We start from the raw sequence: 58,635 nt of genomic DNA, 5'->3' as shown, positions 1-58,635 counted from the left end.
CATCAGATGGCTTTGTTACATTGTTTGTGTAATTTACCTGCTATGTTTTATAAGTGAGTTCACAGTCAATTTGGAGAAAGAAAACAGGAAGTTTATAGAGGTGTGCAAAGTATTTGTGGGCTTCTTAAACAGAAGGTGGCTGCCCATGCCCCCGGAAAGCACAGCAGCCTGTGGACAGCTCCAGCGGTCAAGAGGAGATGAATGATGTTCAGTCACACATCGAAGACAGCCCCAGACGAGGACTAAGATTCATGACTCCGAGTTCTTATCCTCTCTATAACCACAAAGTTATCTAGTCTCTTTTTTTGAGTAATTGCCTTCATCTAATAATTTTTTAAAAAGCCAAGGGGAATGCTCTTACAGGACAAAGGAGGACCTACCCCCTTAAATATTAATCTTTGAGCCGCCCTGGTGACATGGGAATTTGTTAAAATGCTCTGGCGAGGGAGTGCCAAAAAGTTAATTAAAATTGCTGTCATACCTTTAGGCTACTGCAGAGTTCAGGGTCTCCTGAAGGCCAGTCTCATAAGGAGAGGTTCTGTGCTGATAAAAATAGGTCTGGCATTCTTTACAGAATCACAAAGGGCGGTGTGTTCTCTGGTTTAGAAATACAGCAGCTTGATTAAAAACTGCAGAGCAGTAACTTCCAAAGGGAAGAATGAAAAACAAAGAGGAATGTGAACTTATCCAGATGTATAAAATTCTGAGAAATAAGCTCAGATATTGTTTTAAAATGCACCATTGGCATTTCTACTGTGTCGGGTAAGTGATCCATGTCTTTAACCCGAGAAAGCGGAGAGAGTGGAAAGAGTATCAACTTGGGAGTAAACAGACCAGAATCAAAACCTTGGCTCTGCCGCTCAGTTCCTTAGAGAAGGTGACTTAACCTCTGTGAGCCTCAGTTCTCCATCCGTAAAGCAGGGGTACTTTCTGTGCAAGCCACGCACAGAAGAGCAGGGCTTGCAACAGACACAGAGGAAAGACCAAGTCAGTCCCTTTGGTTTTCCATCCATGGAGAGGACTTAAGAATCAGAACTTTCTTTTCCACTTATTTATATCTAACCTTTACACAAATGAAGGAGACCTGGGAATTGGCAGGGAAGGAACTCTAACATCACCCTCTTAGAATCAAGTGCTTTAAAAGAGAGAGAGGTGGTGCGTGTGTGTGTGTGTGTGTGTGTGTGCGTGTGCTGAGCACCCAACAGAGTCTAGAACTAACAAATGGAAAACCAAGGCTTAGGGAGTGACGAAAAGCTTATCAGTTATTGCAGGTCTCTGGATTTCTTTTGCATTCTTATGCTTAACAGCCTCAACAGGTGTGAGAAGATGTGATGTGAATTACCTGTGAGGAATGGAGCCACAGCTGAGTGAAGTTTAGTTGGGGCCAAGTATTTGTGTGCTCATCACAGTCAACCTGACAGGCAAAGCCTTGGGGATAAAAATAAAAGATGTTTTATGATTCAAGAACTAAAGTTCAGGAGCTTAACATCTGGCTGTGATTGTGAGGGCCCTATTGTGTTCTGAGAGCACAATGAGTCCCAGCCCCTTCTTGTCAGGATTAGCAAAGCCCCCATGATCCCTTGCTACAGCAAGGCTTCCATGGACTTGCCAGAATTCCCAGAGGATGTCACCCCACATCTGTGCAGAGAGTGAGGGGATTTACCTCTCGCGTCCTGAGTAGATTTAGAACATTCCCTAACAAGCCTGATGGTACAGTTCCTGCACCCTCACAAGCCACGCTCACCGTGGTGGCATCGGCAGAGCCGTGGCCATCCAAGGTCAGCAGATCATAAAGGGAGTGGTCTGTGCATTTTGTGGATGTTGGCGATGCCAGCCCTAAAGCATGGCCGGGGCTTAAGGACAGCAGGCCAGTAGTCTATCCGGTGGGATTTAAGCTGGGGTGGCCAGTGTGTGACATCTGCCCTTCCCATTCACTCACAATCACTGTGTTCTTTCCCTGTGCCTGGACTGAAATCTTCCCAGTCTCCAGTAACTGACCAAGTTCACATTTCAACTGAATCCTACTTGCCAACCCCGGTAGAGGCAGCTTCTGGAGAACAACTAGAAACCAAAGGGGGTGAGTCAACAGTTGGAAAGTCAGAGAGAAGGAGCACTGGGGTCGTTGGCCAAATTCTTTTTGACAGCTTTTCGATCTTGGGCTCCACTCAGTAAAGCATAACTGCCATCCTATGTGACACTGGATTTACCATGAAACTTAGTATTTTTTTTTCATTTTTTCAGGTTCTCTTACCTCTTCTTTTCTACAAGAACCATAATTGCCTTAGTAAATAACCTAACTCTAAAAATTGCTCAGTTGTCATCCTTAATAATACCCCTCCCCTTCCCCCCACCCCTCCATCTAATTTACCAGCAGGTCTTGTCAATTCCATCTCAAAAATACATCCGCCCACTTCTCTCCAGCTTCCTTTCCCCCTTCTTGGTCCAGGCTGCAGTTGTGTTGCCTGGATTCCTGTAACACCCCCTTTCTAACTGGTTTCCTCACCTCCACTCCTGGCTTCTTCCAATCCATTCTCTATCCAGTCCAACCCTGACATTCTTAAAGTGGAAATCAGGTCACATGACTGTTCTCTGAACACTCACTGCTCTCCATTGCCAGAACAAAACCCCGCTTTCTCACAGCCGTCAGCAAGCTCACTGTCTTGTCCATCTCACCTGCTCCACTGCCCCTGCCCCTGCCCTCTCCAGCCCCAGTCTCCTCTCAGTTCCCATTGGCAGAGAGACCCCAGGAGAGGGCCTGAGGGAGACCCATAAGCAGCCCAAGTCCTTACACACAGCAGGAAGTATTTTGCAATACTTACATGCTGATGGGGAAAAAAACAGGCAATAAAGACAGAAAATTATTTTATTCGATAGCCAACCAATGTTTTCCTTTATGGAAGCTTCAATAAGGCATATTCTACCAGGTTTTAGAATGGGTGCCTATGGAGAGGAAATATATAGGCTAGCCATGGTCCCAGTATGCAACGGGGCGCCCTGAGCATCTCCAAGCCTTGGGGATTGCCCTGCAGCAAGAACTTCCTCTCTTTCTGGTCAAGGGCAGGGCCCAGAGGAATTCAAATAATTCAATTTTAATAAGTTCTTGGTCAGTAGAGCTATTTGCACTTAAAGGAAGTCATTTTTGAAGCAGTCCTTTCAGAATTTCAGTTAGAGATTTAAAACATACTCGAACATAAGTGGGAAAGCTTTCAATTGGGGTGTAACACCACACTGGGGTTACTAACTTAATGCTGTTCGAGCCGTCAAATAAATACTCCATGGTACTCAGTTCATAGCACATTTCAAGTGATATCTGGGTTAGTCTGGGTTAATAGCCCCTTTAATTATTCTAATGAGGCTTACTTGCTTACCAAGCCATATTCACATTCTATTTAGCCTATTTTACTACTGCATATTTTTTTATGAGATCCCTAAAATTGCTCACGGAGTGAGTTCTGTCCAGGGAAGATGAATTTATCTTTGTGACTCTGAATTTGTCCCACAAAGTTATGAGCATCCACTGTTTTCCAGGGCTAAGCACTGGGGACGAAACATGAAAACAACAGAGTTTCCACCTTACAAGTCTCTTTGATCCAGTGAAGGGGGAACAGGTGACTAGGATGCAGCACAACTGGTCAGGACAGGGGTTAAAGCTGTGTGGTGTGTTCAAGGCAGGCTTCCAGGAGGGTTGTGTTGTAGCTGAGTCACAAGGGAAAGTCAGCCTGAGCCAGGCAGAGGAGGAGTGGCTGACCCCCGCAGAGGAGACAGGCTGAGCAACGCCCTGGGGGCAGTGACTGGGAAGTGGCTGGGCAACGTCAGCATCCCACAGGCACCTGCTCCGTTGGGTCGTTGATCTTTGACCTTGTGGCTTCCTTAGTCTTCAGGATCTCAGGTTCTTCTTCACCTTTACCTCGGGTAGCTGAGGCTTTACCTGTGCAGTATACCTTTGTCATTCTTGGATTTAAGTTTCAAATGAGAAGTCTTTCAAAGGCAGCGACAACTAAAAGTTGATGTACATTTTATGTTGCTGAGGATAAATTCAAATCAGAATGATATGAAGTAAAATGTGCAGCCAATGTAATTCAAATGAAACATTTTAATAACCATATCAAATTACTTTAATCCTGGATTTATGAAAACATTAAGGGCTTGAAAGAGTGTCTATTTTTTTACTTGTACTTTAGTGCATTTTATTAGAATAAGCTTCGTGAGGGCAAGAACTCTGCTCTGTTTTGCCTCTTTGATGTTGATTCCCAAGTGTCCAGAATAGTGCCGGGCACATCGTAGGCATTCAGTAGATATTGGCTGAAAGATGGAGAAATGGCATTCTACGTAAGTTTCCCACATCTTGGACTCTTGACTACCAGGGGTCCATGATGCTCCAAAGAAGGAGGGGTAGGGCCCCTAGGAGTGGGAGGCAATAGTTCTAACACAGCAAACAAAACAAAACACACATTGTTAAAATGATGGGCCTGTGGAGCCTATTGTAAAGTTCTCTTTTTCTGTAAATGCTGTCTATATATGGCAGATGGACCTGATTTTTAGTTTACAACCCCAGCTGTTCTATAAATTCACTTTCTGTTCAAAGCTCTGGCTTGTAGGACTGGGGGTATCTGCCCGCGATTATTATTCAGAACACACAGACACAGTTGTGCCAGTGTCCCTGGGCCTCCCAAGGGGCAGACTGGCTGTTACTGAGAAACTCTGTACTCCAAGCCCTGGTCCCTCCCAGCCCACTGGTCTGCTATTCCAGATTGGGACATGAGGGCCATTGTACCAAGAGCCCCAGGGTCCCTGGATGCCCCATACAGCCATCCTCTGAGGTCCTGATGTCACTGGAATGGGACTGGGCCTGAAGTGGGTCTGCCTTGGGCCGGCTGTAGTGTATGGGTTCTTGAGTTTGTGTAGGAAGGATTTCACAACATGAGTCCAGGTGATTTTTGAGGGTACATTTATTAAAACTGGGGACAGTGAAACAAAGGAAGGGCCTAGGATAGAAAAAGCAACAGGAGAGATCCTAGGTGGGGCTGCTTTGGCTGTCTAAAAACATCAGACGAATGGGGGCCTTGGACACATGTTCAGGGCTAAGCCCTGAGACAAGCTGCCAGCTGCTGCGTGCTGCTCCCCAGGTTGCAAGCCTCGGGTAGACCCTTAGAGTTTAGGAGAAAGTTCATGTGGAGAAAGAAAAGGTGTGGGCTCCGGAGAGAGCCTGCGCGGTCCTGAAAGCTTCTTGTCTCTTTTGCATCAGGCACCCTAGGGGAGGTCCCGGGGGAGAGTCTCAGCAGCGTATTCACCCGTTTTCCAGGCGTGTTGTTAATAACATGTGGATGTACCAAATGAGTGCATACAGGGCCCAGCCGCATCTTCCGGTCAGCTTTGCCTGTCTCAGATTTGCTTGGGTATGATTGTTTTTATCATGGTTGTTGTTGTTTACTCCGCTGACTTTCTCAGTTCTTGGGTTTGCCCGGCATGAATGGCACTAATTGGGTCTCTGTTTTCTGCCTCCCTGACCAAGGTAATTTAAGCTATTTCCTCGCTGGTTAGAGAGGAAAGGTACAAACCATTTGCTCTCCACCTGCCCTCGGTTTAGGGAAGATAAGATGTTGCAATTTACTAGCTGGCTGTAAATTTTCTCTCTTCATTTTCTCTCTCTAGTCTCTGGCTACAGGCATGTGGCTGGAGGTGGGACAGAGAGAAAGGAAGAGAAAAAGCAAATTGTCTCAATAAATTATTCTGCCTCACATAGGAGTGGCGCAGCCATTCTAGTCACTTCATTCACAAGCCACTTAAGGAAATAACTTTAAGAGAAGCCCAAGGAAATTTTTTATAAATATTTTAAAAAGGAGAGAAACCCAAGGACTGGGGTGTAAGCACTCGGACTTGGCAACATTGCATTGCCCCTCCCCGGCGGTAAACAGAAAGCGGGGAACCTCGGGCACCTGGCCCCCGCTCTGAGCTTCCTTTGGAAGGCGGCGAGGCTTTGTTCTTGCCAGAACACGTTTGAATCCTAACTGAACTTTTCCCCCTTCTGGGCAAATTTTTCTGGTGCGTGAACCCTTCAACCTTCTGTCAGTCTGAGGCTTTTTTCCATTCTCACTCCAAACCCCTGGGAAGCTTTTCAGAAACTTCAAAAGTCAGGCACTCAGACACTGCTTTGGTGGTTGGAATATAAATGTTCGAGTCTCGACATCTTCTACGGGGATCTTTAAAGAAGACTTCAGAGAAACGGCTCTCCTGCTTTGAGACTTTCCCACATAAGTAATAAATAAAAATAATTGCCCCTTTCTATATATCTATGATCTCATCCAGAGGGACGGGTTTATAAAACAGTCCTGAGAGATTGCCAGGGAGTGTACGCACAGGTATAATCCCACAGGCCTGGGCAGGAGCTCGAGTGGCCCCTGGGATCATCTAACCTCTTCCGAAAGGCGTGTGTCACATTATATGAACATTGTCACTTGGAAGTCAGGCTTCACCGGGCAGGGGAGGAGGGTAGGTTATCATTATCCTTTTATGAGTACCAAATGAGTTGGCATCGTCCTCTATTTTAAAGAGCATTTTTATCCCACATTGTGTATAGAATAGAGGATCCTGTTGGAGTTAAAAGGAAAAACTTAAAAGTGAGCTAGTTCCCACCCTTCCATTTAAGATAAGGAAACACAACGGAGGATTTAAACTGCTGTGCTATATCCACACGCAGGAAAAGGAAGCAAGCATTCTGAGTCTGAAATCATACCTGGAAAAAACGTAGTCCGGTTACTGCGCCGTAGTAAAAGCTAAACAAATGTTAGCTGCTAAGGCGCTGACTGCAGCTTCGGCCCAGAACGGTGGCCCTCGATCCCGGCTGCACGGCAGGATCGTCTAGGGGGATGCTTTTTCAAACCACTCCAGCTCAGGCCCAGCTGCAGACACTCTGGGTCAGCTGGTCTGGGGTGGGGTCCAGTTTCGGCATGGTGGAAGCAAGCATGTGTAGATGATTCTGATGGGCAGCCAAGGTCGAAACCTACTGGCCTAGTTGTCCAGGGAGAAAGTTGGAGACCTTGAATCCTTATTACTGGCTAAGTATCAGGCAGTTGGTAAAGAAAAAGACAGAGAGGGCAGTGGGGAATTTAAAATACTATGGTGAGGTTTTTTTTAAAAAAAAATGGAAAATGACACCTTCTTTGCATAGCAAGTGTGTGGTTGCTACATACAAAAGACAAATAATAACCAACCTAATCGAGATGGAGCAATTAGTAAGGCTTCATTATAGTCTTATTAAAACAAGGTTCTCATCTGTCTGTGTGGCTGGGAAACCTACGGCCACAGCTGGAAGACAGGAAAGCACACCCGGATTAACAAGGGCCAGTCGTTTAATGGGGAAATCCAGTTAACATAAGGAGACAGAGGGTGGACACCAGACAGGACTTCAAACAATACTGCATAGTGGCACGGATTAGCTCTTACACGGTTGGTCTGTTTTCCTTATGGTTTTGATTCCGGTACAAAGACGGAGAAGAGACTTCAATTAAAAAAATAAATAAGGCAACAGAAGAAGAATCTTCCTGTGACACGGAACAGCCACAAAAACAAACATTTGGTGCTGACAGGAGACACCATTAGGACAAGTTCTGAAGATGCTGTTTTGAAATTTAACAAGCATGGTACAATGACAAGAAAATTATACTTGCTTTGTTATGAATCCTTTTGCAAATAGAAATGACTCTCAGGTAAGTGTTATATACAAACTTGCTGAGATAAATGGCAACCATACAAAGTTTTCCATTGCAATTTCCTCTTTTTTTTCTAAACCTAGAAATGTTCCATGGCACTGCTCCCTATTTCTCACAGTCAAAGCATAAATAGTCATTAAAGCACTTGAATCCACAGTAGTCTTGTCCTAAGAAAGGGATGGAGGTTTTGCATGATTTTCTCTCAGTCAGCCAGAAAGGGCTGGCAGGCAACAGGTTGGAATGTAAAAGACCGCTTTGTGCTTGGGATCCTGATGCGAACTCCGCTCTGTTCCCCTCAGGAGCTGCCGGCACTGTGGACGGGCCACCGAGCAGTGAACTTGAGTGTGGACAGTCATACCGTGGAGTCCCTGCCAGACTTTAGATGTGCAATCTTGGTCCGGCTAATAAATGGATAGGCGATGCAGAGACCTCCAGCTGCCACAATGAAGCCTAAACTGCACCAGGCGCAAAAGATAGACCAGCTGTAGCCGTGTTCCACATCGTTAGGCAGGCTATAAATTAGCTTCGGGAGGCGGTTCAAATCATAGGAGATGCTGGCAGCGTAAGTGCAGAGGGAAATGGTGCAAAATATCCCTACAAATAATACAAAGAGAGCAGAATGATCAGTTACAGTTCTGCCTGTTACAAGGCAAATGCCACAGAGGCCTTTGTGAAAATCAGATCGACCAATGAGGTGATTGCTTCAAATTAATAAAGGATCTACAACTTTTCGACTTGAATTACTTCATTCAACAAAGATTGACAAGACCAGACTGTAGGCTAGGCATTGGAGATACCCAGGAGCGAAGAACCCAGGGGAAAATTCTAATAACTTGAATTATTCAGGATCATCTCGCTGGAATGGTACATATATTTAAATTTGTATTTGTTTTTTATTACTAAAAACAACTTAATATTGATTCTAATTACTTTGAAGGACAACACTCTTCTATAAGCATTCAAACCTAATATAAAAGTCTTCACTTCCCTTTGTTCTATACCTGATTTGACACATTTTTATATAGTTGCAATCATCATACAAAATCTGCTTTCTTTCTCAATTACCATGAGCATTAGTCGCCATGTTGCCTGTAAATAATATTTTAAATGAATGTTTACAAATTCTAAATCATTTTTTTAAGCCACAGAGCCTGGCACATACTGAAGCATCAACAAATCATGTGGATTTTTTTTAAGATTTTATTTATTTTAGAGAGAGGGGAGGGGAGGGAGAAAGAGTGAGAGAAATGTCAATGTGAGAGAGAAACATTGATTGGTTGCCTCTCATGTACACTCCGACCGGGGACTGAACCCGCAACCAAGGCATCTACCCTGACTGGGAACTGAACCGACAACATTTTGTTCTGCAGGACGATGCCTGACCAACTGAGACACACTGGTCAGGGCTGCTGGGTTGGGTTTGTTTTTTTTTCTTAATGAATGAATAAAAGGTTTCAAATAATATAAACTAAATCCAGGAACTTGGAGATAATGTGAAAATAGCTGAATAAGGAGATCCTATACTTCAACCATTCAGAATATAGGCATTTTGGTTGATATAAATAGACACACCCAAAATTTTACTTGTTTCTATCAACATATGTATGTATAATTGTCCTTCCACTAAAATTGGACACTAATACAAGTCCCCCAAACACAGGCTTTTTAGTACTTAAGTGATGCTCCAAGGATGGAGATGCTCCTAGTCGATTACAATGGACCCCCAAGGATGCTCCTTTAGGATGGATAGGGGATCAGAATGAGGCCCTTGCTGAGCCAAAGATGAGTAATGAAAACAGAAACTGGCCCCCAGTGACTTATGGGAATGCCCAGTTCTAGTTCAAGTCCTACACATCCCTTCCTCCTTCTTTGATTTATCCCCTGTGTACAGCAGAGGTTGCACCTATCTGCCAGAAAATCCTTTTTTTTAACCTCAGGGATCTATGCGGCCTTGCTACAGGAAATAGAGATACACATTTGGTAACTGAAAAGAGCTGAAACTAAGATAGTGCCCCTTTTTAAATAGAGCTTTTGGGGATCAGAAACACAATCAGAGAAACAAACTCCGAGCAGGCAGCAACTGGGAAGAAATAAAGATCTGAATGCAATTTTTTAGGCGCTGGAATTCTGCCTCCACTCAAATCACATAAAAGACATAGCCTGAATCCTTTCCCAAATGTTCATTTAGAAAAGAAATGTTTTCAATTAAAAGAATGCTTTGATCTGAGATAATTTGATATTTCCTACTCTGCCTAATTGTTTTTAAACTCTAAAGTGATTGCTTTTCTACAAAGGATAAAAGCTTGTCTTCCAATTCCTTGCTCCAGAATATAATGGCAAACATAGCACTTTGAGTTCTCCAAAGAAAGACTGTGAGAGGAAGAATTCTTCCATAGAGGAATGAACCAGGCAAAAAAGAGTACTCTGCTCTTTTCAAATCTTGTCAAGAGCAAATGTTCTCACATCTGCATGAATGTTTTCACTGGCACCCAAACCAAGACAGTGTTTATATATAACAAGGTCCTTCTAACAGATTCTGGAAAGAGAACAATAAGGCAGTTAGAAAATAATTGATCTTTGGAGCATCAACAGGTACAATGTAATAATAGAAAAGAAGCTCCACTCTGCCTTCAACTGTCTGCACCCAGCTGAATGCCTGAAAGCAAGGCTTTTTACAAGTACCGTGGTTTTAATGACCTCTGAAAGCTCTAGTTCAAACTCAGACTTTTAAGCATCCTTTGATGTCCAAATGCATTAGGCTGAGGTGCAGGAAATGCGATTCTGGTCCCCAGATCTACTACTAATCGCTGTGTGACCTTGAAATTACCTAGCTTTGCTGAGCCTTTGTTTCTTCATCTAGGAAAAAAGAAGCACAGGACTTGGTTACTAAAGTCCCTTACAGTGTCAATTTTCTGTGATTCAGTTACTGCAAAATATGGCATAAAGCAAGAACATGTCCCAAAACATCCTAGTGAATCCAGTACCTGGTAAATATGCAACTAAATCGAAAATAGATTGTCATGGATTTTTCTTTCTCTATATACACCCTTTGCTTTTTATTCTAAATGTTGATCTTATTAGCACCGCTCCCCTGCCAACTCCGTAAAATTGCTTTTGGTGGAATGAAGTTCGGTATAACACTTCCAGTTCAGTTCACCCTTAACAGATAAGGATTACAAGAAACAATCTAACCCGAGGACTTAACCAGGAAGCTGATTCTCTCTGCCCTCAGTGTTGTGAGTGGTTGTGCTTTCCTCGGGCACTTGGTCAGTGCTTGCTTCAGGGACACTGAATGATGTCACTAATGAAATGTCTTTCTTGGACCGAGTGGCCCGAACGCTGAAACTCCCTAAAACTAAATCCAAGGCCCACCAGCAGCAAAAGTCAGGGACTCCGTGGCATGCTTTTTTGCTCCTAAGCTCACCCTTGGATCCACCTCGCCTTGCAAACCTGATTGCTTATCTTATTTTTATGACTTACTTGCATTTAGTTTATCATGAAATAATATACGCACTTCTGCACCACTTAAGCTCTTTCTAGTAAAGGGCATTCACCAAACCTTTGATGAAAACCTGCTTTATTTTCTGAGGCCTTTACTCCCTCAGCTGGAAGTGGCAGAAAGGGTTACTAGGAGCCCACAAATGGGCCCCCATTTACCCTTCCCCCGTCCCACAAATTCCCCCACTGACTACTAGTGGCATTTTTTCTCTTTCCAAGATGTCCTTGAAGTTGTTTGGAGAGGAAAAGCCAAAATTAACAGACAAGCATATCTGAGAGTCCCTCCTTTTCAGAGGCTCACATTTCTAAGAAGGTCGCAAATATACAGCTGCCACCACTATTATTTGTGGGATGGGCAGGACGGTTTCTGATTATTACGAGGAAGTGCACTGAAGGTAGAAAAAGCATTGTTTCCAAAGCTTTTGCAAAAGAGACCTGACCTATGAACGATATTTCAAAAAGGTAAAAATAAAACCAGCTAGCTTCAAAGACACCAAGAAAAAGTGTTGTTTAAATGATGAGAACAATTGTGCTGTGCCTGGAGTTTTGGTCGTAGGCCAGTTTTCATACCTCGGAATCCATTTTGGTTCTATTGCCCATCTTACAGTGCTGACGTGTTAGTTCGCTAGGGCTGTCGCAACAAAGTAGCACAGGCGGGGGAGGGGAAGCTAAAACAACAGAAATTTATTCTCTAATAACCTGGAGGGGAGGAGTCTGAGATCGAGGTGTGGGCAGGGCTGGTTCCTTCCAGGCCTCTCTCCGGGGCTCAGGTTTGGCCATCTTCTCCCTGTGCTGCCCACAGTCCTTCCTCTGTAACTCGGTCCAAACTGCCTGTCACAAGGACTCCAGCCATGTTGGACTAGGGCCCACCCTAGGATCTCACTTTAACTTAATTACCTTTTTAAAGATCCTATCTCCAAATATAGTCACATTCTAAAGTACTAGGGCTTAGAACTTCAACATATGAATTTTGAGGACACAAAATTCAGCCCATAACATCGTGTGTACATGTACATGTATGTGCGTGTGTGTGTGGTCACGTATGATGTGTACAGGGTCCAGCAGAAGTAATGCCTGCTTGAGTGTGGTTGGTGAGTTAATGATATGGGTGTAATAATTTATAGTTTTAAATTGAACATTTCACCTACAATGTCATATGGTGAGCTTGAGTATGATATTATGTTATAGAATTATATGCTTATGATTTTGTAATAAAAGATTTTATAATAAAAAGGGGGTGTTATTTGTGTGGGACCCTGTACTTCTATCCCTTTTATAGGCCTAAGCAAAATTTTGCTATTTAAAATGTTATTTAATCAGAGTAATTCAAGAATTATTTATCAATCATCTACTGTGTCTGAGATCCAGTTCTGATTATCTTAGAGGTAGCTTAGTTGAATGAGTTCCTGTGGTCACAGCCATAACTGGTACCAGGACGCTGTGATCAGGAACCCCAAGGGTTCTTTCCACTCCACTTTCCAGCACGCATCTCGGAGAAAAGAGCAGAGACTTCCCAGACGCCCTATAAGTTCCCCACGGAGCCTAACAGAGCTGAGCACATGGAGCCAACAAAACCAGCTGAACAAAACTGACTTCTGCAAGACACTGAGTTCTTCCAGCCTGAGCACCAGTTCATCCCCAATTGCCACGTGTAGTCTTACCTATATAGCAAATGATTTTACATAATGCTGCATTTTTGTCAGTAGCAATCTAGTTAATGCCGGATATGGGATGAGGGTATGAAAAGATACTGTATTGCTGCTTCATTCAAGAGCTCCGAATCCAATGGTCCTTCCAGAAAATCCATGGGGAGAGAGGTCACCTCTCCACTCTCCTCGTAGGCTTCTCCTTCCCTTTGCTCGCCCCCTGACCAGCTGGGAGTTACCCGTGGCTGCCACTGATACCCGTCAGCCCAGCTGATGGTGCCCAGGGAGACAGTTCCTGAGTTCCGAGCACAGTCCTGGCCATTGCTGGCATCATCTTCAAAAACGTGAATAATTACTGGTTCTGAAAAGCCCTGTATGCAGCTACTTTTCTAGTGAAATATTAAAAGGTTTTCTGCTAATATTCTTAATTAGAAAATACCATGATATCACAAAATTATAGGGCTGGAAGGGATATTTTGGGGCCAAGACAGATGAAAAATTATACTGCCGTCCCAGATCATCAACCTAATTTTCCTCCCTAACATCTTCATGGTGCCTGTGGCCAGCTGGGAAGATGGGAGTAGGGTAACTGGGCCCACTCTGTGGACCATCCTCCTCTGATGCGCTTACACGGCGGAAAGAAGCAGAAGTCTCTGCACCCTGGTTAGCCTGCCTGATAAGTAACAGAAGTGCAGCACCCACAGGCCTAGACAGTGACCTTTTTCTTCCCCTTCAAAGGCTGATCTGCCCATCATTCTGGTCTCTCTGCAATTCCATAGAAAAGTGCCTCATCCTACCTCATACAGACTGCTCAAAAGGCCACTCCTAAGTTATCTTAACGGAATGACTGAGCAGGAGTGATGGAGACAGACAAAATTTTACACACACAAAAAAGTGAACAAAAGACCCACAATCTGCAATTATTAAATCCCCCGAACATCCACTCCTTTCCTGCAAGATTGCAGGAATCTCATGTAAAGGCAAAGCCTGACCTGATGGGACGTAAAGCTATTGACAGGCCTTACTGATCCAGCTGAGCGTAGGTTTGCCGCAGATGTGTTAAATACACGCCCCCTGTTACCTTTCTAAAAGAAAGCTTTACAGTCCTGAGTTCCAAACCATACCTGGCCCCAAGGGCTTCAGATAGGGCGTTAAGGACCGGTAGTTTCATATCATAATCAGTGGATAAACTAGGCAGCCTGGGCTTGGTCTCTGCTTCATCTGCTGTCACAACCCAAGCTGGGTAGCCCTGCCTGGTCAGCGGGGGCAGCCTGGGGCACAGCCGGGGAGGGTGAGTGGATCCAGTGGGCAGGGAGACTATCACGGGAGGACCAAGCTTTATCCCCCTGTTGAAGCTCCCAGTATGTTAAAAGGTAGTAAAGACCCTACAACAGGACCCAAAACTTGCATTTAAAAATGTTTGCACTGAAACTGAAATGGACTCAGATACAAAGAACAGACTGTTGGTTGCCAAGGGGAAGGAGGGTTGGGGCCTGGGTGAAAAAGGTGAAGAGATCAAGGAGTACAGATTGGAAGTTAGACAATAGTCACAGGGACGTAAAGCACGGCGGAGGGAATACAGTCAGTAATATGGTAATGACCACATATGGTGCCAGGTCGGTCCTGGAACTATCGGGGGGATCACTTTGTAAAGTATGATTTTCTAACCACTACACTGTACCCCTGAAACTAATACAAAATAATACTGAAAGAAACTAATTTTAAAAAAATTTAAATGTTTGCATTGAGTAAATTCAGCCTTTAAAATACTGATGACGAATTATTATCGTAATTACATGACTATGGCTATCGAATGGATCGCGTCATTTAATTGGATGGAAATAATTCATTCACAGTGCCCTGAAAGCCGTGTGTCCTCCTAACGGGCAGCAGTTTACAGCAGAAGATAGGTGTCTTATGCCCTCTGTCCTCTGATGCCTCTGTGACCGCCGGTGTAACCTCAGAGGACAAGGAGTCAAAGGGCTACATTTGAAACCCTTGGGGGATGTGGGGCCTGGCCCTGGACCTTCTGGAGGACCCCCGAGAGGCCCCAGGAAGGAAAGAGAAGGGGGCAGGAGAACCTGGCTCCCTGATGAGAACTGACAGCCGGCAGCACGGCCGCTCCCCGAGCGTGTAATCAAGAACTGTCCGCATGCAATAAGGCAGAAGGAGAAAGCTCTCGAACTGTCACTGCACTGGTGTTCTCCATCGAAGGTCTGGCTAATAAGTTCAGGTGGAGAATGAAGACGCCAGCACATTAGAACGGGCTAAGTTTAGCATCAAAAATCTGTGGGAGTGATGCTGACAAGGGCTGCTGAAGAGACGTCTGCTTAATTGAAATGAATTCTTTTAACCCTAATGGCCCTCCTTCCCTGTTACTGCACGTGAGTATCCTACAGCTAATTTATCTCATGCAGTGTATTAACATAGTTATCCCAATGTTTACAAAGGAAATAAAGAGGCATCCGGAGTGGAAAAGTAAAACAAGCCTCCTTACATCCCACAGTAAGGGAACAGATGAGTACAATGCAGCCTGTTCACTCCGTGCAAGAGCACGCAGCTGTTAAAAACCGAGCACCGAACTACGTAGCGATGTCGGGAAAGGCGAAGGTATGACGTTAAGTGGGAACCCACAGACTAAACACGCTCCAGGGGATGATGACTGCAATCATTTTTCTTTTTTTCCTTTCTTTCCCTTCTCTCTCTTTCTCTCTCTCTCTCCCTCTCACTCTCTTTTTAACATTCAAACACACGGGCAAGAAAAATAATTAAATAATCTAATTTTCCAGGTGGCAGGACCTATAAGTGAATTTCCCCTTTATGTCAAAAATGTTGTTTGGGCAACCAAAAGCACAAGAAGAAAAACGGTGCTGTGTGTGTCTCGTAGTCCTTTGGACGGGTCATCAAACTTCAAGTTTGTAAGCATTGGCTGGGTTTTTTTGGGGGGCTGTCATTATGGATTTTTATTATTATGGCTATTGTTTTATTTGTGTTATTTTTGTTTAAGAATTGCACAGGGGATTTCGATGATAAAGCTGGAGGATCCCTGAGCTAGTCTGCTCCAGTCCACATGTGGATCAGAAATAAGGGCTAAGCAGGGGGGCGGTGGAGCTGGCTGAGGAAACTTGGCTTCAAGCTGTCTTCTGAGTCAGCCCATGAACTCCCACGTTTCTTTCATTTAGTATGAAAAGAGCCCCTCAGCCTCCCAAGGAAAACTCACTGGGCCTGGCTTTTATGGCCCTGTGATTTATGTTATTGCGAACAGTTGTTTTATATGCTAAGCGCATCCTAAATTATTTGCGTATTACCCATATTAAAAGTGTCCTTTGAAAGCTGCAGGCATGTCTCAGAGATACTGCTGGGCAGTTCCAGTCCACCACAATAAAGTGAGTGTCACAATAAAACAAGAGGTAATCTTTTTGCTGGTGAACGGTCTTGCCTTCCGATTGCAAGGAAAGCAACATCTGTGAAGCGCAGCAAGTGAAGGGCAATAAGACAAGGTACGTCCCATTGAGGCTTCTGTGGTCCTCAGCTTCTCGTGTTCCTGACCAGCCGCTGTGATGCGGGTCCCTCCCAGGGCTGGGGGTGAGGGAGTGGATTCGCATTTCTTTCAGGATATGGGGGCAAGAGTCAGGACCAGGGCTCAGTTAACAAAGGGAGGGAAGACAATGGGAAGATTTTTAACGACCATTGAGCCCAGCAGAGGCATAAAGGTAGAGTCTGGGCTCCGATTCTTTGCTGTCCTAGCCCACTTATTCTATGCTTTGGATTTTAAATGAATCCCTTAGGCACGCACCCGATGGTCTTGAGGCTTCATGCCTCCTCCCAAACCACAGGAACTAGAATTTTAGAATTTCCCTAGGCCATGGTCCTGGCAGCCACGGTGTATTTGCCAGAACCTGGAAAACCGAAGCTGGTTTTGTACTCACAGCTATTCGGGGGCCGTGGGATTTCTGAAGGCTCTGTCGGGATGTTGACAATGATGACCCACAGTACTCACCAGGTGGGAAGGGGGCAGATGGGAGTTTCTTAGGCTGATTGGAAGACCACGCCAGAAAGCAAAGCGCCACCTACCTGTCAGCCCTGAAAGACAGCTAGAAAATGGGGTCCGCCACGGAGGGGTGCTGTTACCTCCACTTAACAAGGCTTGAGTGGGTGACGGTTACAGTGCGAAGTGCCAGAAAACCCACTGTGGTCGCTTGAGTAACAGAACTCCAGGTGGGTAGAAATAACCTTATTCGAAATGGCTACATTTCCAGAGTAACATTAGTTCTGGAACCGAACATACTTCGGAAAACTGTTCATTTGGCGTTCACTAATCGCGGATACCCTAATGTTTTGTGAAGGAACGGGAGGAAAGATTTCTTTCCCGCAGTCAGCGTTAGCCGTCAACTCAGACCCTGACTCCTTTGGGGACCAAAAAATGTCCCTCACCTGCTAATCGCAAGAACCATAGTCGTGTCTCCATGCCCATCCTCCACTCCATCCCCTGCCTCCAGGGCCTCCCCTGCCCCCCACCCCTTTTCAATCTCCTGCCGTAAGATCAAGTCACTCCTCTGCTTAAAATCTTCTGGTGGCTTCCATCACCCATAAGTTAAAATCCAAGCCGCTGCCTGCTTCCCATGTGATCCTCTCCTTTCCTTCCCAGCGCCCAGCCACTACCCCCGCACAGACCTTCGGGCTTGGGACTTCCAGGCTTCCTCAGGTTGCACACACTCCCAGCCACTGGCTGGCTGCTTCTCACTGTTTCGCTGGGGCCCCATTCCATACTGTTCATTTTCCTCATAGCTTTTATCACTCTCATAAGTTGTTTACATCTCCCCACAACAAAAATGGGGAAGGATTTTGTCTGCCCAGTTCACTGTATGTCTCTAGTACCTAGCTCAGCATCTGGTACATAGCAAGTCCTCAGAAACTCTATGTGGAGTGAAGTGAATGAATAGTTTATGTGTGAAAATGACTCCAATGACACCATCACTGCGAGATGTAGTTGGAGTTGACTTTCAGCTTGGGGCGATGGGCTGGGCTGATCTATCACCCTCTCCCTCCTCAGGGCTCCTTGTTTGCCAAAATCTGGGCCAGGGCTCGGAGTGCAATAAGAGAGAATAGGACAGAAAACTAAGAGCCAGCTCGTGGAAATAAAACCCAAGACAGTTCCATCTAACCTAACAGGCCACAAGGAAGAAATAGGGAAAGTATTTTTTAATACTGTTGTTTCTTTAAATTCTGTGTTACCCACCAAAGCCAAATGACCTTTGGTCAACTTCTCACAAGTGAAAACAAAGTCAGTGGTGAGGACACAAAGCGCAGCCAGCTGCTTGCAGAGCAGCCTTGGCCTTTGCCGGGACAGACACCCGAGGGGCGCACGTACCTGTCATGAGGAACAGGAGGCCGGCCACATGCTGGGTCAGGCTTTCCTCCCAGAAGAAACTGACCGTGGCCACAATGCAGCCACAGAGCAGCACAGCCACCGCCATGCCCAGGAAGCCAGCGGTGATTCTTCTCAAATCTAATCTCGAAACACAAAGAGACATCCAAAGTAATAAGCAGAAGAAGGAAAGTCCCGGAACATCAGAGCACGAAGAGCTTTGCCTGTGTTATGAAAGCTGATACGCGACATGGACAGGCTTAGGGCCTACAAGGCCGAGGTGATGGTTCTGCTATCTCTACTTCTTTGTTTTTTCCTTTTTTTTTTTTTTTTTGGAACCAAGCCAATTATTAAAATTATTTGCTAAATTTTTATGACCTTTCTTAAAACAACAGATCCCAAAGACAGGTCTGCAGCCCCTGGGGCCAGTCAACAGGCCTGGGTGCACCTGTGCACCTGGGTGCCCAGACAGGGGCACGCCCACTGTTGGATGGGGGGCTGCTCTGCCGAGGGGGAAGTGTCCAGGCAGCTGCCACCTCGTTCTGTGTTCGTGTGGCTGCCGTCCCTCTTGGATGTGCTCCAGAGAGGGTGGTTCCTGGTCTTCCTCCTAGTCACCCATGGATAAACCATCCCTTTCCTGTAAGGAAATTGTTCATTTCCAACTTAGAGCGTCGAAATTAAAGCAGGACACCGCTACCCAAAGGAGGCGTAGCCACCACACAGCGAGGGGCTGGAGCAGTCATCAGTTAGAGGGGCTGCCTTTAATGGTAAGGGTGAGAGTAGTTTTAAGCCATCCACATTCTGAGCAGGGGGAATGTAATAATAGTTCAGCCACTATTTTCTGACAGCCTCCTAAATTCCCTGCAGTTCAAGTTTTATTTTCTGTGACCATTCAAAGGCGTAAGGTTCAGATATTATCCACATGGGATTCGCATTAGCGCCGGACCTGTTAAGCTTCTCTGGTAAACGGCGCAAATCACCAAGTGTGATTTTCTTAGGAGGAGCCATGCATGAGACTAAAGGCATCTGTCCATGCGAACTTCAAAGAGGATTAAGAGAGAACGCTCAGACACCGTGGTGCTGGCCAGTACCAGAGCACCACCTGTTAGGGTGGAGATGAGATTCTTTGTCAGGATCCTGGGATGATTTTTTCTGACCTAAAACCGATGACTACATGGCTTTCCAGACAGATGTGAAGAACTCCAAACATGCTCATAAAGAATTAAGACATAAAAAGGCTTCAGATTAGACTCTAACTCAGATCAGCTGAGAAATGAACGTTACTATCGGCCAGCCAGAAAGCACTTTCAGGAAGTCACACTATTCAGAAGTAAACCACATTTTAGCCGATGACGCTCCCAGTCCTCCATTTGCCAGTCATAATATTTGCAGATTAGACCATAGAGCTTCCGTGTAGGCATTCGAGAGTCAGGACACAGCCTTCTGATCTGCCAGAGAGATTTATTTAGAAAATGAGACACTGCCTGGTTTTCTGCGGTGGTTTTGGTCACCAAACAAGATCATCAAAGTCGTTGCTGCTTATTTCATTGCAAAATGACAATGTCCACCTTTGACTTGGGTAAACACTGAAAAGAATTCAATCTAGTTTTTGCTTTCCTGAGTTATCTATCACCAGGCAGCATAAATCAACAGTTTTGGAGGAAACATCAGCCTTCTTAAGCCCCACGCTGCGTGATCCCTCTAGAGTTTCACATTTCCCCCACAGTGAAAAAGGGCTGCACCAGCCCTTGAAATGTAGAGGTAACAGACACCCTCTGAGAAAATGATGACTTACACTCATAAGAATATTTTTGCAGAAATACCAAGGTCTGAGATAGATAGACATGGTAGCAAAAATGAATATTGTATAAACAAAAAAAAAATAGGAGTGCCTAAGGTATAATCTCCTTAGTTTGCTAAGAGGCAGAGCCCAGCCTTAGACCTGCAGGTCCTTATACATGGTGGCTTGGTAAAGACAAGACTCAGGAAGCCACTTGTGTACAGAACACCAGAGCAGACGCACGCACCGCACTGTCTCACAAAGCTCGTGCCTGCGGCCGCAGCACAGTGAAATGACTTGGAGTCTCCCTCCACGTCGAATCAGGCTCTGAGCCCATGTACGGTCAACACAGCATCTTCCAGGCCAAGCCTGAGAAGGCAGGTGGGAATACTTTTTGTTCAGAAAGACAACGTTTCCTCTCTGTCTTGTTCCTAGAAATACTCACGGAGCAGGTGCCATTCATCTTGCTGTATTGTCTTGGTTAAATTGAAGGGAATGTTTCGTAAGCGGATTGGCTGAGAGAAGTGGTACTTGATAGCTGTGCATCGTTGTGCAATACCTGGAAGGAAATAAGAAATACAATTTACTAGTCTGCATTTGTAATAGAATCCTGGAGACCTGAGGCCGAATAATGTATTGTAAACTGGGTGGACCGGGGGAAGGGATAGGAATTTCTTCATTATTCTATTAATAGAGGCCAGCCAGAGCAGCAAAAACCTACAACATGAAATAACTTTTTAAAATCACGTTTCATTTTGAATGTATTAAATTTGATAAGGATCTAAACTCCCCCAATTGTGTTACAACACTGAGTTTGTATTAACTAAACGCAAAACTCCTCGAGGAGAAATGGCCTCGAAGTATACAGATGGTTGTGAGAAATCAGCCTGAAATATTGTTAACACAGATAAATTACACGTGTCTGAATCTGATCCAATCTCTAACTCTCAAATGGGTTGCATCAAAAAGTTCATTAGGAAGTGTGTTTTCCGGAAACCAGAAGACATTTTTCCAGAAAGACACACTTCTACTTGGTGGTTTAGGTGGCGATTAAGGCTCCAGACAACCCACAAGCGCCTATTTGACCCCAAGCTATCTGATGATATTCCTCAATACAAGCTTCACTGACCTGAGTTCTGGGTCCCGAGAGACAGGGTGTTGTTGAAAAATTCCCTCCCTTTCCTGGACGCAAATTTTGAAATGGCCATGTGTACCCATTGCTTTTTTTAATACCTCCTCCTACCTTCCCTCACATTTATTATATAAATTAATACCAGCCTATTTCCCCTCTAAAGTCTTCTGAATCCCATAAAAGTATCTACCCTCCCTTCAGATTAAAACACAACAGTACATACTTCTTTCATTGTAAATCATCTCAGTCAGTTTTTTGGATAAATGCAATTTGATTAGATTAATTTTGAAGAGATATGAGTGGATGTTAATCCTTTAATCCTGGCAGCTGTTAAAAAAAATCCTTATACCCCAGCTGGTGTGGCTCAGAGAACTGAGTGCCAGCCTGCAAACCAAAGGGTCACCAGTTTGATTCCCAGTCAGAGCACATGCCTGGGTTGTGGGCCAGGTCCCCATTGGGGGGCGCGTGAGAGGCAACACACGTTGATGTTTCTCTCCCTCTCTTTCTCCCTCTTGTCCTCTCTCTCTAAAAATAAATAAATAACATTTAAAAAAATCCTTATAGATACAAATACTCTCTAATCAGTGACATTTCAGTAAGTATGATATTTAATGTTGGAGATGGGGTAGGGACCAGGGAGAAATTGTTCTCCCAGACTCACAGGGCTGGCCCTAGAACAACTCCGGTGCTAGGGAAATGTGTGGGCCCCTTTTACATCACTGCACATTTTCTCAGGGCCCATTTCCTCCTCTGCCCCTTGCTGGGAGCAGGCACAGTCCCAGTGGGCAGGAAGGATAGCAGAAAGGAGGTGAGCAGCCTCCCCCGTGCTCTCCCCCTTCCCCAGGGGAGCCTGGCTGGTGCCAGCAATGAGGCAAGCAGTACATATATCACCACATTGCCTTTCCTTCCCCACCAGGCTCCCAGGCTAAATTTAAACTTCCAGGATCCCTGAAATGAGAAGAGAGGAGGTGGGGAGAGTGATAAGGTCTTCCCTGCACAGTAGTAACAAGCTGTCCTCAAAGATCCCTAAGATGGGGAGACTGGTGGTGAGCGCAGAGCTCCTCAGCTGAGTCTGCAAGAAAATATGCTCCGAAGCTGGTGCTCCACTCCCTTGGAGATGATTAGAGACCTCGGGCAGAATTAGAAGAGAAAGTGGGAGTGAAGGACAGATCAGCAGCAGCGTCAGAGGCCTGCCATCCGCCGTTTGATTTCCTTGTCCTTAAACACTCGTTCCCCCGTCACAGCAGAAGGTCTAACAGATTCGAAGAGGAAAGTATATTATTAGGGTTGGGCTCCCTACATCGGACGACTGACACAATGCGACTTGACACAAATCACACAGGAAAAGACCAGCAGCTTCTTGATGGTTTACCAAAGCCAGATTAGGTCCTCTGGATGAAGAGATGAGTATATGCACGCACATGCACGGAGGCAAAGACAGAAGGTCCATGCCCCGTTACAGTGAAGAGTGATACTGTGAAAATCCACAAGGAGGCATTAGATTCAAATTTTTTCAAAGCCATGCTTGCAAACTTTGAAATCAACTGGCTTTCAGGGTTTAGGGAGCAATGAATCTGGCTGGCTCTCTGAAAAGGAACACAAAAAGCATGATCTCATAGCACCAGATGGCATCACACAATGGGGGGAAGAAACATGCAGAGGGTTGAAAGGAACAAGTTGTGGTCTATATATAGTGATTAATGAGCTTCTTAAAGGGCCAAGTAGAACCACTTAAATGATGATATAAACCGTAGAATAAGGTCTATTAATGTGCTGCATGGGGTTAGGAACAGGGTTTATGGGCCAGTGAATTTCTGCTGTTGTTGGTGCTTACAGAGATGAATCAAATTCCAAGCTTAGTCATAGAAACCTTATTCTAGGTTAAATGAGGGGCAAATGAGAGAAACAGCAGAACATGCTGTAAAATGTCATCAGTACTAATCAACAATGAGGCAGTATACCAGGAGGCCTGTCCAGAAAGTATCCAGCCGTGTCCTATGAAAACTAGAGGCATTTATTGAACACGACGCAAGATACAAGACACTCAGTACACAGGACAATAACGCCTCCATCCCCTTCAAAGTGTGGCATCACCTTGGGACCTCACACAGTTCTCCCAGCATCTCTTCCACTGTCCAAAACACTCTGCAAAATCCTTTGTTGGAATCTCTATCAGCTGCCCTGTTGTATTTTCCTGAATCTCGTAGACGGTCGAAATCTCTTCCCTTTCAAAGGAGATTTTAGTTTTGGGAAAAGCCAGAAGTCTCGGGGCACCAAATCTGGGCTGTAGGGGGGCTGAGCCACCTGGGTGATTTGATGTTTCCCTAAAAAACTCTGCATGAGACACAAGGCATGAGTGGGCATGTTGTCATCATGAAGTTGCCAGTCACCAGTTGCCCAGAGCTGCGGCCCTCTGAATTGTGCAAACGGTTTCCACAGAGGAATGTTCGAGCTTAATGCAAAATCTGATGCACTCACTGCTCACTCAGTCATTTTGAATGTGACAGCCACACGGCACACATGCTCACTCAACTGCCCCCACTGACTAACCCAGGGAAGTCGCATTGTTCACACACGCACATTCCAGTCCGCTCTCCTTGCTGCCAGGTCCCGTCGATGTTGCACAAACCGTTCTCGTTATATTAACGATGGCTGGACTTCTTCCATACAGACCTCATATGTGGTAGCTAAAGTCCTTGCAGTCAGACAGCTTTGGGTTTAAATCCCAGCTGTGTGACTTTTGGCAAATTACTTAGCCTCTCAGAGCCTGGTCCCCTCATCTGTGAAAGAAGGGGAATAATGGCAGATACTGTATGGGGTTACTGTGCAGAATGAAGGACTTGGTATACAGGACGTGGTCCACTCTCAGCACTCAGTGAATGTCAGCATTCAGTCATGAGTCCCGTCTCGGTGCCTGCGCTTGCTCACCATACAGAACCACTGCCACACTAGGAGCCCGTACCCGAAACAGGCTTCACAGATGAACCCAGGCAGACACACGAAACAGCTGCCCAACCAACGGCCCAACCGAGGGCTCTCGTGTTTCCTCTCCATTCTCACTCCTACAAGTTAGCTCACTGGCCTCCTCGCCACTGTTCCCTCCCCTCCAGCCCACCCTGCGTGCCTCTGCTTCACAAAACCACGGTCTGAAGACTCGGGGCCTCTGGAGCCTCAGTCACCCACCTGTGATGCGCGACGTGAAAACCTTGAGGATTTTACTATATCCACCTGCCTTTTATGGTATCATTTACTTAGTATGTTTCTTTAAATTGATTACTATAAGCGGGAAATAGTTTTCTTCCCATTATGTAATTATGTATTTATTTAAAAATTAAGTGCCACCGAGTAAGTGCTACATGATGGTTCATTAAATAGTTTAACACTGTGCCAATGTGCCACTTCCACACTTAGGCAAACAGAAGATGAGGACGTCCCCGTAGTCCCTGAGAGCAGTAAGCCTGGGCTTTCATCGTCAAGCTCGGCCTTGCCCCTGCCCGAGAACACACCAATGGCTTCCCCCTGAATCAAACCCGCTCTAGGTAGCTAGCATCTCTCCTTACCCTCCCCCTCACTTCCACTTTCCCGGGACTGACCCCAGAGGCTATCCCACACTGTGCTCGGGCCTTGGGGTGCCCATTTCTTCCTCTACCTTCACCCCCCTGAGAACAATCCCAAACCCACGAACCGCCCAGGCCCACTGCCTTCACCCAAGAGGCCTTCCCGAAGCACAGCAGCCCGAGCCGCTCACTCCCTCCTCTGGCTTTCTTTTGATGCTACAGGCGGAGCCCCACAATCTGGCTCTTGATTACTCAATCTCTGTCATTTCCTAATAGATCAAAAAGTGTGCCTCCCTGTGCAGCCCCCAAGGTCCTTAAGAGCTGAGACGGTGACCTTCTCCTAGGTTTGTGACAGCGAAGAGATGAGTCAACAACAGTTGCACGGCACTGTAACTGAGGCTTCAGGCTCTCTAGCAGATGAAAGGGTCAGTGAACAGCCCGCACTGTTTCCTAAAACATTTCAGAGGCCCTTGGAATTCCATAACTGACCCGTGGGTGGAAAAGCCAAGGGCTCTTCCCCCCAGCTCTGTCCACACACAGCCCAGTTTAAAAGGAAAGATCAACCGTGGGGTCACAGGGCAGAGTCGCTGCCGTGTTCCTGTCAGAGAGATTTAATTCCAGGAGAATCAGGTGCTAAGCAGACAGAAGACAATGTTTTCCTCACCACCTGCTTTCATGAGTACGGACAGCTCTCACTTCAATAAATAAAGTACATCAGTCTAGCAGCTCAGTGCTGCCTTTTAAGCCTCAGATGACCAAAATGAGCCCTGAAAGTGATGCCCCCTGAGGGCAAACCCATCATCAAGTCTCCAGAATAGAAAGGGGGGCGGTACAAAATGAGCAAGTCTAGACTGGCCCTGCCCAGTAGAAACGTGAGGCAAGTTGCAAGTCCCCTATACAATGCTAAATATTCTAAATGTCACACTAAACAAGTGAGATTAAGTCTCACACAGTTTCATTTAACATGGCAACCAATATTTCTGAAAATTATTGAGGTATTTTATGTTCTTTTTTTTTTCTCATTCTAAGTCATCGAAATCCAGTGTGTGTTTTCCTCTTATAGAACATCTCCTTCCAGACATGTCTAATTTTAAGTGCTCAACATTCTCGTGTGGCTGGTGGCTGTTGCTCTAAAGAGAAGAGATTTCCAGGTGAAGGTGACTAACACCCCAATTATAGTAAAAGCAATGGAAAGCAAGAATGTTTGATATAGGAAGTGCCTGAAAGGTGTGAAAGTTATTCTTTATTTATAGTCTCTCTCCACAATATACTATGCTGTTCTGCTGAAATTGTCTCTTATTACCAGGGCAGAATCAGCTTCGTACAACGTGGAACATTTGTATCTGCATTCACTCTGCATTCTCTTTGGAGCAAGATAGCCCGGGTTTGCATTCTGGCTTCACCACTCACTAGCAGTGTGCCCCTGGCAAGTTACTTAACCCCTCCGAGCATCAGTTTCTGCAGCTGTAACATACGGGCAATGGTGGTTCACCTGCCTCACGGGAGGATTAAGTGAGACACTCATATAATACTATTACTATAGTATTATTAGTATAGCTCCTATTATTATTACTGCTACTACTATTAGTTTACTTAACATGAACAAACTCAGATAACTGGACTATTTTTTTAAAGATTTTATTTATTTATTTTTAGAGAGAGGGGGAGGGAAGGAGAAAGAGAGGGAGAGAGACATCAATTGTAGTTGCCTCTCATGCACCTCCTACTGGGGAACTGGCCTACAACTCAGGCATGTGCCCTGACTGGGAATCGAACTGGCAACCCTTTGGTTCACAGGCCTGTGTTCAATCCACTGAGCTACACCAGCCAGGGCTGGACTATTTCTTAAAGGCAAGACTCCGGTGAGCTCTTTGAACTATAAACCCGTGATCTCTAGAGTTCAATGAGAAGTCTGACTGATTCAACCTATTGCAGACATAGTAAGCATTACGACAGGAAATTTCTTTTTTTAAGTGGCAGTGGAGAACACCAGGAATGGTGGTGCTCAAACAGGCGCAGTCTTGTACAAAGTGGAAATTGTCAATCGTTTAGGGTAATGAATGACCCCTGGTTTCCCTGAATTAAGTTTTGTTCTATTGTTTTTAATCTTCAACTGAGGACATGCTTATTCATTTAGAGAGAGGGGAACGGAGGGAGAGAGCGGAGGAGAGAAACGTCAGTGTGAGGGAGAAACATCCATCCGTTGCCTCTTGCACGCACCCTGGCTGGAGATGGAGCCCACAAACTAGGCATGTGCCCTGACCTGGAATCCAACCTGCTACCTTTCAGTTCACAGGAGGATGCCCCAGTCAAATGAGCCACACCAGCCAGGGCATCCTGAATTAAGTTTTAAATTTTCTTTAATGTAGTTACTTTTTTTTTATCTACAGTAACACATAGTAAAATATTTAAACCTTTAAAACCAGAGGTTCTCAGCTTCTCAGAACCATCATGGCATATACAGTTGGTGACTTAGCTGACGGGATGGGAATTCATGATTGGAGAGGATATGATTTTAGGCCGATTGTGGGGGATTTCAGCCCAGCTGAGTGCTCTCTGCTTCTTTCGCCCTCCCCATTCTTTCTGCCTCCTTCTCTTTACCTTTTTTCTCTAGCAGGACACTGGAGAATCACAGTGCGGAAACAGTTCCTATTATTTTTTTTCCATCTCAGAGTCACCAGGGTGGGAAAGGGGGTATAATCATGCCATTGGATTATGCCAGTCCTTCTGTGGAAGGCAGACAGAGGCAGGAACAGACACCCCGCCCATACCTTGCTCCCTGAGCCCCGACCCACGTGAAAGTGAATACAGCCATTGACTCGGTGGATGCTCGACCACAGCCCACTGTGCGATTTCCTTCGCACAGGGGATACCCAGTGACAGGGACAGACTGACAGTTGCTGGGGTTAATCCTTGCTCCGGTCACAACAGGCTGACCTCGGAGAGATCAACACAGTCTGAACAAAAACTGTCTCAATGGTACAAGGGTCTAAGGCTGTTGTTAACACACACCTGAAGTTAAAATCTCCTGTGTTCAGAGAGGCATCCAGTCAGTATGGGAAGCAATTCTAAGCTTTCTTCTCTCTCCAGCACGACTTTTTCAATTAGTGTGAACATCAGTGATTGACTCTACAGTGGGCCCTTCGCATCCCCGATTCATCCTAGGACCCAGTGGAAAACAGTACTTTCCTCTGCAGCTGGGAAGCCCGTTTGGGAACGCATCCACATTCCCATACTGTTTCCGATCCATGGTTGGTTAAAGTCACAGAGGGGAACCTAGTGGATTGCAGGACCGAGTGTATTTATTGGGGAATAATCTGCGTATGAGTGGACCTGAGCCATTCAAACCTGTGTTGTCCAAGGATCGACTGTACTTGTCATTTCATCCTCGTCTCCATCCAGCATTTGGGAGGAAGGAAGAGGCCAAGTCTCAATCACTACTTTTTGCCATCGAAAGTCAATCATTTGTTCTTTCTTTCACTCATTCATTTATTCATTTTTTTAAATGAACTTTTATTTAGCAAGTGCCTTTTAGACAGAGGACCTACTTTCCAAATCTAGAATATGATACCCCAAAACAAAAACGAACAAAGCAAAACTAACCCGAAACTCTACAATGGAGAGCGGGGAGGGACACAGGTTGCAGGGGCCTCCCACCTGCCACATGACGACCTATAACCGGGGACGGCAATTTCCCAAATACTCAAAAAAAGCAACTTATTGGAGAAAGGTTGCCCATTTCAGAATGGGTTGGCAGTGGTCCAGGCAAATTATCCTTCAAAATAATGCCCTGTTGGTCCCTTCCAGGTGCCTTGATAGAATCCTTCTAATTGAGCTACACTTTCAGAAGTTTGTTTTCTTTCTAAAAATGAACCCTGGATGAAGCTGAATTGACTAATTGCTACTGTATACAGAGACGAGGAAAGCAACGTTTGGTAGAGCTAACATATGGAAATGTAGGCAAGGGCAATAGCTCCGCGCAGACTGTGAAAAAAATTTAGACATATTTGCCACTGTGAACAATGTTCTCCTGTCCCCTCACCAGATGGGCTGCTGGATTTATAAGGGGCTGTGTCACAGATACATATGAAGATAAATGGAAGCTAGGAGCCCCTTTAAAGCAGCCGGCAGGGTGTAAAAAGAGAGCCTTTTCAGTGGCTGATGGAGTTTGTACCTCTGGGCTTTGATGGGTTAGGGAAATCTGTTTTGAAAAACAATATAAACTGATTGAAACAGTATTTCCTACTTTTTCTAAGTCATGATAAAGGCTAAGCAATCATCAAGGAAAACTGACAAGTTGGAGTCTCATTTCCTTTAACTTCTTTAGCCCACCTTCTCATGGTAGGCAGCCTGGTAGGTACCAGAGACAAGAAGTAAAATCTCTAAACTGAATGGATGCTTGAGACTTTGCTCCAACAAGAGCAGAGGATGGCACTCACCACCTTCCAGTGGCCAAAACCTTATGGCAGGAGGAAGCCAAATCCCAAAACCATTTTGCAGCAGCCACGAAAAATTCCAGGGCAGGGCCCTTGGTCTTTGGCAGCCTTTATCACCACTTCCCATGCGTTTTGGTTCCTCCGACAGCTCCACAGGCATCGCTAAATCAGGACAGAAATCTGCAGCAGATAAGCGCACTTTTGAGACCACCAGAATTGCGTTAGTGCAGTTATAGGAAAAGGATAATCACACTCTTATTTATGACATAGCCTCTTAGTTGTATTCCAAGTGCCTTCTCACACATCTCTGCAAGTTACACAAGGCAGACATTCTCCCCTTTTTACAAATAAGGAGAACGAGGCAGGCACAGACCACGTAAGTCATCTAAATAGTAATGATAATTTGCCGAGGGTGCCCACAAACGGGGCTCTACGCTGAGAGCTTTACTCACGCTTCCCCCACGAGGCAGGTCCTGTTGTTACCTCTGTTTTACACAGGAGGAAACAGGCTCAGAGAGGTTAAATTATCTGCCTGAAGCACCACAGCAAACAAGTGACAGAGCTGGCACTGAGTTTGCCTCTGCCTCCTAAAACCAATTTGTAGATATCTTAACAGACTTTGTCAGATGAGAATCGCTACCACTGTATCTGATCATGACTAATCAGTTCCCTGAAATGCACAAGGACAAAGCAGGCGGGCAGGGATTGACCCGTGGCACTGCTGCTATCATAATATTAATCTCTGTATGTCCAGTGCTCTCACACTGCCCTCCACCCAGCAGGAGGCAGAGACAAAGGCTCCAGAATGCAAACGCCCAAAGCTCCAAATGCAGAATGAAGATTTCCTTCCCTGCTTGCTGAGCAGGATTTCAGGGGCCTAACTCCCTGGAGGAGGCCAAGGAAAACCAGAAGGGGAGCAGGATGGCTCTGGAAAGAGAAGAAGGTCCTGGAAGAATGGGAGGGGGGAAAGGGCCACAGGGGAAGAGATTCTACCTGTTTGCAGCCCCAGAGCCCTGGGGCACACCTGAGCCCCAGATGGAAGGTTGGGGGCAAGGGTACAGGAGTGGTTAAACACCTCAAGTGAGGACAGGAAGGGAAAACCTCGCCCTTGACCCAGTGGAGCCCCCATCTCCTGATGGGCACCTCCCTGTGTGTGGGGAAAGAGTCACCACACCCACGCCAACTGCCTACTGAAGTCCCCGTCCTTCCTCCTATCAGAACTCACCCACCGAACCACAGAGTTCAATCAAAATCACCATCAGGTGCCAGAGCCTGAAATTTAAATGGACTTCTGGTCCAGTTCCAATGACAGCACGAAAGGGAGCTGTAGTTGGCTTTCTGTTTCCCACCTGTGCTTGCCGCATCTATTCCTACCAAGTCCTTGCAGGAGGACAAAGAGGGGAAGAGGTAAACGCATACAGTTCACAGCTATCCTGCATCTCAGAACACACACACACACACACATAGACACACACACACAGACACGCACACCACCACCACCACCACCACCCCATTTCCACCCACATCTCACCAGAACATGCCCACAAACTGTTCCCAGCCCTAATTTTACAACAAGCAGCATGAATGACATAAGACAAATGGGCAGAAAAAAAGAGAAAGTGCCAATAAGCAGTTTTACTAAGCATCATTTAAATCAACTATTTGGGGATACAGTAAGCAAAGAACCGGAGGGCAGGCAGAGTTAGCAGAATCACAAAAATTAAAGGTTCACCCAGCCCCCACTCACCCCAAGGGTCAGCAGCCCTGCCCCAGCTGCCACTCTGTGCCTCCCATCTGCTCCCCACCCTGCCCCCAGGCCCTCTGCCACCAGCTCAGCCTAGCACAGCACATTAGCATTCTTATCACTCCCCTCAACCCGGAGAGGAAAAACTTCCAGCTGCCTTGTACTTAAGCATCACCCTTGGCTCCGCAAGCCCGTAAGCTAGAGCCTGTGCATAATTGACAAGAAATATGTTGATAAGAAATGGGACTGTTCCAAGTTTCTGAAGGATAACTAGGTAATTAAAAGAAAAATCTAATTTAAGAAACTTCTGAAGAAATCCTTTTAAACTCTCCGGCAACATCCTTTATGGATTATTCTCTTTTACTAGTGACTTCTGCTTTGTTTGGTTTTCAAAGCCTGGGATTAGATATCTGACGTTCTAGGTCATCCCACAGTCCCTCGGCCAACGCTGGGTTATTGAAAAGCCCTAGACTAGAGGCAGAAAGGCACCTCCTTCTCCTTGCGCGGCTCAAGCACCCGAGATTTCTGAAGCCTGAACAGCTGCTGATGTCCTGCTCTGGACTTACACAGAGCCCTCTGAGGGCCCGGGCACTCTGGGCAGCAGCTGACCCCACTTGTGCAGAGCAATGCACGTCTCAGAGAGCACTGCTAATTACCAGGAGCTCAAGTGGGGAGCGATGAAATCAGCCTACGTGGTGCTCTCTGCTCCTGGCTGTCACATGGCTGCCTGGCTGGTTTAAGGCCACGCAATGAGCCAACCAGCTGCCAAAACATCGAGAGACACACACACACAAACATGTGGGGCGCTATGAACCACACACCCGGTGGTCCATCACTTCCTAACAAACAGCCTGGACCAGCATGTTCTTCATTCCTCATCACCTCCCTCTCCTGAAGGGTGGGTTAACATTAATTTAGGGCCTACCCCTGCTGCCTTTATGAAATTCTCTGAGCCCTATATAATCTGTAAAATGGGGCTGGTAATGTTAATTTCATACCTTACTCCAAGGACCCTAACACACTAGGCACGCGTTATGCACGATCACCTTTAATCCGTGCTTTCTGCATCGTCCCACTTGCACTAACGGGTCTTGTCCAGCCACTTTGTTGAAGAGCTTGTCTAACCTCAGTTATTGGGCCTTGTGATTTCCCCCCAATCCAATCCCACCTACAAACGGAATGAAAACAAACACAGGCCCTGCCCTCAGACAGTTTAGAGTCTAGTGAGGAACAGTGACATTACTGAAATAATAGCACTAATACTGAGATGTAAAATTACAGCTCTGCGGGGAAGGACCCCGCAGAGCAGCAGGTGGCCCAGGAAGGCTGAGGTCCCTCAGGGACACAGGATTACCCTTGTGGGGCAGAGGGAGGGCAGTGCAGGGCTTTGAAGGGGAAGGCCTGCGGAGCTGGGGTTCAGAGTGTGGGGGGGTGTCAGGGAAAATGATGCTACAGAGGAAAGTGAGGGCTGGACCGCAGAGGGCCTGAAGGCAGGTTGATAAGTGATCTCTATTGTAAGCCTCAACAGAAGTCACCACAGATTGTAAACTAGGAAGAAGACATGATCAAAATCAATTTTTAAAAACAAACAGCCATAAAACACTTCACTCTTGCCCCAGCGTGGAGAACAGATCTGAGAGGGCCAGAAGTCATTGTTGATGGAGATCCAGGCAGAGAGAGACAGGTTCCCGGAGAGCGCAGGTCAGAGAAGACCTCCAGGAATAGATCTGAGAACTGAGTCCACCAGCCAAATGGAGGGGCAGGAGGTGGGTGGCATTAGGGGAGAAGTGGGTGTTCTAGACAGAAGAACAGTGAAAGCGAAGGTATAGAAGTCAGGAGTGTTTACAGGGACTGGAGGTTGGTGTGGAGGGGTGTGAGGGGGGAGAGGGAAAGTGATGAGGAATAAAGCTCTAAGGGGAGGCTGGCAGAGAGCTGGCAGGAGGAGCTCCTTCCCCCCCCCCCCCCCACTGTGCGGCCTCATCCCGTTATCAGGAGCCACAGAAGGGTTTAAGCAGAGGAGTGATAGGATCAAGTTTCATGTTAGATAGATGATTCTGTCAGTTGGGCAAAAGAGGCCTAGGAGGAGACAGGGGGCTGGAAAGATGGGTTCACTAGAAAGCTGTGCACCCACAGTTAATATTATGCAGGCATTAAAAGTGATTAAAATTGGAAAATTCTTGTGGCTTAATCCTAGATGCAAAGCAGCATATATTGTATTCTCCCAAATAGGTGCTTGTGTAAATATTTGCATAGAGACTGGATGAAAATAAATCAAATTTTTAACAGGGTTATATAACTAAGTTGCAGGGTTATCGATGAGTTTTCTGCTTTGCAGTTTTCTGCACTTTTTACAATGAGCATGTGTTTATGAAAGTTCGTAATTAGAAAAAAATATAAATTTGAACTACATAAAATCAGCATGGACGGTCCTATCCCAATGACAGCAACAATTCACATTTTGCTGGTGCCTGGTATTTAGTGACCCTAAATCTTAAGCCACAAGATAAATATCATTCTCTCTGTGTTCACAGAGAGGAAAATGAAAAACAGGGAGGCAAAATGATTCATTTAACATGACACAAAGGGCTAGAGGCAGGAGCAGATAAGGACTAGGTAGATACATGCACTCCTCAGCTGGTTCAGTCCTTTCTGCTGAGAAATTATTTGAACAGAACAGATCATGCGCAATCCAATAATTAAGATAGCCAAAATAATTAGAGAGACGGCCCAGCAGACTGCATGATTATCAGCCTAGATCAATAACACAGAAGTCAATCCACAGCCTTGAATAAATAAGGCCGCAGGCTACACTGCTACAGGGACTGTAATTCCAGAATCCTGAGCTCAGTTATGACAATGTCTTTCTAGAAGTGCAGAGGGGCCAGCATGAGAAGGCAAGGAAGCCGAAGTGGCTTCTACCCTGGGCCTGCCCATCCTCACCCATGCTGACTGTGTGAAAAGAGAGGATAAAGCTAACCAGCCGTACACAATCGTGCCACACTTCACTCCCACACAGAAAGCGGTAGTTCATGCAGTCCTGCTTCTTTAATTACTGATCATTCCCCCACTCTTCCCATCATTCTGAAGAGCTGCATAAACACAGTCCTGGATGAAGCCACAGCTACAGATATCAGACCCTCGTGGCTCCCTCCTGCCCAGGATGAGTTCCCATCCCAGTTCTGGGCAGGGGAGCTGTGGTCCCTGGAGAGCACCAGGCCTGACTGCTTCCTTCTCTGTGTACCCAGAAAACACAGCAAAGACTGCCCCACAGAAGACTGGCCTCTGTGACACTTATTCTTATTTCTTTATATTAAAACTTTTATTTCTTTATAGAAAAGCTTAGAGAAACCCAGGGGTATTTTTCTAGCCTGAAATATGATTCTTGCTTTGTTGGAAGGGCAAGGTGAGACTATGCGGAGGGAGAAAGGAGGAGGTGGGAGGCTTCCCAAAATTGCCAAGCTTGCGGATTAAACAAGTGCAAATTAGTCAGTGTCCAAATTTATGCTGAAATGGACAATACTGTATTTTGCAAGCCAATAGAGTGGCATTTACATGTAAATACATAGAAAATGAATAACCAATTTAGATTTTCTTAATCTACTGCAAGTGGCCCTGAGGATCAATAGGATGACAATTAACTAGAAGTTCAGCATCCATGGGTTCTAATTCAACCTTGCTGGAGCCAATCCCCCTGTATTTGCTTTTTCTGAAGGACGTAGTAACAGCCCTCAGAGGACAGACTAGCTGGCAAGCCAGTGAACAAGATGACTGAGTGGACTGCCTGCAGATGAGACCTGATGGTGCCTGTCAATCATCTGGACACTCTCACAGGCCAACCCATCTGCCCCCCTGGTGACCCCTCTCTATTTCTGAGCCCTCAGAGTAGTCCCTCAGGCTCACCCTGCTCTCACTCTCATTTTCTCCTCTAGTAAGGATGGTCACAAACTTTACATTGTTCCCTAAATAGGAAGTGCCATATACCTTGATACTGTGCTTATCTCAGACCACTTACTGCAACACAGAAGAACACCCAAAGGCCTCAGGCAATAACAACGAAGTCCCAAAGTCTCACTTGTAGGAGTACCTCCTGAAACTTCATCTCAAGACTATTTGCCCTAATTTCAGACTTAATGCCAACTTGCTTCATCTATGGACCCCGTTCCTAGACCATTAGAACCAGCAAAGCGGAGTAGGGAAAGGAACAGCTAGAGGAAGACAAAAGAAGCAGAAGGAAGTGATATTTAGAAAGGAAGCAAGCCTTAAAAAATCAGAACAAGCACAATCATTTTGTTTAAAGGACAGTAGACTTCCAATAGTTTTGAAGCAAATAGTCCTACACACCTCTGTATTCCCTAAGGACCTCCTCATACTAAGAGTTCATAATGACAACCTTGCATCATTAAGTCAAAGTTAAACCTGGTGCTCTCGGTTTCAGAAAGCAGAAATGTGCACAAGTGCTTTGAATAAATATATTATTCAGTTAAATAAAAACAAGTTTTAATGCACAGAAAGGTAGGTTTTAGCTATCTGGAAAACTTACCCTTTATTTTCTGATGCTTTAAATAAATCATAAAATGTAGTAATTTGGAAAACTCTTAGAAATCATGAAGGGTGATGTGACCTTTCCCTTCCCTTTTACAATGAAAAACTGAGATCTAGAGAGGTTTAAATGACTTGGCAAGCTCCCATCTGCAGCAGGAAGAGCCAGGACCAGACCTGGTAGCTCCTGGTCCCCAGGGTCCCTCATCTCCCAGCACCCTCCCATGCGGACACGTGACCCTCTGTAAACAAGTGGTAATCACCAGCAGTTCCAGTGTTACTCTCCTCCATCATATATGCTAAGTCAGGGAGCACAACTCCTTTTCCTGTTTCTGCAAACTGGTTTGGGTTTTGTGGAAGAAACATGCTGTCTGCATTTACGGTGCTTTTTCTTATGATTTTCTTATATTCCATGAGTACAGCACTCTTGGCCATATAGCTACTCCAGAGTAATTTCACTTCCCTAGTTCATAACCTCCCACAGATTTTGTAAGTCTCTTCCTATTATCACTGTTTGTAGAAGGAAACAAACAAACAAAATCCCCAGAGGATGCAGAAACTTTCTAAGAGATGTATTTGAGATCAAGAGCCCAAAGTTAAGACCACTCTGTGATGGTTCTCCTCTCATTCTCCATAGAGTTACCTCTCCCCCACCTTCCCCATCACTGTTCAGTGTAGGTTAGTTAACCCGCTTTGAACAGGCTGATTTTCCTTCTTTTTCACAGTCTTCTAAGTAAGTCTTTCAAATGACCCAAATGCTTGTGAGGGGCAAAGGTGAGGAGATATGCTCTATACCTTGACCCTATGTGGTCTGTCTGGCTCTCTCGTAAGAACCAGCCTGACCCTGACGGAGATGACGCAAATGACTGACGTGTCTACCTAATCTCTGCTTCACGTGGAAGGATTTGAGTAAACACAACTGATCCTATCAAGCATGAGAAGTTGAGCAACTGATCTACCATTATAATCATTAACAGGGATGACTAACAAGATTACCTTTCCTCTGCATAAAGGAGGAAATTTGGGGTCAAGAAAGTCATAGCATGTTCAAATTTTTGGAATAGGGCTTTCAGTGAAGTTAACTATTATGCCAACTGCACTGTGTGGCAAGCCATCATTTGAGGGGGAAAAAGAAGGAACTAAAATGAGTAATCAACATTCATAATACAAATTAAATTAAAGTGATCAAATATAACTTCTAATAGATTGTTAAATTCTGAAAGCACATCTCTGAAACTACTGAACAAAATGAAGCATAGCACAATTGCTGAGTTCTCATTTACTTCGGTAGATTATGAGTATCCAATACTCTGACGAAAGAAAGAAGGATTAATAAACCTGGAATGTTTTTCCTGTAGTAACAAAAAAGTATATGATGTCTTTCTTTCATCAAGATCTTTTCAAAACTTCTTCAAAGAAATTTAAAATGAGCAACTAAGGCAAAATTTAATTATACTACGCAATTTTCTAAAGGGTACTCCTTTTTGCTACTATAAACTCTAACTCCAGTTCCTAAAACCAGCTATAACTTATGTCAATGTAAGACACACTCAAACCTGCAGGGAACTTTTAGTGTTTATGTGAGCCAAGCTCATGACAATTGCCAGGAAGCAAAATCTCAACAGAATGAGGAATGCTCCAGAGAATGGCAGTTTAGCCCCTTATTTTACATATTATAGTCAAAAGAGTATGCATAAGGGGTTACATGAAATCCATTGGTGGTAATTAGGGAGGCAGGAGAAAGCAAAGAGGGGTGGGAGACAACTGGATAAAAAGTAAAATGATAGACACTTTTACACAGGTGAGTACAGGATAGTTTACAGCCAAGTAACATACAACGGTAACAGCGAGGGGACTTGTGGTGTCCCCCAGGTGAGGTGCCTGTGCTTTGAGGGGTCTGGAAAAAGGAAACTGGACATTCCAAAGGTATGCTATCATAGATGCAAAGAGACAACAGACCAGCTCAGTTTAGGCAAAGCTTGACCTTTGTTAGGGAAAAATACCAGCCTAGGACTTGCCTAGCCACCGGGAGCTGCTTTTAGTTAGAAAGTTTTAATTTTTCTGAGTTTGTAGGGCTGCCACACAGGCCTCCCTTGAGCTGGTGAGGTTGTGCATGTGGCCCCTTTTCTTCTACACTTATTGTTATCAATTCCCTGTGAAATCATCAAGAGGAAAAGAAATTATACAGTTGAGTCCTTCCAACCAAATGTTCCCACAGAAGAGAATTCCTGGAATAATGTAGAAAGTCCTGCTTTCTCCTTTGAAACCCTCAGGAAATGAAGAAGAAAATTAGCAGTAAGAAAGCATGTCACATTTAAAAGGGCAAGGGAAAGACATGTGGGTGAACAATTTGCAAACAGGAAAAAACTCTCAAATGTGGATTGTGCTAACGCTTACCTGCTTCTAGAGAGAACTGACCTTTTTCTCTCCGTACACTTTGCTGAGTTAATTAAGCTGCTGTTTTCTGGGCATCCTATAATTACTGCCAGTTAATGCTGCCAGAGACCCGACAGGTTACACAGATCCAACCTCTATATTTACAAATGAGAAAATGAGGATCTGAAGGGGAGAGGTGACCTGCCCAAGGTCACATTACTGGTTAATAGCAGAGGGAAGAAGATGCTCCAAGTCTGCCGACTTCTGTCACCTCAATAAACTGCAAAATAAACTTACTGGGAGGGGAATCACTTCAGAATGCCAGCAATGCCAGCAAAGCCGCCGGTCTCTTTGAGAGCTAGCTGTCTCTGCTTGAAGAGTCTAAAGGGAACTATTGCTCTCCATGAGATTCTCCAGGCTTTTTCAGCACACAAGAGCTTCCCTAGAAACAAGGCTGACACAGCAGAACCACTCAGTGAAGAGCCAGAGGAAGGGCAGCAACCTAGAGGCTTTTAGCAAATTATCCCAGTGGTTCTGCTTTCTGGCCAAAGGAAGTATGCCATTGGAATTGCAACAACTTTACTGAAAATGAGAAATATTGACTATGCCAAAAGTGTACATGGAAATGCTTACAATGAACTCGACAAAACACCACCTATGGATTGAGTTCTCAGTATTTGAAAACCACCCTACTTGGGCTTGAGAGAGAACAGAGACAAAGGAACAGCTCCTTGGAGGTAGGGTCTTCCTACGGAGATAAGCAGAAAGACGAGAAAACCTCAATGGCGATGTAATCTTTCAGCTGAGGATTCATAACACTGTATGAGGAAAATCCCCCTTTAAGAAACACTCCACTAATTTTACAGTGATTTCTTCGGAATACTTCAAAACTAAAAGCATAACATAAAAGTGTTTTTTTTTACTTCTACTATTATTGCTACTTGTTTTCAAATGGCAAGTACTTTGTCTTCTTTGAATTAATTATTAGTGTCCTAGTCTTTGAAAACAGAGACTACTTCTTCCTTCTCCTTGCCCTTGAATTGAACCAAAAACAATGAAGTGGGTGAGAAGAAAATGGACCAGATACAACGGTAATTTGAACCAATCCGATGTAATTTTTTCAACAGTCATCCTATAAACAGATAACCATGTGTCAGATGCTGCCATCTGTCCCTGGCCTTCAGGTAGGGAGGAAAATAGACAAGAAAACCAACCACAAGACAACATAGAACGTACTCTAACAGAGGTATGTATGAGGCACCCTGGGGTCCCGGCTAATAGAGCAAGTTATTCTGCAGGGAATGAAGGGCTGAGGAGGGAGTCAGGGAAAGTCAGAGAGAAAATAACAATGGAACTAAGCTTTCCAGAAAGAGGGCCCAAATGGGCAAGGAGAGATGGTGTCCCAGGCAGAGGAGACAGGACACACAGTGACACAGAGCGAAGGGCAGGCGTTTTGAGGGAACGGCCGCTGGGCTGGTGGAGCCCGACCCTAGATGCCATGGAGAAGAGGCTGGGGCCTCTAACCAGAAAGGTGGCCACGCAGTGAAGGCTGATTTAGGACCTGCTGAGAAGGTTAGTCTTGCAGCTGTGGGCAGTGGGAAGCCATTAGAGACTTTTTATTTTTGACTTTTACCATTTTAAAATGTACAATTTTATTTTATTTAGTGCGTTGTCTAGCCATTCCCACTTTCTATTTTGAGAACATTTTTATCAATCCCAAAGAAAACCCTGTACCCATTAAGCAGTCACTTCCCATTCCTCTTGTTTTCAGTCTCTAAGGATTGGCCTATTCTGGATATTTCTATAAATGGTATCTTACACTATACTGCCTTTTGTGTCTGGCTTCTTTCACTCAGTATAATGTTTTCCAAGTTCATCCATGTTGCAGCATGAATCAGCACATCATCCCCTGTTATGGCTGAACAAAACTTCATTCCATAGGTGTAGCACATTGGGTTTATCCATTCATCTGTTGATGGACATTTGGGTTGTATCCACCTCGTGGCTAATGTGAATTCTGCTGCTGTGAGCATTCATGTAGACGTTGTTGAGTTTCTGTTTTTAATTCTTCTGGGTATGTTCCTAGGGATGGAATTGCTGGATCATTTGGTAATTCTTTGTTTAATGTACTGAGGAAACCATCAGATAGATTTGTGATAAAGGAAGGACACCATTATATTTTAGAAAGAAAAATGTACCTAATAGATATTTGAAGAAACAAGGTCCCACAGAGATGGTACCCCCAAAGAACCAGCAAATAGCTGCTTATTTGCTTCTTTCTGCTTTCCTTTCTTTCCTGTCTGATCCCTTGGGTTTTTTTTTTTCTTTTGTCTTTTTTCTTTCTTTTTGAACCTTCAAATTGGCATGCAATCTGGTGGCCCAAATATATGTCCACCCACATACCTTGTGGCTCTAAACCATCTTCTGAGGCTTCTGTGCTAAAATCCTGCTTCCTCAGCCCATCTGCAGCAATTCAGATTGTTCTTGCTCTGATATTCCTGCTCTCAAGAGGTATCAAACTTTAATAAACAGGACTCTGGTTTCACATGAGAGGTCCAAGCGGAGCACAGCAATTCTATCTGGAAACGTGAGGTTGCCTTGGATTGGTCTGCCATGAAGAGGCCTGCTGAGATATCTGGGGTTCATCTTAATGCCCTCTCCCTCCACCCCACTCCTCCAAACACAGAATCATACACTGCTTCACAACCACTTTCTCAGGTGGCCTTCCAGGTTTTTAATGTTGAAAGCAAACAATTCTTTACAGACATTTCAAATATTGTTCAAGCCCAATACAGACGCAAGTAACGCATCTTTTCTTCGAACTAGAATTGGTTAGTTTCTCAAATATTGAGTAAGGGCCTCTATCCACATATCAGGACACTGGCAACGGCAAAGAGTGATTCGCTGATTTCCTTTCTCAAAGTTGTGACAGTCAGAGGTGCACTCGGCAGTTTATAATGGTGGCTCAGTTACCAGTCAAAGGATGGGAATGAAACGTGGCACTGTCACTGTTGTTTTTCTACAAAAAATTAAAACACGTCACATCGTAGGGTAAACGGATTTTTATAAACTGACTTGGGGGCGAGGTGGGCGGGGCAAGGCATGTTCAGAATGACGATCTCCTCTGCGGAGCTCTCTCCGGAGCGCCCTGCGGCTGAGTGGCTGGGAAGCACTGAAGCGCCCAGCTCCCCGAGCCAGTGCGTGCTAAATCTACAGTGACTGCGTGATCAAATCGTAGAGCGTGCGGATCGCCCTTCAAATGCACGATTTGTACACTTGACATTCGACTTAAATGTAGAAGTACAATTATAAATAAGCCTCCTTACAAACAACCGTGCAGTCTCGGAGTCACTAGAGATTGAAGAGTCATAAAAGTAAAGCACAGGGCTTTCAGGGAACTTCCACGTGACCATGAAAGGTAGGAGAATATGCGGCCCCAAAATAGGCCTCTTTGACTTAGGGATTAGTCAGCTGAAGGCAACTGAGAAGTAAATACAAAAAGTTCTGCACCACACTCCTGGTTGGCTAAAAGCAGGACATAAATTTATGAAGGTTCCCCACCTCCCCTCTCTAACAGGAAAGATAGAAGTTAATCACTGGAGACAACTATAGACCCTTAGCAGCCCAGACACAGTACCGGAGAGACGTACATAAAAAACATCGCTAAAATTAAGCCTTATCTACCATTAGTTTCTCCCACATATTTGCCTTCCCACAATTTGCCAGCCTTAGAAACTCAAAGACCTTTTCCTTTGTCTTGCCACGTCTCTAAAATGTGTTGTTCTTCTGTTCTGACGCTATGTAAGTCTGAGTTTTAACCACCTCTTTGAGTTACTCATCTCCGAGTGCTCCCATGTACATGGTTATGTTTTTCTCTTGTTAATCTATCTTTTGTCAGAATAATGTATCCCAGCCAGGGAACCCAGGGGTATAGAGGGAGAGAGATGTTTTTACTCCCCTGTATCTCCTGTCAGGATGTAGAGAGAGAGCGCAGTAAATCTGGAACAGCTAGGAGAAAACCTGGGGGCTCCTCTCAGGCCTGTTTGGCAGGTGGGACAGGACCGCCATGCGGACTTCCCTGCTGTGGCAGGCACCAGGGTCCTGTACACAACAGCCATGCTTCCTTGGCTAACAGAAACCAGACTTTGTTCAGGTGTCAGGCAGCCAAGTGCTTCCTGGAGAGGGCAGGGAAGGGCCCTTCCCCAGCAGCAGGGGAGAGGCTTGATTGGTCTGAGGGAGTTATGATGATTCCATTCCACTTGTCAGGGATTGGTTTAGGAATGGTCATGGAACATAATTCTGGCCAATGAGACCTGTGGGACATCTGCAGGGAGGCTTCTAGGAAATTAACACTTACTGCAAACAAAAAGGACCAGGAAAGGAGCGTGGCCTCTCTGGCTTCCCAGCCTTCGAACTGGTGCCGTGTGAGGCGGTGATTCACGGCACTGCTGTGAGCAGAAAGAGACAAGCCTGAAGGCACATCTCCCGAGTTAGGACTACTGAAGCCCAACAGCACTGAACATTTAATTAGCCTGGGTACAGGCTTCCTCCAAACTTCTTGTCATGGCAGATGACACATTTTCCTTGTAGATTAAGCCATTTTTATTTGGGTTTTCTGTTATTTGGCACTAAAAGATCCTTAACTGGTAAACTTACCTACATGATTGGATAAATGTTTATCAAACACTTTTATTAATTGCATCTAAAAAAATTAGGCCTACAAGCCAAATTATGATGTTTCATACCTAATCAGAAATGCTGCTGTACCTGACCTTTCCAGAAATAATAACTGCAGAAAACTACATATACAGAACACTGGGCGGGGGTGGGGGGGGGGCGGGGGGAGGGGAGGTGGGAACATGTCTGCAATTATAACCTGCAAATAAACTAGAAGAGTGCTAAAACAAGAACTCTGTGATAATTTAGAAATAAACACGTGCTGTACAAGAACACCCCTGCCACAAATTTCCAAAATGAAAACCTGGGGCCTATTAGTAAGAAGCATTCGATTTCCCCTGTGGCGTAATCAAAATGTTACTGCAAAGTCATCTGTACCTGTGGTTGAAAGACTAGGGAACCACTCTGTTTAATGCCTTTCAGGGGCTCTCAGACATAATTTCAACAACTCTGTCACATTTGGAGGGTATACAAGACTGTGACCTTTTGTGATTTCTCCTATCATTTAAATTTTTTTTCCCCAAATCAGGTGTGTTGGGATCAGAAGACTAACAGGTAGTAAGTTATTTACAGAGCTCCCAATTTTCTAAATCAATGGGACCTGGGTATGACTTTGGCCTGTGAAGTACTCATCTGCTACCCTGACAACTCCCACCCATAAAATAAATACACAGTCTGGATAAAGTCCCCATCCACGCTGCCAGTCAGATTGCTGTCCCTAAGCCTCTTCTGTACAACATTACAGGACCACCCCTGCCCAAGTGATACACTCTGTTTTACAAATTAAAACTAACTTGAGATTATGCTTACAACATCCCCTCCTATACAGGATTCTGACAATATGCTTTCAGAAAGAAAAGGGTAGGGGTTAGAGCTGGCACGCTGGAAATTCCATGTATGTGATGGGAGTTTGTAGAGCAAATGAAACTTTCAAGGGCATCACAGTAAAAAATAAAAATAAATAAAAAGAACCTGGGTAAGATCAGGGCTGAACGTTCTTTCTACTACAGGAATTTTGGTTCTACACATGCTTACCCATTTTCCTCCTACCAACTTGACTTTGTCTCAGAAAGAAAAAGTAACTTTTTGCAGAAACATTTATGTTAGTAGTTATTGTTGTTTTTCCTGTAACTCTTTAGTTCAGCTTATCTTTTATTTTCTAGTGCTTGTTAGTTTTAGCTTCCTTCAATCAACGCCCCCCACTGACTGAACACCAAACGGAAGTTTCCCTACAGTATGTTAGTCGCTAAGGATTAAATCACCTGGGGTGGGTGATTCTTAAATATCAATGACATAAAACAAATACTGAGCTCCAATTTGGCCTGGATTCAGTTATTCCCATTGGCCATTATATTTCTGGTTTCTTCCCCCCTGCGGTTTATTTTATCTTCTATGTCAAATTGTCACTCTGATGATCTGTTTCATAATGTGTCAATCACATACCAGGTGATCTGTGGAGTACCATCTAACAGGCTGCACATACTTAAAATTCCATGACAACCGTACATGTTACTGAAAGCAGCGTTCAAAATTGTGAGAACTTAAGAAATGGCATTCAAACTCAAATTAACCAAGAGCCCTTTGCCACCAGCTCTAACCCCCTTCCTCGCTGGTCTGGGTGTGCTTCGGGGAAGCACAACCTCACGGGATGAGGAGAACTGAGCACCCATGTTTTTCACCAAGCAGCCTCTTAGCTTTAAAAGCATTTCTTTTCCAACACTCAGGAGTAACATTTGTTGGCTGATTGTTGGAGTGAAGCAAATGCTCCCGTCCCCTACACCAAATAAAAATTCCTTAAAATGTCACCCAAAGAGATCCAAGCCCAGTATAGCTTCCCACACTCCATGCCCCCTACCCTGCCCTTTCACTGTTATTGACCCTAAGTCTGCAAATCAGTGCTTATTGGTAAGGCAAAAGGAAGCACCAGCATTAATTTGCAGTGGAGCAACCTGTTGAAAAGGGACAATTAAGCCTTCTGGAATTATCTGAACACTTGTATTTCTGGAACTTCTTCCCTGTCTACCTGCATCAAATAACTTGGAGAACCAAAAGGGAGTATATTACATACTTTAGTTCCTTAGAAGAGCAATGAGCTGATTGATTTTTTACCAATCAACAAAATATTAAAAAGTCTAAACACTAGGGGACATCCAGCAAATTATAGAAAGTAATTCAGTGTGTCCTCAGTAATTCAAATAATGGGAACTAAAATATGGTTTGCTCTGTTCCCCTTTTTTCACTTGCTAATGAATTCCCTGATGGGTGTCCCCATGACATTATTGTTTGGTCTGCAATCAGCTTATCTGGCTGAGTTACAAAAAGATGGAATGCAGCATGCAGTTTCCCGTTACTCTGCGGCAAACAAAGGCTGTCAGCTTCCTGCCGGCTCTCTCATGCTCCAAGTTCAGTTACTTCCTTTTAGTTAAAACTTGCAATAAAACAGATTAATCACTGCAATCACTTTTCACCACAGGGAAACACTATAAGAGAGCAGATAAAAATAAACTGTCATGAATTTTACCAGGTTTTGAAGATAAAGTCCATTTTCTATTTACAAATCCCTTTATTTTGATAACAATCTTTACAACCAGTGGTGCACAGCTTTAGACAATATCAATGGTGTGGTGTTTCTTTTTTTAAAGTAACTGTAGAAAAACAATTTTTTTTTAGCTTAAAGCAAGTCTACGTGGTTAAAGTGATCTTATCCGAACTGCTTCCGAAATATTGAGCTAATGTTCTCCTCCCAAATAGGCATATTTGCTATTTGTATCATTTGCCAGTCCTCCAGTTTGGTTGTCTTCAGCTATTTCCTGTCATTTCACCAGTTGTTTTGCAAGGGGGTGAGAATTGAGGATGACCGGATCTGATTAGTTTTATTCTTTTTAACCAGCAAAAAAAATACAAGGAAAAGAGCCTCAGCATTCACACAATTGAAGAACAGTGGGATCTCCCTGAAAGAAAGGCGGGCACAGAAAGGTGGGCGCAGAGAATAAGGCGACAGCCCATCTGTGGTCATGGCTTGCTTGGCAGAGCCCCAGATCAGTAACCTGGGGTATACTTCAGGTGTACTCAAAGATGAAGGGGAGTTCCTTCTTAGTAACTGTTGGGAAAACTCTGTGACCAGACTATAGTCACCATTCCTTCAATGTTCCCAGGCCTCATGGTCTCACACTTGGCATTGGCATTGGGAGGCTCGGTTACTCCCTCAATGAAATGCAACGTCCAGATGCTCCCTAACATGCACTTATCTTCTATGGCAATCAAGAGCACTTGCAATTATGAGCAGTCTGCCTGATGGGGTTTGAGGGCTCTTTTAGAGCTTTAAAGAAGAAAAATCAGTAGCTAAGGAAAAAAACCCCACAGCAACTTGGGTATATAATTGGACGTGCACTTCCTGTGACATAGCAAAAATTCTTCTTTCTTTCCCCTCAAAACCATTGCTAAATGTTATCCATGGAACACGGTGGATACAAATGTCATTTCTTCTGGCAATTTTGATCACAAACCACTTAAAGCACCATCTAGTTTTGTGTTTATAAATTATATTTAAAAGACAATTCTTGTATTCAGATGGAAAGGATGGAAGCAAGTATCTATTTTGGAGGGCAGAATGGCAAGGAAGAATTTCATTTCTGTTCAACATAACCTTCAGCAATAGCAATAGCATGTGTTGAAACACAGAGTATCACGCGTGGGTGTGGTGAGCCTCAAAGCACTGTGGGACCAAACTACAAATCTACTCATCAAGAGCTGTGGGGTAGGAGCTGGCAGTTGTTTAACTGCAAAGGGTTCATTTAATCCTGTGTCTAATGGCAGAAATGATACGGAAACAAATGCATCTGCTTCTCTCCCCTGTTCAAGATAAGTGTGTATGAAGTAACAGCGCACTGGGACAACCACTATAAAGTTTAGCCATGGTAAGAAAAATCACGCCTTCCTCTGCTCAGATGAGAAACTTGACTCTTCCACGAGCAGTGAAAGAAGCAGCCTTCAAAGTGGAGTGTGTACATGGGGTGGGCACACAAGCAGCCCTTTGGAATGTGGGGTGAAATAGTTGAACTGCCACTGATTTCTGTTTATAATCACATCCCTTCAACATTTGCTTTTGTCTGTGTTTTATGATGTCTATGTAGGCACGGTCCATGCACATGATTTAAAAATTATTAAATATAAATTATATAAGGTGATGTTCAAAATAATTTTGGAGACCACTTGGCTCAATAAGTAAAGGGAAAAAGAAAGTCTTAAAGATATCCCCAGCACCCCCAAAACTGAAGACCCCTTTTGTCAGCAGCATCTTGTGGTCCAAGAGAAGGTCAGAGAGAACAGTAGGTGAACTAAGGTTTCGGAGAGGACAAACGGTGCTAGCCTCTCAGCTTTCCTAGGTAATCTGCTCTTGGAAGATAATTATTCCAACACAAATGATACTCTGGTCTACAAATGCGCTGCAGAAAATCATCAATCTATTTCTGTGTCAGGGAGAACTTGGTGGGTCTTGTACAGACTATTAATTTCATGGAAAATAAGCAACAGGGGAAACAGATAAATCATTAGCAGAGTGAAGAGCAGACCCAATGCATTGCCACCAATTCCTACTTTCCTTTTCTTGCAAAGAGCAAAATGACAAAGTATTTATGTCTTACTGTCTTTGATATCTCTGTTTACATCATTAGAGAAAAAATGCTTCTGAAACCACAAGGACATGTTTTATTTCAGGTTTCAAGAATTCAGTCTCAAATGATTTATACAGGGTAACTTTTGGCATAAAGAATTGTAATCTTCTTATTTCTTAAATTCTATCATTTTAAATTTCATCAAAACAAAACACTACAGTACTAACTATCCTTTTGTTTATTGCAGGCAATATATAATATTAAATTTGATTTACATAAACAAGGTACATATATTTGAAAAGTAATGTTAATTGTTTTAATGAAAATTTTTAATTAAAAAATTTTTAATAAGTTAAGGCTAGCAAGAACAGTTGGAACTTTTGAAATAATTGCAATCACAAATTCCTATTTAAAATTAACTTCTCCAAAGTTCTACAGAATGTATTCACTAGTCTCATCGATGTTTATTTATTAAAGTCAGTGTTTTCAGTAACTGAAGGAAGCATTATATAATGCTTCTGAGCCTGAGTCTTTTTCCATCTGTCCTCTCATTTTACTGTTTATCCAGCAGTTTAAACATAAGAATTACACTTGGAACGGAATGGCTAAGTGTCCCCCACAGGGCACAGTGCTCCACCATTTTGCCCTCTATTTCCTGTCATTCACTTACCAACTCCAGCAGCCTTCCTAAAGTGCTTGTACCATAACCTACGAGAGCAGTTACTGTGTAGTCCTCTAGAAAACAACTCCACTGCTTATACAAAATCTGTGAGGGCAGGCATTTTTTTATCCATTTTGTTCACCCTTGTATCTTCAACACCTACAACAATTCCTGACACACAATATTATATTTGTTGATTAAGTAACCAGGGTGAATGAATGAAATGTTGTCTGTCCCATTGTACAGATGAACTAAGACTCAGGAATTTTGTGAAGGAAGCAGTGGTAGGGCTATAATTTAATGTTGAGCCAACCTCCAGGATAGGGAGATGAGGTGGAATAAAGAACCTATCTTTTAGGTCATCTCCTCTCAAGTCCTGGGCTCCTTATACAATCCATACCACCTTCCTACCTTTCTGACTTTCTGTAACTTTTACATATAAAAGCTTCTTTCAAACCCCTGACAGCCTCAGGGCACTGAGGAGCCTGAAGCTCCAATGCTTTCAGTCTGTTCTGTCAAGTTCTTACCACTAGGCTCCCTCAACTTTTCTACCTTTTTCTTGCTGAAGACAACTTCATTTGCATACTTATCAGAGACAGTTCTTACTTTGACCAGCAAAGCTTCCTTAGCACCCAAAGTCAGTCTGGTAGCACAGTGTTTTCTAGTCTTGGTTCTTAATGGGTTTATCAATGACTTCACCTCCATTCTCATTGAAGGTCCTTGGGTTGAGGGTTCAATCTAGACCTTCAAGGGTCACTATGGGCTAGAAGTGAACAAGAATCATAATGAAAGGCTAACAGTCAGAATTGGATGATTTGTCCCAACTACTTTCCCCATTGAGATCAATCCTTTTCTGGCTCCTGTGATTTCTCTTAAGTAGATTAAGACTCTAGAATCTACACATTTCATTTCTAAACTGACCTTTCATTGTCCACATTGACTGTTTGTGTCTCTTCCACATCTCTCAAAAATACTTGCTTCCAGTCTCGGGAAATGCAATCAATTCCAATTGTGAGAATGTTTTCCATACTAGCAACTCTTCAACCCTACATTTTCCTCTGTAACTTTAACCCACCTCCTTCCTGGCATTGACCTCTAAGTCCAAATGAGGAAAGGCAGACCTCTTTTACTCTCAAAAGTTCACTGAATATGCCAGGTGGTTCTTGTAGTCCTTTCCCAATCCTCCCCACACCTCCCATCTGAGTCTACTTTTTCTTTCATTTCCTATTTTTAAAATTTGTAAATGCCAGGACTCATAAGCAAGGTAATTCAGAGAGGGAAGTAAGAACAGAACTTGGGACCCTACTTATCCAACTTTTTGAATTGGATGTGATGTGAATTTCTAATTATATATGACTCATTTAAGATATTCACACCACAGCCACTAGTGTCAGATGTCAAAACAAAGGTAACAATGTTTACCTAATACTAGTGCCCAAATCATCTGTTCGAGAAAGGAAAATGTCAGCAGCATTTTCCTTTCCCAAATTATTCATAGAATTTTAAAGCTGTTCATTTTAGCCATTCACTTCACAGATGAAACTGTGACCGGGAAGACTTAGCTAACTGGCCCAAGGTGGGTTAGTAACAATGTTGTGAGTACGTGAGACATTTTTGGCCATCTTCCAAACAACAAGCTATGATCCTATAAGGGACTCACGTCTGTCATTTTTTCTAAACTCCTGTCTTAATAATGGCAGCCTATTAACTCCCCAGGAAGCTAAATTTACATTGTTATTATTACAAAGATGATAGGTTTCAAAACTAGAAAATTCCCCGAAGAAGAGTCAGCCTTCCTAAGACTACGGACAAGAAACTGAAGGCCAGAGAGGCCTGGCCACCTGTTAGAGGCTCTGCTGCAATTTAGCAGCAGCGCCAGCAATGGAGCCCATGGCTTCTGATCATAACCTAGGATTTTGTAGTGTTCTGCACAAAGGATTAGCTAAACGCCGTCAATATGATAAACCAGAGATTGTTTTAATCTATAGCAATCATGTCTAGAAAAATAGAATGTTTTTAAAGTATACAAACCCTGTCTTATGAAACTACTAGGCTACATAACCATTTGTCAGAAAGATGGTAGAAGAAGGGGTTTGAAAAATGGGTAGGAGGTTGGCTTCAATGACTTCGAAAGTCCCTTCTGTGTAGGATTATTCGCTCCAGGACTGACCGGGAGCGGGCACCTCAGCCAGCCAGAGCACCTGCAGAGGCGGGAAGTGTGCCCTGTCCCGCAGAGGTCCCTCTCCTGTGCTTGGGTTGGACTCTGCCCTGCTATTGCAGGCATTACTCCAGATCCAATTTACATGCAATCGAATACTCTCGGCATAGAAAAAGTGTAAGGGAATGCAGCCCTGTCATTTCCAAAGACAGACTACACTGTTTAGCTTTCAGAATTGCCTTGCCTAAATGAGCATTCCATGACTGAGCCTCCAAATTCAGCTTTTACAGTGTGTTCATGTGCTATGCTACTATCAGAATTAATTATGCAGCATCCTCCTGAGGAGAAATCAGATTTGGAGGCAAGTTAGGAGAGGAAAGGAAAACGGTGCACTTCCCAAATGAAGGTTACTGGGTATGATTCCCCCAAAGCTCTGGAGTCCTTCCATGAACAGACAGGTTTCAGATGGCAGTCCCCAGCTGAGCTAGCCATAGGAAGGAGGAAGTTGACACATTTGAGAAATAAAGAGTATGCCAACAAAATCCTGAAGGCCAAAATATTGTTAACCCCCTCTTTTCTAAGCAATTTCATTCCAAACTGGAATTCAACACAAGTCCATTCATTTGTCTTCCTGAAAGGCTACTAAATACTAAGGTGTACTGATTTTAGACTTTTTCTTTTTTTTTTTTTTTTGGTAGTCCAAGGGAAAGAAGGTTTATTTTTTATCTCAAAAAAATTATATGAAGGGTGGAGCTCTGAAAGTTAGAAAGGAGCTTCCTTAATAGGACTGTCATGTTGTAATATTTTTACATAAATGAGATTATTTAAAAAATCAAACTATCCGATCACATACATGGGCCCCAGGGATTGCATAGACCTCAGAAGAGCAAACTGATGCTCTATAACTCAGTGCTAAATTACAAAACCACCACCAAAACAGCCTTCCAAGACAGCGCAAAAGTAAAAGAGAGTGATACAGAGAGTCCATGAGCAAATCCCAAAGCTCTGTTTTCCAGGGTTCGAGCAGGTTCTCCCCTCTCCGCACCCCGGTGTGCCTAGGCGCTGAGGGTGGCGTGCCGAGTCGTCACCAAGATTGAAAAACGGCAGGTGTCCGGCCTGCGTCCAGCTGCCGCCACCAAAGCATCGATGGTATATCTGAGGTCTAGTCCATAGGCAGCCTGCACTTAGGAGGTTTAGAGAAAGGTTCCCAGGCCTTCTTAGCTCCCCATTAGCCTGCCAGACACAGCGTCAGTTCCGTCTGCTACCAACATTAGCTCAATACAAGAAAAAGCCCCTTTCCCCCTCTTCCGAGTTTTGCAGCACTTTCCTTCCGAAGGTATTTCTAAAAGCAAAGCACAACTCGAGGAAAGCAGCCTATTGGGAACCCCATGGGCAGCAGCTTCAAGAAAATCGACACAGGCATTCCGAGAGAGGCAGGTGTACAAAGACGGAGAGGAGGGGGAGCGCGAAAGAAGAGGGAAATAGGGAGGCTAAGAAAGACTTGCGAGACGGGGGAAAGGAAGAACAGGATGAGGAGATAAGAAGAGTCGTGGAAAGACGTGTGAGAGGGAAAAGAAAGGAGGAAAAGGGGGCGAAGAAAGGGAGAAGGATAAAGAAGGGAGGCGGCGGGGAAGAATGAATGTGCCGGGGAGCGCAGCACGGGGACACGGTGGGGAGGTGGCTGCGGGGACCGGCGCGCCCCCGGGGAGCCGCGGGCTGCGCTCCACGCGCGGGCGCCCAGGACGCTGGGCGCACCGCCGCTCACCTTTCAGTATGAGGGTGTCGATGTCCCGATCGATGCCCAGGAAGTAGCACTTCCTCCAGAGGCCCGAGTAGGTGGCGAAGAGCGGCCGGCCGCACTCGGCGTCCAGCCCGCCGAACCCCAGCAGCGAGCGCCAGGACTCGGGGTCCCCGCGCCCGGGGCCGCCCGGGAGCAGCCGGCGCCCCAGGGGGGGCGAGTCCCGCAGCGGCAGGTGCGACAGCGGCATCAGGCGGTTCTTCTGGTCCGGCGGGTCGGCGCCCGTGCGGCTGCGCTCGCAGCTCTCCTTGTGGCGCCGGGGGTCGGTCTCGTACCAGTGGTCGGTGAAGATGGCCGTGACCAGCAGCCCCAGGGAGCAGAGGCTGAGGCCGAGGCTGAGCGCCGTGACGAGCGCCCGCGGCTCCATGGCTTCCCGCCCCGCCGCAGCCGCCGGTGGGATCGCGCGCCGCCGCCAGACACAATGCACTTGGCCTCGGCTCCGCTCCGCGCTCCCTCCCGTCCCCGCACCGGCCCCCCACCTCCCTCCCGCGGCCTCCCCGCCCCCGGCTGCCGGCCCGCCGGCTCCCTCTTCCCTTCCTCCCCTCTCCTCCCCACCTCCCTCCTACCCCCTCCCCGGCCGGGTCTCCTCGCCCACCCCGCGCCGATCGCACTTTCCTGCCGTCCTCTCCCAGCCCCCTCGGCTCACTCTCTGCGCCCCCTTCGCGCTCACTCCCTTCCACCCTCTCCCCTCCTCCGGTTCTAACTGTCGGCCCTGCTCGCCAGCGACCTCCCTTCCCTTTTTAATCCCTCCTCGCCGCCCTCACTTTTCTCTCTCTCATCCTCCTCTCTCCCCTTAACCCTGTCCCCACTTTCCCCTTACTTTTCTTCAACTCTTCTACTCTCTTTCCCCCCCCCCCCCCCCCCCCCCGCGCTCATTTGTACCTGCTTCCCGGCTCCGTGTCCCTTTCTGTCCCTTCCCTGGGCTCAATGCTTCTTTCCAGCTACCCCTGCGCACACTGTCTCCGGTCCTCTGCCCTCCTATGATGTTAAAAGACCCACCAACATCAGACTCAGTCTTGTCACTTGTCCAACTTGATTTTGATCAGTGTTCCGTTTCGTACCCAGAAGCAAATCCCATCAGGTCGGGCTGCCTGGTAGGATTTAACTCTTGGGAATCTGGATCGGGAGCTGAAGACCCTTTCTCCCGCCCTTAGCAGCTCTCTGTCGCCTTCCTCTCTCCCTCCCACTTGACCATTGCAAGCTCTGAGTGTTCTCTCTGCTCCAGCCCCTCTTCTGAAAGAAAAGACGCCCGGAGTCCCCGGAGCCATAGACGGAGGGCTAGAGAGTTTCTCCCACTTCAATTCAGCTTGCTCAGAAACGGACTTCTTTTTCTTTGACCTTCTCCATCTCCTGCCGGAGTGACATCCTCCTGAAATTTCTAGAAAGGCATAGGATCGATAACCCCCTGCAACGGCACCTGCTCTGTGAGGTGATTATTGCTTTTGAATAAAGAAAGCCCTGGTAATAAATCAAAGTAATGATTTTTCTCCCACGCAACTTTCTTGAATGGACTGCGAAGGTCACCAACAAAGCAATGCCACACACCACAGTCAACATGTCAGCTCCGTCCTCTTCCTCCAGGGCACCCAGTAGTCACAGACGTTAATTCTGAGAATGGCAAGCTGAGTCACATCTTCCCAAATGAGGCAGTGGTAGGACCCAGGCTACTGAAGGAGTTAATTATTTATGTTGTGTATTCTTGCAACAGAGGGACAAAACCCTTGTGCCACTTAGCACCCGCCTGGAGACAAAACACCATGCTGCCTGAGCCAAGGGATGCCACTTCTTGTGTTCTTATGCCGTGAAATATTAATGATCAAGAGATTATGAGGCATTCATTAGATGCTAAATGTCATTACTCCACGATTTAATGGGCCTTATTAATTAGTGACCCACATCAATTGGTATTAATGCGATTTATATATTTCCTCTGGAATGACATCTGTAAAGGTGGAATAAGAATCTTGCTCGAATTCATTTTCATTGCTGTTTGTGCTCAGTGTCTTCAGAGGGTGTATTTCCAGTGAAGACTTGTATCCCTTCCGAGCCATTCAGTTCTCAGATCGCTTAAGCAAATCTTTTTCAGTCATATCGGACCCCCATGCCCATTTCTGCTGATCTGACAATGTGAATTATTGCTTGGATTTTCTCACAGCTTCAGCAAGATCTATGGTGAGCTCCAGTCTAATTAAGGAAGAGAAAGAATTATAATTTTAGTGTTTCTCTCACCTACAAGCTTTCCCTAAAAAGGAAATGCTAAGCTCATCAAAGGAGTCTTATCTGGACTTACACAAAAATGATGGGATTTAGAAGCTCTCTTTTATTTATACTCTATTATATGTTTAAAAATCCTAGATCTTTATGGACACGCAGAGAGAACACCTTTAACTGTGAGGCGACAGTGACATTCGAAATTCATTCAAGTTGTCATGTGCCCTTTTATTTTTTTTAGTGCCTCTTGAGATAAAGTGATTACAAACTTTTAGCAAGTCTTCATTCTCTTTTGAAATACGGATGTTCTACAGGAAAAAAAATATTCCACCAGATTGCAGAGTCACCTGATTATCTTCACACAATAACCCCGTCCCCAGCTGGAGTAGACAGAAACAAACATCTTTTTCGGGCACATCTGATGAACTTAAAAGGACATAATGTGCTGCTTCATTTTTCTAGCCAGAACCCTTGGATGGCACCCTTTTTAGAAAATAGCATTATCCTCGAAGTTCGATATGTCTATGTTTAAGACCAGTCTCGGCATATAATCCAAAAGTTACTGTATGATAAATTACCCTTGACAGTATTTCATTAAAAAATGTCACACATTACAAATATGGGCCAGCAGCATGTAATGAGTGCGCTGCCTCTGCTGGTGCAGCAATACCACCATCAGCAGGGATGTGACATATGATGTGTACCCAGGCTTGGCTACGGCAACGGCACATTGCTCCATCCGTGTTCTTAACATTTCTCTTTTGGGCATTTCCAGCAACGAAATACCACCCACCAACCTCTGCTCTGATAAGGGAGTGGGGAATACAGAGATACAGAAATAGTTCCCATCTTCAAGGTGCTCCCAGCTGAGCGGTGACAAACACCTAGTCTGTCCTATGTGTGCTACTGGGAATAAAAACAAAGTGTTGTGGGACCACGGACAATGAAATAAACTGACTGCTTCGAGGAGTCAAGTGGCTGCTTAGAGACAGGAACTTTTGAGTTAATTATCAAAGGATGAATGAAACTTGACCGAGAGGATTCAATCAGGCACATTGTCATCACAGTCAGAGAATTAACTCTTTGATTTATGCAACTACTTCGCAAATTTGGAGGCTTCAGTAGTTTGGACCACTGTAACCTAAGAACTGTTTCTACATTTTTTTAATGATAAAGTCATCATGTTCTAATGCCTGGCTACAAGCTAAATACTTGTAGATGACTGGAAGCAGAAATCTGAGCCAGAATACAGTCACCGTCTGAGGACACTCAGCCTGGCAGGGAGTCAACGTGCTGTGAGATCAAATATCCAGCCAGAGCACGGTGGCCTGTCTCAGCTGTGGCTGTGCTGTGACCTCAGCATTTTCAAACTTAGCTTGTGCTTTACTTGTCTTAAATGCCTCTTTGCTGCCTCCAGATCTGCCACCCCCCATGCATCCCTCAGAGAGCAACAGTGTCCTAAAATGGCAGGGACGGAGTCAGAGGATTTCCACCTGGCTGTCTCACTGTGTGATTGAACTCAGTGTTTCCAAAAGTAAACTCTAATATTCCCCTGTGGTTCAGCTGCCCCTCCCCACTCCTTTCTCCCTGTGTCGACCAGTCATTCACGTCACCTAGATTCGACCTTGCAGAATTATCTGTTGCATTCCCAAAGTCATGCGGATTTTCCCTTTGCCTTGTCGGTTATAACCAACTTTTCCTCTACACTTCAACCACTTGCTGTCACTGTCACTGTGCCTCTCTGACCTCACCTCTGGATTGTTATTACAGCGGCCTCCTTGGTCCCCACCACTCCAGGAGCAGCCCAGCCTGTCCTTATCCTGTATGCTCTTGCCAAATGCATCTTCCTGAAGTGTTACTTTGATTATGTAACCCCTCATCTCCAACTCTCCTTTCTGGGCTGGAGAGAGTCGTCTACTCTACGACTCTAGAGTCCTTCCTTGTTTCTGTGAGGATGCCCTCAGCATTCTAACTTCCCAACTGATGTGCTGGCCATGTTGCAATATTTAGACAACAAAATGCGTCGCCTGCTCTAAACACACTATCACAATACGTAGGTGCTTTGTGACATTCATTGTATTCTCTTTACAGTCAGGAAGTTTTAAATAAATATTTCCCTATAAAAATGTTCAGAGAGAGAGAGAGAGATGTCCAATTACCACAGAGCCATGGCAATGATTTATTGACATCCCTATGCTAAGCTAACCATGAATATTCTAACAGGCTTTTACCCTTTGCTCCAGTGCCGAGACCAAAAGCAATATCTTTCTTTACTTCAAACATTCGGACACCACAGAATTTACACAATGCAATTTCACCGAAACCACGCACTGGCTTTCATAAAGAGTGGGGATTTTTTTTCTTGGTAATTTTTTTAGCATTTACTCTAAGGATATAGTCCATTATGTTATTGATCTACAATATGTCACGTCTGTAAATAATTGAGGTGTCTCGTGTTAAAGTCATGATTCTAAATTGTTTTTCTAAAAACAATTCTGCTTCAATTCAACAGCCTATACTGAGCACCTCCAATGTAGGTTGCCGTGCTAGGCCCCACCGGATTACGCAAAGGTGAAGGAACCATGGTCAGTGCCCACGGGAGCTGTGGGTTAGTGGAGGAGGAAGATAGAAACGCAGGAGGTGAGAAGGGGGACTGCCTGGGAGGGGTGCTATCACGGAGGCGTAAACAAAACGCAGCAGGGAGACCTAGGACAGAGAGGTCACTGTCCATTGAGAAAACATGTGTAGGCCGTGCAGATTAGACGCCATGTCCATTAGGCCTTGGAGGAAGAGGGGTATTTTCTGTATGTGTATCAACTTAGTCCAAGGCGAAGCCAAAGTAACTTTTAGAAGTAGCACCTCCCATGGTGCTCTTCTCTACCCCACATGCGGTAAGTCATCTTGGCAGTGCCATTTTGTCACTAACTGGAAGCCTGGCACCATAAAATACCACAAACTCCCAGAAATAGACAGTGCCTGATAAGTTTCTCATTCCACTGACACACTACAGAATGTCACCATTCTTTTACACATTCCTGTTTCCTTTTTAGAGACTTTAAGCACATATGGTGAAGAAAAAAAGTTCAAAGAAACCCATAACCATATTAAGTCCCACTTAGTATGTGATGTTTTAGCAGATGGCAGCTTACTAATTGTCATACCTAACTGTACTCCCACCTTATCTGTGTGTGTGGGCGCGGGGCTCTGAAGCTGGGGCCCAGTTCAGCTCCTGCAGGCCGTGTGTGACCACCGAGGCAGAGCTGGATATAAGTAAGACGCCCAGGCTCTCCAACTCACAGTGGCTGGTGATGCTTCCCATGTGAACAAACATGCCAGTGTTCCAGGTGTGTCCCCCTTTTCTTATCCTCAGACCTCATCTCCCAGCTGCATCTGCTCCAAGGCACCAGGACCTGGGGTCAGACCACCTGTAAATTCCAGGCCCACTGCTTCCTTCCTGCTCTCTCTTAGCCAGTTACCTGACCTCTTCAAATTACCAATGTTCTGAAAAACAGGGATATTAACATCTACCGCACAGGAATGAGGATTCACGATTATCACAAGCCAGATATGTTTCCTCCCTCCCCCACTGCTGCACCCTTCTCCCCGCTACTCCATCCATGTAAACACGCTTTAGATAACCCATAGCCTAATTATATAATTTAAATGTCATAAATACAAATGGCTAAATAAGTTATTAAACACATAATTTTCATATTCCTTATTATTTATATTATGCATGTGGGAGAGGCAATCCACTATTTTTGTTTGTTCAATTAACATTCATTGAGCCCCTATGGGCCAGGGAGAGAGTATTCCAGGCAAGAAGGAAACGCCCGGTGCAAAGGTCCTGAGGCATGAAAGCTTTGTACCACTGAGGAACTGGAGTGAGGCCACCGAAGGTAGCATGATGGACGTGACAGCAAGTGGCATGTGATTCAGTTGCTGAAGTAGCCAATGGTCAGATCGTACACAGTCATGAAGGTTATCTTGTGGAGTTTGGACTTTGGTCAAAAGAAAATATTTGAAGAGTTTTAAGCAGAGGAGGGGAATGGGTTGATTCGTGTTTTGAATGTCGCTCAGAAGACTGTGACAAATGAATTGAGGCTGGGGGTGGAAAGCCGGGAAACCTGTCAGGCGGCTATTGTAATAGTCCTGAAAGGGGTATTAGCCATTTAGACCAAAGGGCCTGAAGCAGAAACAGACAAGTGGGTAGAGAAGGAAGCCACAGAATTACTGTGAATCCACACAAGGGAAAGGAGACGTCGAGACCCATGCTAACACTTCCGGCCTGAGTGTTTGCCTGGTGGTACCCAGCACTGAGATGTGGAACACGCCAGAGGAGAAGTAAAAAAAAATCTTTTTTGGGCTTAAGTTTGACATGCCAATTAGAAATCACAATTGGATTTATGAAACTGAAAATGAAGAAAGCAGTCTGGAGCGAAGATTGAGGTTTTAAGGATGTCAGCATACAGTTGTTATACGTACGTCGGCGTTGAAATTCATGGGACTAGATGAGATTGCTTAGGGGAACGTGTAGCTAGAAAAACGAAGAGGTTCGGGGCACTGGAGCACATTGCGCTCCCCTGCAAGAAGGTGAGGTGCCCAGAGGAAGCTGGGGCAGAAGGTAGGAGGAAAACCAAGAAAATGCATGCACCCAAAGCCAAGACAGAGGGGTCTACTGACACGCTACGATGACACAGGCCAGGACAATGCAGCGTCCTGGCTGTGGAGT

General features: G+C 45.0%; 1 protein-coding gene across 1 annotated transcript; it reads right to left on the bottom strand.

The window, feature by feature from the left end:
- Positions 1-7,331: 7,331 nt before the first annotated feature.
- Positions 7,332-52,163, bottom strand: TMEM178A (transmembrane protein 178A). The gene is made up of 4 exons (XM_053925826.1): positions 51,660-52,163; positions 20,447-20,560; positions 18,225-18,362; positions 7,332-8,303 (listed from the first exon to the last, which is right to left on the bottom strand). The coding sequence occupies exons 1-4, from the start codon at positions 52,057-52,059 to the stop codon at positions 8,062-8,064; spliced, it is 894 nt and encodes a 297-aa protein (XP_053781801.1). The 5' UTR covers positions 52,060-52,163; the 3' UTR covers positions 7,332-8,061.
- Positions 52,164-58,635: the final 6,472 nt, after the last annotated feature.

The sequence above is a fragment of the Desmodus rotundus genome, chromosome 5, assembly GCF_022682495.2.
Source record: "Desmodus rotundus isolate HL8 chromosome 5, HLdesRot8A.1, whole genome shotgun sequence".
Classification (NCBI taxonomy): Eukaryota; Metazoa; Chordata; class Mammalia; order Chiroptera; family Phyllostomidae; genus Desmodus; species Desmodus rotundus.
Note: the sequence above shows the minus strand (reverse complement) of the source record. Positions and strands in the feature narration are given on the sequence as shown.

Bases quoted from the DNA above. Each gene is read 5' to 3' on its own strand.
- TMEM178A (XM_053925826.1), bottom strand. From the start codon at position 52,059: ATGGAGCCGCGGGCGCTCGTCACGGCGCTCAGCCTCGGCCTCAGCCTC. The intron at 18,363-20,446 runs GTGAGTATTTCT...TTTCGAGATTAG, and splicing joins AGATGAATGGCACCTGCTCC to ATTTGAGAAGAATCACCGCT. The intron at 8,304-18,224 runs GTACGTGCGCCC...TATTATTTGTAG, and splicing joins CCTCCTGTTCCTCATGACAG to GGATATTTTGCACCATTTCC.